At 47.3% G+C, this 72089-nt stretch overlaps 1 protein-coding gene across 1 annotated transcript; it reads right to left on the bottom strand.

Moving 5' to 3' along the window:
* Positions 1-16450: 16450 nt before the first annotated feature.
* On the bottom strand, positions 16451-66631 carry LOC140393971 (UPF0524 protein C3orf70 homolog A). The gene is made up of 2 exons (XM_072480679.1): positions 65367-66631; positions 16451-21939 (listed from the first exon to the last, which is right to left on the bottom strand). The coding sequence occupies exons 1-2, from the start codon at positions 65545-65547 to the stop codon at positions 21347-21349; spliced, it is 774 nt and encodes a 257-aa protein (XP_072336780.1). The 5' UTR covers positions 65548-66631; the 3' UTR covers positions 16451-21346.
* Positions 66632-72089: the final 5458 nt, after the last annotated feature.

The following is a 72089-nucleotide window of genomic DNA, read 5'->3' as shown; positions in this document are numbered from 1 at the left end:
GCCCTCCAAGCCCGTGCCGACCATGCTGCCCGACTAAACTACAATCTTCTACACTTCCTGGGTCCGTATCTTTCTATTCCCATCCTATTCATATATTTGTCAAGATGCCCCTTAAATGTCCCTATCCCTGCTTCCACTACCTCCTCCGGTAGCGAGTTCCAGGCACCCACTACCCTCTGCGTAAAAAACTTGCCTCGTACATCTACTCTAAACCTTGCCCCTCTCACCTTAAACCTATGCCCCCTAGTAATTGACCCCTCTACCCTGGGGAAAAGCCTCTGACTATCCACTCTGTCTATGCCCCTCATAATTTTGTAGACCTCTATCAGGTCTCCCCTCAACCTCCTTCGTTCCAGTGAGAACAAACCGAGTTGATTCAACCACTCCTCAGAGCGAATGCCCTCCAGACCAGGCAACATTCTGGTAAATCTCTTCTGCACCCTCTCTAAAGCCTCCACATCCTTCTGGTAGTGTGGCGACCAGAATTGAACACTATACTCCAAGTGTGGCCTAACTAAGGTTCTATACAGCTGCAACATGACTTGCCAATTCTTATACTCAATGCCCCGGCCAATGAAGGCAAGCATGCCGTATGCCTTCTTGACTACCTTCACCACCTGTGTTGCCCCTTTCAATGACCTGTGGACCTGTACTCCTAGATCTCTTTGACTTTCAATACTCTTGAGGGTTCTACCATTCACTGTATATTCCCTACCTGCATTAGACCTTCCAAAATGCATTACCTCACATTTGTCCGGATTAAACTCCATCTGCCATCTCTCCGCCCAAGTCTCCAGACAATCTAAATCCTGCTGTATCCTCCGACAGTCCTCATCGCTATCCGCAATTAGGGAATTCTAATGTTAGCCTTTTCCTTTGTAATACTGAAATAAACTTTTACTTTATACTTGTTACCAAGCATGATATTCAGTAGATCTCTTAACGTTAATTATTATATTGTGTTTGAAAACTTTCCTGAGTCTCACTGCATTTCAGAAATTTTGAAACATGGAAATGCAATCTGTTCCAGGAATGCTGTCCCTTTGTGATTGCCGTACCACCTTCTCACCTGCCATTCTTATTGTAAACTACCATTCCAGCCATTCTCCCCAATTTTTACCCGTAGTCTATCACCTCGGATGGACTCAATGGCAGGCGAGGGCGGCGGGCGAATTCAGGAGGAGTCCAAACATCGTTTTTACGTTCGTGTGAATTTTCTGCCGGGCCGCCCGTTGGGGCCTGTCATGGTGGAAGCAGAGGTGGACTTTCAAAGAAACACACAGCGCTGCAACGCAGGGCCCCAGAAATGGGGGGCCCCATGCGGGGAGGTGACTGTTGTGGTGGGAACACCAGTCAGAGCCTTCGTAGCTCTAAATTTGCTGATAAGCTCATTAACATTTCTTGATCTTCAGGCAGAACAACACTGAACTCAAGGGTTGAGACTCGAGGCCCGACCACCCGAGTGAGAGCCGAGAGGTGAACAGAACAGCAGTTGGGTGATGCGAAGAAGGCCAGGCAAGCGCCGGCATCATGTCTCGGGGAATCAGGGAGCAACGGCCAATGGGAGCAAGGTGACTCGATCAAATCCAGAGACCTGCTAGTCAGAGCTGAGAATGAGAGGGCTGGGCTCGATGTCATTGGGGTGGGGTTCAATGTCACTGAGGTAGGGAACGGGGCTCAACATGGGACCCCTGGAAAGAGGGAGAGAGCAGGGCCCCCAAAGTTTTAAGTCTGCCTCTGATTGGAAGTATCGGTATGCTGCTGGTATCATCAGAAAACTGTGGAGTCATCAGTTATGAAGTCACTGCCTCTATAGAGGAAATGGTTTGACAGCCTATCGCCATAAATAGAGGTAAGTAAGTTGAGTGAAAAAAGGGATGAATGAGTGATGGACTTTTTGAAAGTAAGGGAGAGAGAAAAATTGAAAGCAAAGCTGAAATGGTTTCCAGTTTGGAGCGAGAAAAGGAAATTATCCCTCCCCTTTCTTTGTCACTGGACTTGCTTCAAACCTGTCACATCTCAATCTTCTTGGAACGTTAACCTTGTTCCCCTCTCCACAAATTCCACCTGACCTGCTGAGTCTTTCCAACATTTCCTATCCGTGTTTCAGACTTCCAGCATCCCACACTATTTTACTTTTGAATAAATGTCATAATACCCACGACTGAAAATCCAGAAGTTAAATTTGCGTCTTCATTTTGGAACTTATGTTAAATATGATGAGAAAAAGGCTGCTCTGCAGGGGAGCTTGTGCAGAATGACAAGCTAAATAATGCATGCTGTTCTCCTTGCTACTTGAGAGAGAGGCGGAGAGCAAGGATCTGCCGCAGCCAGGCAACCATCCAAAAAGCAGCTGAATACTGAATAAATTGGCTTCCAGTAAAAAGTGAACAATCAAACTAGGAACCCACAGCACCAACCATCTGGCTCGGAGCAAATTTCTCTGCTCCCTGAATCCTGTTAGATTTTTGTGAGTAAAAAATATATTGATTTAAAATATTGATGGATTTTTTTTTTGCTAAGTGAATAATGTGCACTTAGGGGAATGAAAACTTTTCTGAATCTTATACCCAGAATAAGCATCAAACAAAAATGCTGAAAATTGTCAACAGATCTTGTTGCATCTGTGGAAAAAGCACTGACTTTTAACATTAGCGCTAGTCACAGCAGGGAGGCAGCAGGTTGGAAGACAAAAGATGTTGGAGCGTGCTTTGTCATGGCCTTTTAACTCCGCCACAACATTAGCATCCGCTTCAGAGTTTCCCAACCTATTGGAGCCAGTGGGCATGATGACAACACACAATTGGCTGTCGGGATTTCTATTTAAAGGGTCCTCACCAGGGGAATTCATCCATCTCCAGGTGTCAGGAACTTTTGTGCCAGCATGGGGAGGCCGCTACCCACCTGAGTCCTTGAATGTATTCCTGTTTATGTAGGAAGTCCTGCACCTGCAGATACCTGAATTTGTTTCCCGTCGCCAACCCATACTTCTCTTCCAGTGCCCTCATACTCTGAATGCTATCCTCTATAAACATGCCCATTCTGCTTTCTTAAGAACATAAAAGAACTAGGAACAGGAGTAGGCAATTCAGCTCCTTGAGTCCATTCCGCCATTCAATATGATCATGGCTGATCTCCTCTCAGCCACCACTCCACTTTCCTGCCTGTTTTCTTCAACCCAATACCAAGTAAAAATCTGTTCATCTCTTTGATGCACGATCAATTACACAAAGACGAGAGTTGAATGCAATCGAGGCTTTGTTACACCAAGATGTGTGGCCTCCTACAGCAGCTGGCGAAATGGCTGCTGTATGAGGAGCACACATATTTATACTCCGCCTACTGGGCGGAGCAGGCAGGCAGGGAACTACCCCCCGTACCTGTAGTACAAGGCCTTACCACAAAGCACCTAATATATACATCAGTGGTGACTACCACACTCTTCCACAAATTTACTCAATGGCTTGGCATCCACCGCATTCTTGAGATAAATCGACAGCAACCACTGACACTAACCTCCATCTCATTGATATCTCACAACTATCCCTCACAAATATTGTTCTCCATAACTCGCTCTGGTATCAGAAGGATATAATGCAGAGCACTAGAGAGGGTCAGAGAATTGGAGGACAGGGTGGTGTCCTTGATGCACGATCAATAACCCCAGAAACGAGATTGGAGACAATTGAAGGCTTTAATACGCTAGATGTTTCCCCCAGCAGCGCAGGTACAGAAGAAAGCTGCTGGGGCAGCACGGGCTCTTATATCCCACCTTGCAAAGGTGGCATCCCACGGAGCAAACATACAAGCTTAACCAATGGGAACAAGTACATTCTCCACCAATAGTATTCCGGCATTACCAGGTACCGTAATCCTCCTAACACAGACTACCACATTCACCCCCTGTTAAAAAAGTCTGGCGGGGGTGGTGGCTTCATATTACAACGTGGTAAAAGTGGTAGAAGTTACAGTTATGAAGGTACCATAATGTCTCCGTACAGCGTTTTGCCTCATTACATTTAAACTATTTACAACAGTAATGTACATTTCAAAATGAAGCAGTTAGTCGATCGGGGGCCCTGGTTATCCTCTGTGATCGTCGTAGCTTTGGTGGTGGTGCCGGTGGAGGTTCAGGCGTCTGTGACTCCGGGAGCGTGGTTTTGGCTTCTGTGGCAGCTTCATCACCCCTAGATGGGGCTGGTGGAAGTGCCGACTGACCTGTGAAGGGGGCGGCTGTGGGGTGCACCGGTGGGCAGGGCCTAGACGGGGCCGGTGGAAGAACCGATCCACCTGAGAAGGGGCGGCTGTGGGGTGCACCGGTGGGAGGGAGGGTGGGACTGGTGGCGGGGGTGTGTGTGGGGATCCAGTGGGCGCCAGATTCCGTAGGGAGACCGTATCCTGTCGGCCGTCGGGGTACGCCAGGCATACTGAGGGTTAGCATGGAGGAGATGGGCCCTCTCGATCAATGGGTCCGATTTGTGCGCCTGCACGTGTTTTCGGTGCAGGACGGGTCCGGGAGCTGCCAGCCAGGTTGGGAGCGAGGTCCCAGAGGAGGACTTCCTGGGGAAGACAAGGAGACATTCGTGAGGTGTTTGGTTGGTCGTGGTTCAGAGCAGTGACCGGATGGAGTGGAGGGCATTCGGGAGGACTTCTTGCCAGCGGGAGACTGGGAGGTTCCTGGACTGCAGAGCCAGTAGGACGGTCTTCCAGACCGTTCCGTTCTCCCTCTCTACCTGTCCGTTTCCCCGAGGGTTGTAACTGGTCGTCCTGCTCGAGGCAATGCCCTTGCTGAGCAGGAATTGTTGCAGTTCGTCGCTCATAAAGGAGGACCCCCTATCACTATGTATGTAGGTGGGGAAACCGAACAGCGTAAAGATACTATGGAGGGCTTTTATGACGGTGGTTGCGGTCAGGTTGGGGCAGGGGATGGCGAATGGGAACCAGGAGTACTCGTCAATCACGTTCAGGAAGTATGTGTTGCGGTCGGTGGAGGGGAGGGGGCCTTTGAAATCCATACTCAGGCGTTCAAAGGGACGGGAAGCCTTTATCAGGTGCGCTTTCTCTGGCCTGTAGAAGTGTGGCTTGCACTCCGCGCAGATTTGGCAGTCCCTGGTGGCTGTCCTGGCCTCCTCGATGGAGTAGGGCAGGTTGCGGGTCTTGATGAAGTGGAAAAATCTAGTCACCCCAGGGTGGCAGAGGTCCTCGTGGAGGGCCGGAGGCGGTCCACTTGTGCGTTGGCACATGTGCCGCGGGATAGAGCGTCAGGAGGCTCATTTAGCTTCCCGGGACGATACAAGATCTCATAGTTGTAAGTGGAGAGTTCGATCCTCCACCGCAAGATCTTGTCGTTTTTTATCTTGCCCCGCTGTGCATTATCGAACATGAAAGCAACCGACCATTGGTCAGTGAGGAGAGTGAATCTCCTGCCTCCAATGTCGCACAGCTTCTACTATGGCCTGGGCCTCCTTTTCGACTGAGGAATGGCGGATTCCGGAGGCGTGGAGGCTGCGTGAGAAGAAGGCCACGGATCTGCCCGCTTGGTTGAGGGTGGCCAGAGCTACATCGGACGCATCGCTCTCGACCTGGGAGGGGAGGGACTCGTCGATGGCGTGCATCATGACCTTTTCAATGTCTGCTTTGATGTGGCTGAAGGCCTGGTGGGCCTCTATCGACAGGGGAAAAACTGGATTGGATCAATGGATGGGCCTTGTCCGCATAGTTGGGGTCCCACTGGGCATAGTAGGAAAAAAAGCCTCGGCAGCGCTTCAGGGCCTTGGAGCAGTGCGGGAGGGGGAACTCCATAAGGGGGCGCATGCGTTCAGGGTTGGGGCCTATAACTCGATTACACACTATGTAGCCGAGGATGCCTGGGCGGTCGGTGCTGAACACCCATTTATCCTTGTTATACATGAGGTTAAGGATTTTTGCGGTCTGGAGGAATTTTCGGAGGTTGGTGTCGTCGTCCTGCTGGTCGGGCCGCAGATGGTGACATTATCGAGGTACGGGAATGTGGCCGGTAAACCGTACCGGTCAACCATTCGGTCCATCTCTCATTGGAAGACCGAGACCCCATTAGTGACACCGAAGGGAACCCTTAAGAAGTGATAGAGCCGCCCATCTGCTTCGAAGGCAGTGTATTTGCGATCACTAGTGCGGATAGGGAGCGGGTGGTAGGCGGACTTAAGATCCACCGTGGAAAAGACCTTGTATTGCGCGATCCTGTTGACCAGGTCGGATATGCGGGGGAAAGGGTACGCGTCAGGCTGCCTAAACCTGTTGATGGTCTGACTGTAGTCGATGACCATCCTATGCTTCACCCCGGTCTTTACAACCACTACTTGAGCTCTCCAGGGGCTGTTGCTAGCCTCAATGACACCTTCCCTCAGTAACCATTGGACCTCTGACCTAATAAAGATCCGGTCCTGGGCACTGTACCGTCTGCTCCTGGTGGTGACTGGTTTGCAATCCGGGGTGAGGTTCGCAAACAGGGAAGGCGGATCGACCTTGAGGGTCACGAGGCTGCAGACAGTGAGGGGGGGTATAGGGCCGCCGAATTTGAAAGTTAGACTTGGAGGTTGCACTGAAAATCCAATCCTAGGAGTGTCGCCGCGCAGAGGTGGGGAAGAACGTAGAGTCGGTAGTTTTTGAACTCCCTTCCCTGGACCGTGAGGTTAGCTACACAAAACCGCTTGATCTCTACTGACTTGAGATCCAGAGGCCAGGGAGATTTTTTGATTAACGGGGTGGACGGGGAGAGAACAGCGTCTTACCGTGTCAGGGTGTATGAAGCTCTCCGTGCTCCCAGAGTCGATTAGGCAGGACGTTTCATGCCCATTGATAAGCACCGTCGTTGTAGCAGTCGAGAGTGTTCTGGGCCGAGACTGGTCCAGGGTCACCGAGGCTACTCGTGGCAGCAGTTGAATGTTTTCTTCGGGCGGTGTGTGGTCAGCTGAACTGGGGTCCTGGGAGTTCATCCAAGATCGCGGCGCCCATTGGTCGCACATGGCTGGGGATGCACAAAATGGCGGCGCCCATCCATTGCACATGGCGCCCGTGGGACAAGATGGCGGCGCCCGGAGGCCGCACGTGGCCCTGGAGTAGGAAGATGGCGGCACCCGCTGGCCGCACGGAGACCGAGGAGAGGGTTGTGGTGGCAGTCCGTATTCACCTCCGGGGACCGCAGCGACCGCCCGGGCCTGGCATACCGCCACGAAGTGGCCCTTTTTACCACATCCCTTGCAGGTGGATGAACGGGCCCTACAGCACTGTCTGGGGTGCTTGGCTTTCCCGCAAAAATAGCAGCGGGGCCCTCCGGGGTTGCCAGGCCGTCTCGCAGCACAAGCTTGTGGTGGGATGGGAGATGCCTCGGGGTCGGCCGCGGGGGGGGGGTTCTTCTGTACCTGCGCTGCTGGGGGAAACATCTAGCGTATTAAATTGATGCACGATCAATAACCCCAGAAACGAGATTGGAGACAATTGATGGCTTTAATACGCTAGATGTTTCCCCTAGCAGCGCAGGTACAGAAGAAAGCTGCTCGGGCGGCACGGGCTCTTATACCCCGCCTTGCAGGGCGCAGCTAACATACAAGCTTAACCAATGGTAACAAGTACATTCTCCACCAATGGTATTCTGGCATTACCAGGTACCGTAATCCTCCTAACACAGACTACCACATTCCTTTCAAATCTATCCTGACCGCTGATGAGGAGACGCATTGGAAATCATCTGGTGGAGTGCCTGTCTAATGGAAATGGAAAGGTGAAGAGTCTGTTAGATACCTGGCGACAGATAGATACCACATTGCCACATGGAATATACCAACCTCTCATTGACATGCTGCTACCTGTAACTGAAATATAATCATCAATACAATGATGACTTTGAATTCTTTCACCCTGTCAGTTGTAATTCATGTCTTCCAACTCCCAGAGTTCCTTCCAGTGTGTCACAGGCACTGTTGTGGGGCAAGTTGAGGAGAACTGAGAGGAAGTTGTGCCCTCTGAGGAAGCACTGTCCCATGACTCGTGTAGCTCAAATACAACCCCCTCCCCCTTTTGGGGCTCTGAGGCAGGCCATTGTCAATTACTCATCATAAGTAAGCAGCAGTAAGACAGGGCCAACAATGGAGAGTCCATGTTAGAGAGTGCAGGATGCCCCAAACTCTGCTCAGCTAGGTAAAGGTAAAGTTGCTGTAGTCACAGATGACCATAGGCTGCTTTTCCCTTTGAGGGGCAGAGCTGACTGGTGGTGGTTTTACCAAAGGATCACCACATCTCAGGCAAGGGGCACACTGAGAAGGCCTTCATGAATAACCTCAGCTCAGCTAGATCCAGATCATCAATCGAAACAAAGACCCTGGACCTGTGGCAGAAAACATGCGAGATTCTGTCTGCATTTCCAAGGCACTGTACAACATTAGAGGGAGATTGGGGAAGTCCATCTCCACTGCAAGTACAATAATGTCTCTGGCTTTTGAACAATTCATCCTCATTGAGTCTCCGGGTGGGATTTAATGACCAAGCTGTGCCCAAAGGGCAGCTTGCCGCGGCGCAGTGTGGCCGAAAGAAGCCAGGAGGCCCTACTCCCGGGATTGACCCTACTCGCAACGCCTCGCGAGATCTAACCCGATCTTGCAAGACGTTGCGATGTGAATCCCGCTCATTGTGGGCAGGATTACTTTTTATCAAATCGATATTAGAGCGATAGTTAGTCTCACTACTATGTGCAGATTCCGAAGGTAACCGGCGTGAGATCAATCTCCCTCGAGTTGGAGACCTCGGGCGAGCGCCGTTCAATAATGGTCTCCAGAAATGGGGGCCAGGAGGAACGGCACGCGTGTGCATCTCCCAGGGGATTGGAGGACCTGAGGTGCATACCTTCTCAGCTTTGCCCCTTGCCTGAGGCGTGATGATCCTCAGGTTAAACCACCAAGTGGCACCGCTGATGCAACTGGGCACACTAGCAGTGCCAGCTTGGCACCCTGGCAGTGCCACCTGGATGCCAGCCTGGCACTGCCAAGGTGCCCAGGTGGCACTGCCAGCTGGCGTGGGCACTGCCAGATTGGCACTGCCCAGGTGCCAAGCTGGCATTTTGTGCACAGGTGCAATCGGGCTAGGGGTGCCCTGTGCAGGTGTTGGGGGAGTGCGCTGAGGTCTGGCAGCTAGGAAATGAAGTCAAAGTCAAAAAGCTCAAAGGTGGTAGAAATAATCTCAACTGCTGGCACCTCTAAAACTGTGGAAACACATTCCCAGAACTAGACCTGTGAGCAAAGACATTTTCCTTAGCATATGAAGGATCTGTCCTTCTCGGTCTGTCATTGCACCTCCTATCCCAGATATGCTGTTGTCTTATTGATGCGTTGCAGGCAGCCTGGAAAACCATTCATTGGAGGTTGAAGTTAATTACCATTTTACATCATCAAATTGCTGCCCAACTGTCCTGTGGGAGTTTCCCACATGCCTCCACAAGCCCAAAATGCCTCTACATGCCTCCAAAAGAATACTGGTTAAATGTAGAAATCAGCAAGTTCCTGTCATGGTCCCAGCATGCCTGCATATTACTGATTAAAATTCCCTCCAGTGTTTCAAATTAATTACTTTTTATTAGTACCAATGGCGGTTTGAAACAATATGAATGAAATGAAATTAAATGAAAATGAAAATCGCTTAGTGTCACAAGTAGGATTCAAATGAAGTTACTGTGAAAAGCCCCTAGTCGCCACATTCCGGCGCCTGTTCGGGGAACAGGCAGAACTTTAACTGCCAAGGGAAGAGTGGGTGTGGGTGGGAATGGCTGAAAAATACCAATGGAAGTCAGGATTGTACTTGTACATCTTATTTGGATTCTACTATGGTATTAGTTATGCAATCTGTTATTGTATATTAAACTCTTTGTGAATTTGTACTTACTTGGACTTTCTTTTTTTTCATGTGTTTTCTTTGTTCTCCCCTGGAACACTAGCCATTGAGCATTGAGAAAACAGTACCTGGTGTTATTTGAATCTCTCTTTGAAGCAATCTCTTTGTTACCAATCGTTCAAAATAATGACAACTTGACGTCAAGCTGCATCAAACTTTGAGTCACAATGTCTCAACAGTGAGAGGGAAAGAAAAGGAATCCAATCCTGCACTCTGGATTCCACTACCATGTGGGACGACCTGCCCCATGCGCCCAAAGATCTGCAGGTTGAGAATTGGCCTGTTCAGTTATATGAAGACCCATGGCAGATGCTCATGGCCCTGAGTAGACGTCATCGTCGAATCCAGGGTCAGTTCAAGTTTGCTAATTTTCTCGCTCTGTATCCAAACATTGGTCAATTGTATCTCTACAGTGTCTCAACATTGAAAGTGATAATTCTGCTGCTGCTCCCAGGCTTAACATCAAAGTTTCTAATTTTACTCGCTTCATTTTACTCTATATTTGGTATGCAATAGTTCAGCAAACTTTATGGATGCCTGGGTTCTCAACAAAGCCTCATTTTGTATGCTTTGCTGTGAGCCCAGTTGCCTATTAGAGTACCAGAGCCCCCTGTCCCCCAGAGGAAATATTATTTGATTGACAGCTCGGGCTCTCTGATCTTTACTGTCAATTTCATAATGTGTGTTTACACAAGTTGTGGTTTCAAGTGTTTGTGGTTTTGTTATTGATAGTTTTAGGACATGAATGATTGAACTTTTATTAGCATGTAGTGAAGACTTTTTCTTTCATAGGAGAAAGTTATGAATGAATTAACTTATTTCAAAGCTTTTTTTAAACGCATACAAATATACACTAAAGGGTTAATGATTATAGAAAATGTACAGTTGGCCATTGGGCATGGAAGTGCCATATCTTGGCTTAAGGGGTATGAGAAACCATGGGGTGGTGCAGGGGCAGAGTCTGATATGGGGGCATGAGGAGGATATTTTGAACTTATCTTTTGAAAAGTTCCTCATACAGGCTAGGGAGTCACGATCACTATGAAGGGCCTTGAATAAGACTCCTTAACAACCTGACGCAAATCAATGAAAATTGCGGAGGAGTAGGGCATACCTCTTTCCACAATGGAGCTTCAGGTTTGCGGATGGTGGGTGCTCAGCCAGGAGTGCACTGGAATAGTCAAGCCTCGAGGTAACAAAGGAATGAATGAGGGTTTCAGCAGCAGATGAACTGGGACAGGGGTGATGTTGGATAATGTTACAGAGGTGGATATAAGGGCCTTAATGATGGCATGAAGATGAGATTGGAAGATCATCTCAGTGTCAAATATGACCTCAAAATTTTGAACAGATTGGTTTAATCTGAAGACTGTTGCCAGGGCTACAGGGGGCAGCAGAGTAGCACAGTGGTTAGCACTGGTGCTTCACAGCTCTAAGGTCCCAGGTTCGATTCCCGGCTTGGGTGACTGTCTGTGCGGTGTCTGCACATCCTCCCCGTGTGTGCGTGGGTTCCCTCCGGGTGCTCCGGTTTCCTCCCACAAGTTCCGAAAGACGTGCTGCCAGGTGAATTAGATATTCTGAATTCTCCCTCTGCTGTGTACCTGAACATGCGCTGGAATGTAGCGACTAGGGGCTTTTCACAGTAACTTCATTGCAGTGTTAATGGAAGCCTTCTTGTGATAATAAAGATTATTAAACATTTTTTAAAAGGGAGAGGGATTGAGTCAGTAGCTGAGACGAGGGAAACAATGGCTTCAGCCTTCCCAATATTTAATTCACTCATCCAATACTTGATGTCAGATGAACAGTCTGATAATTTAGCAGTAGTGGAGGAGTAGTGTCTGGGGTGTGGAGGAACAGGAAGGGAAATCATTGCAAATGATTCACTGGCTACGATTAGATAAGAATGGGTGCAGATGGGATGAGTCCCAAACGACTGGACGACAGTGGCGAGGTGTGGGAGGTGGATGGTGTGATCAACATTGTAAAAGTCTGCAAATGAGTTAAGAAGGGCAAAGAGGGAATGTTTACCTTTGTCACAGTCACAGTGTCACGGCAATCTTCGGAGACCACATGACTTTCTTGCCTGAGGTTTTGGCAAACCTCGAAGGTCGCGTTTCTCTCCAACCAATGGAATTAGACTGCACAGCAATTTAGCTGGAGAGTGAGCTTTCAAAGCCTGCAGTCAAAGTCTAGACTCGAGGAGGGTAGGAGTTGTCATTTTGATCCACTGGTGCATCAGGTGTTTCTGTTGTTACGTTGGCGATGAGGAGAAAATAAATCGGCGCTCCAATTGCAAAAGAAGAGGTACTATAATGCCGTTTTTTGGTAAGTTTGAAGGTTTTGGTGCAAATTAAGAGGATTGGGTGCAATACGTAGAATGTATGCATTACTTTTTCAGAGCAAACAATATAGAGGGGGAAAGTGGGGGCTGCTGAGTGGGGGGGGGGGGGGGGGGCGAGGGAAGAGGCATCCAGGACCTCCATATCTGGGAAAATGAGACATGGGATTGGTGCTCGGCCTGCATTGTGAAAAAAAGTGCCAGAGGCATCATATTGGTCGAGGTCAAAGATTTTCTTTTTGTTTTAAAATAAATTTAGAGTTCCCAATTCATATTTTCCAATTAAGGGGCAATTTAGTGTGGCCAATCTACCTATCCTGCACATCTTTGGGTTGTGGGAGCGAAACTCACACAAATATGGGGAGAATGTGCAAACTCCACACGGACCGTGACCCAGAGCCGGGATCGAATCTGGGACCTCGGCACCGTGAGGCAGCAATGCCAACCACTGTGCCACCGTGCTGCCCGAGGTCAAAAGATTTTTAATGATTTATACATGTGTTCGCAACTGCCCCAATCCCCCGATCGTGCCACCCCACTCTCTACACCCCTCCCAGACCACCTGGCCCCACATCATCTGGCTCTGCCAGCCCTGGCGGCTCCCCAATGCCTGCAGTACAGTGTCAACTGCCTTGGCGATGCTCCTCAGAGACTAGCACATGCTCTAGAGCGACCTGGCAATGCCCACCTGAGACAGGGACATGTCTCCCAGTGACCAGGTCATGGTCTGGCGTGAGACTGGGACATGTCCCGCAGCGCCTTGGCTATGCTTACATGTAACTAGGAGACCTCCCCTGTGACCTAAACGTGCTCTGGAGGGCCTTGGCAATGCCCACTTAAGACTGAAACATGTCCCGCCTGGCACTGGGCCATGTCCCCAAGGGACCAAGGCTGTCACTGACTGAGCATGCCTTGGATACCTCCACTCATGCTGTCGTGCACCAGGCTCTCCAATGCGGTCGCCACCGTAGCTGTGTTGGGCTCGTTGCCATGTATTGCCGGCGCAATCTCCTGCGTCCATAGCCTCTGGAACTCCTCCTATTGGCTATGGACCTGCTGGAGGGTCGCTGACATCCCCCTCTGAATATCATGGCCACACCCTATAGACTGCATCAGCTCAGGGTAAACCTGGTCCAGAGGCTCAGCAGCTGACTGGGACCCAGCTGGGTCCTGGGATCCAGCAGACCTCCGACTGCTGTCTTGCTTGGGCGTTCCTGACTCCACCTGATATGCATCAGCAGCTGTGTGGTATTCACCAGATTGTGCCGCAGACGCCTGTCCAGTACCATTGCCCAGCGATGTGTGTGTCTCTGCGCTGGTGGAGGGTGGGTATGGCAGCTGTGACACATCGACAGAGGCATCCTCGGGGCTCTCTTCCAAAGTGTTCTCAAGGGAGGCAGGGTGGGCGGAGGGCACCCCGGATGGACCGGCGGAAGATCCTGTGGGGGAATGGACATGTGGTCAGTGGGAGGGATGGATCATTCTGTATGGCATTAATAACTGAAGGACAGTTCATCTCTGCACGGTGGCACAGTGGTTAGCACTGCCGCCTCACAGTTCCAGGGACCCGGGTTCAATTCCGGCCTCGGGTGACTTTGTGGAGTCTGCATGTTCTCCCCGTGTTTTCGTGGGTTTCCTCCAGGTGCTCCAGTTTCCTCCCACAGTCCAAAGAAGTGCAGGTTGGGTGGATTGGCCATGATAAATTGTCCCTTAATGTTCAAAACATTAGGTGGGGTTACTGGGATAGGGTAGATCCATGGGCTTAAGTAGGGTGCTCTTTTGTGGGGCCGGAGCAGACCTGATGAGCTGAATGGCCGCCTTCTGCACTGTAGGGATTCTATGATTCTCTCTGGGTGGGAGCCGGTGGACCTTCACCTCTGCACCATACACCACCCTCCACGTTGGTGACAGATCTGACCTCGGCCACCCTACAACTTCGAGAGCCTGTTCCTCGTAGGGGGTGAGGACTCTGATGTCTGGCACCCTGCTGCATGACTGGTCCCTCTCCCATCTGTTGTGGACCAACGTCTTCTGTGGGGATTCAGAGGAGGCATCGTTAGCTACCATAAGACCTAGGAGTGGAAGTAAGGCTATTCGGCCCATCGAGTCCACTCCACCATTCAATCATGGCTGATTTCAACTCCATTTATCCGCTCTCTCTCCATAGCCCTTAATTCCTCGAGAAATCAAGAATTTATCAACTTCTGTCTTAAAGACACTCAACGTCCCAGCCTCCACCGCCCTCTATGGCAATGAATTCCACAGACCCACCACTCTCTGGCTGAAGAAATTTCTCCTCATCTCTGTTCTAAAGTGACTCCCTTTTATTCTAAGGCTGTGCCCCCGGGTCCTAGTCTCCTCTGCTAATGGAAACAACTTCCCTACGTCCACCCTATCTAAGCCATTCATTATCTTGTAAGTTTCTATTAGATCTCCCCTCAACCTCCTAAACTCCAATGAATATAATCCCAGGATCCTCAGACGTTCATCGTATGTTAGGCCTACCATTCCTGGGATCATCCGTGTGAATCTCCGCTGGACCCGCTCCAGTGCCAGTATGTCCTTCCTGAGGTGTGGGGCCCAAAATTGCTCACAGTATTCTAAATGGGGCCTAACTAATGCTGTAGCTACATGCATGGTTCAGCTGGGGGGGTGGGGGGGGGGGGGGGGGGAGGGGGTTTGGGGCCGGGAGGGTTTCAGCGGGGGTAGGGAGGTGAGCCATATGGGGGAGGAGTAGGGTTGGGGGGTGATTGTGGGTATGTGGGAGGGGCGACGTGGGCGGTACTGCTGGACATGGGTGGGCCGAGGCACGGAACAGTGTTGGGCAGGGGCGGTGCCAGGCACATTTTCATGCAGTGCGGGGGTTGGGAGTCCAATGCGAACTCACCCATGCGGCCCGATGGAGATCGTTGATCTTCTTCCAGCACTGGGTGACGATCCTCCTGGTTGTGGTGATATGTCTGTAAACAATATTGTGGATAGTTGCTGGTGCGACCTCCAACCAGAAGATGGCGGTACAGATCCACCATGCAGCCTCGAGACAGTGGTCATGTGACAAGACACTCAGATATAAGTGAGGGCAGATCCGGTGATCCTCGGAAAGTTGTAAGACGTACATGAGGACAATCGTGCATTGGGGTAGTTCCGGGGAGAATAAGGAAACTCCTTGATAACTTGCTCTGTATCAGATTGTTACCATACCACATGTGCTTTAATAAAGATCCTGGGTTGGACAAGTGACAAGCGGTTCTGTGGGTTCCTTGCTGGACATTGAACACCAAACACAACATGGTACCAGAGTGCTGAAGATTTAAAGGTAACGACGGCAGTGACAATGTTAAAACAACACTGGTCATGCTCCCCACGCTGACTGCCACTTCCTCCCAGGTGGCACTGGATGCTCTTTGGCTGACACTCCCAGACTCTCGGGGGAACAGGGCATCCCGTCTAGCCTTGACCATGTCCAATAATCTGCCCAGGCCGGCAACCCCGAATCGAGGGGCTGGACTTCTTGGTGGCATGGGCTGGCTGTGCAGGAGCGATTTAAGTGATGCTTCCCTTGTTAGACGGGGACTGACAGCCGGTGAATCAGTCAGCAGGACATCATTTGCGGTGTGAAGCCTCGCGGCCCCAAACCATGCCTCCCGAGCTGAACCACACGTGTGGCTAAAGATGCCCCCTCTGTGTCCCCGCAGGAGAAGTTGGCCACCAACAGATGGGAGAGAGGCCAGTCATGCAGTGGGGCTTTGTTAACTGGACCAATTAACGTTTTATAGCGGCGACGGCCTTGCCGGACCGAGCGTCGGGAGGCTCGTGGCAGTTTCCGCTGGCTACCACATTTAGGAATTTCTCCATTGAATCGCACCCCTGGTTTCAGATAAAAAGTACAGTTTTTACCAGCGTGACAGCTACCAAGGTCAGAATCGTACCCAGGGTTCTTTTGCGAAAAATACCGTGAGGTTGGAGGTGGGGAGCGATTAATCTTGGTCTAAAACTTCACAGTCCCAATGCATGATTCACAGACTCAAATTACGGCTCCATTTTTCCAGGTGGGCCAAATGTGACCCATTTATTTGATAGAAAGTTTTCCAAACATTGGCTTTGCAATACATTAGTCAAACTTGTAACCAACATAATTGTCTTCATTCCTGGCATCGAAGACATTGATTGCAAGAAATCTTACACAAATGAAAGAGTTAAAAGAGTTTTTATTGGAAGCAAACAATGGACATAAATTAATAATGTAGACAGCAAACCACAGTCGATGAAAAACAATCTTCTAACAGCAGTGAAGATTGGATAGAGCTCTGAATACTGACAAACTATATCAAGCTGAAGGCCTATCCAATACATAATACACTCTTCACGAGTATTTCTGAGGTTCAGAAGATCATCTTAAATCAGCATTAAAATTTGTCCAGTCCTAGGGCTTATGCAATGCTGCAGTGCCTTAATGTTGTCATGTATCCATTCTGAAAATCATCCAGATGATTGTTGTGGAAATCAATTTCAATAGCTGAGTGTTTGCATTTTGGAATATCCAGAACTTGTGTGAAGTGAGCAGAAGGCAATCACACTTTGCTCAAATGTATTTGCACTGTGAAAGCTGGGATGGTAACAGATGGTGGCAAAGTGAATCTTTTTACAAATGGCTAGTTGGTTGGAGAACTCAGTATCCTAATAGATTAGAATGTAAATTCTCAGAAGTATCGTGAATGGGAAAGGCAGAGGATTTATTTCCGTGTTGGGTAGCTGTGTGTTTCTTCAGAGTAATGAGTAAGCGTAATATTACCTTAGAACACTGCAAGTAGCTCTTGGAAACCATTTTCAGACAGGGAGGCAAAGACCTTCCTGAAACTGGGAATTGGCCAGGGACCATCCCTCTTGACCAGAAAGCATTATGCAATTCAATATATCGGCCAAATGGGGAAAAGAAAGAGCAGCGAAGATTCCTGGGTCCTACTCTAAGTGAAAATTAAATTAATTTTGGGGAAATTGAATTTTTTGGAGTATTTTGATTAACCCATTGCTATTTGCTATCTGTGACAAATTTAACAAGGGGAATTAATCAATTTAGAGATAGATGAAAAATATTTTATTGTGATTTTTCAGGAATAAAGATTAACACAAGGCGACAGTAAAAACAGAAGACTAACATAAATAATTATAAATGACGACAAAATTACTTTCAGAATACCTTAAAATTTTATTTTCCTAACCAAAGTTGGATATTTTTGAAGGTTCGTCACTTTTGACAGTGCGTAAAGAGCTGATCTCTTTATCAATCTTTTCTGAGAAAATGCCATGTGCCCTTCTTTCTGAGAACTTAGTTCCTGATGTAATTATTTTAAAGTTCACAATGGAGAGCAGAGTCTCAAAAGAATTGCCCTCAGATTTGGAAAACTTGTTCAAGTCATAAACAGTTGGATAAGTGAAACTAATTGGGGATCTTTTGGCAGCTCTAATGCTTTCACTTGCCATACGGTGCCAGAATACCTTTTCCATACATGTGGCTAGAGAGGGCAATGAATAGAGTTCCATATATTTACACTTTCTTGCCTTTAAAAAGCACATTTAGACATGAACCTATTGAGACTGAGCATTTAACATACTACCGCAAGATCTTTTGTAAAAGAATATAAGCTCAGAATAACTATAGGAGATTTATAAGGTTAATAGAACTCATTACGCATCCTAATTTCCATTTGGCTGATGCAATGATAGCTCTATCCTTACATTGAACCCTATATCTAATACTGCATCTGTAATACCTTAAATATTGATTTTAATTACATTTCCATTATTTTTAAATAAATGAATTTGTCGCTTTCAGAATATTCTGAAAATCACGGCATTCATGTTAATTCAACAGTCTCCCATTTATAACTAAACACGACTGTTAATATTGCCAGAATTTGTACATCTATAACCAGACAGGCACGTGAAAGCTCAGTGAATCACAGAATGAGTCTTGTCCGCCCTGTCTGTGATGGTGAGAAAGTGGTGGCCAAAGTGTCAGTCATGAGAAAGTTAAGCTTGAAAACCAATATAAAAATCTTTACTGTGAAGATTAGTGAGCTTGGGTGTATAAATTGGCACTGCACACTCAAAATTAATTTCCAAAATTGAAATTGTACCAGATTTATAGAGTCAGTGTTTAATTTTAATGCTTCAAGACTGGGCTACTATAATTAAATTATTTTCCTTTGTTCCCCTTGTAGTGTCTTCTATCTATCCCCTGAAGACACAGATGTGCTGAGGTAACCCTCCTGGTATAATAACCATTCATGTTTAAACCAAGGTACTGAGCACTGATAGTCTGTTCAATTGCTAAAGTTATCAAACCAGATCTTATCCTCACATGACATTCACAGAACTGTAACTCCTGCAATTACCTATTTCATAGAATCATAGAATTTACAGTACAGAGGGAGGCCATTCGGCCCATCGAGTCTGCACCGGACCCTGGGAAGAGCACCCCACTTAAGCTCACACCTCCACTCTATCCCTGTAACCCCACCTAACCTTTTTTTGGACACTAAGGGCACTTTATCATGGCCAATCCACCTAACCGGCACATCTTTGGACTGTGGAAGGAAACCGGGGCACCCGGAGGAAACCCACGCAGCCACGGGGAGAACGTGCACACTCCGCACAGACAGTGACCCAAGCCGGGAATCGAACCTGGGACCCTGGAGCTGTGAAGCAACTGTGCTAACTGCTGTGCTACCGTGCTGCCCCCAGATCAATAGGGAAAATCCTAGTTAATTTCCATTTCCTTAATCCAGGGATTGACAAACTATCAAGTAATCCCTCATCACTGACTCCAGCTCAGAGGATTCTCTTTCTTCATTCACTTGATTAAAATTTTTCCTAATTTGAAAAACGTTCAATAAATCTTCCCAGCATTTCTACTCCAGTGTCACCCCGTGCTTCAAGTTTTCACTCATAATTAAAACGTTTCATCCCTGGCATCATCCTGACCTACAATTTACATTGTGCACTCTCCATCGCTTCAATGTAATTTCTGTAGTAGGACCCCCAAACTGCATGCAGTCCTCCAATAATTCTGACCTAGCCATTACCGTATGAAATTTATTGTCACCTTTTAACCACATTTATTAAGATGTGATTGTTCTTTGTATGATTTTATCTTCTTGTGCTGACATTACAATTCTAGGTTATGGGTAAATAAGTAGGACATTGAAGGTTCTTGTTTCATGCTATGTTGGGACCAAACTAAAGCAGGAATATCTCTGCTTCTGTCAGCAATAGATGAAACCAGACAGCCATATGCACAATGTATATATACACAATATGTACGTTGTCTGATATGGTAACATTTGATGTGTGCATTGAAACTGGAACTTACTTTCCTCACCTTGACAAAGTGGATATGACTGTAAGGTTAAACCATGCATAGCCGCATCTGTAATGTGTTGTGATTGCAGAATGTAATGGGAATCGGGAATTTGGTGGATGTAATCTGAAATTCTCTTTTTAACAACCTATTGCCATATCATGCACCTAAATATTAACAGGGCTCCACATGGTTAATGCAACTCATCAAGTGAATGAGCACAATTTTGTTTTCATTGGCACTCCATTTCAAATTTATTAAGGAGAGGGGTCTAAAGTACACCTTCTTGGCAATATTTCCATTCACTCATATTAGTTTCTCTTAAGACCCTAGTTGGCCTTTTACGCACAGTTATTCTTTAGCTGCATGGTGAATATTATATAAGTTATCAATCTGAGCCACATGCTTCTTTCAGAGGACAGTTCTGTCAGTCAGATGTACATGTTTTTCTTGTATTATTTGGCACTTTTATTGCCTGCATGGTTGGTGGCTTCAGTATAGATTTGGCCATTGATCTCAAGTGGACAGAGGACATGGAAAAAGCTAATGACCAGCCAGCCATTTTGAGGAGGTTTGAGAGAAACGTAGAAGCACAATCTATATTGAAATGTTCCAAGTACATTTAATTCTCCATAGAACCCATTCATCTATAAATGAACTTAAAATGCATACAGTTTAAAATGAAAGAACTAAGAAAACATTTTGTGGAGGTCAATGTTAATTTTACATTCCCCATAAAATCCTCCTTAAATCTAAACAATCCTCTGTCTGAAATCATAGGCTCATCCAAGTTAGGCTTCCTGTTGTAGGAGGACTTAATGTAACTCCTGGAAATCCTAATCCACTAATTTATTTTAGCAATGTTCTTCTAAGTAAATGTGAAGCCGCATGGAGCAAGTCAAATATGTAACATGAAAGTATCTATTCTAATAATGTGTAACCCTCAGTAAAGATAATTCTTTTAACAGTGATAATCGCAGTATATATTTCACATAGCAATTCAGAATTGAAAGCGCATTTCCATGCAGGGGATAATGTAACTCATGAGTTACATAATAGATTCAGCAATATATCCACAGATTTTTGAGGTGAAGCAGTCACCTGACATGATTGGCCCCAAGCCTCAAACCTTCTTCCCGGGTCTTTGAGTTAAGAAAAAAGTACCAAATTTAAATTCTTCTTTAATTTGTTTTGTTGTGTAATGCTTCTGGTGATTGGCAGTGATCCTGACGTGCTATACATTATCTACTGGTGCCTATTCTCTTACCCCACACGATACCACCCACCTCCTCCTCTACCACCCACTATTCCTGCTTCTGAAGAAAAATAATTAGCTTAGCCTCATGGAAGTGGTCCAGTGCAGTAACAAAGTACTTCCGTGTGATGGTTTCAAATGATGACTCGTTGCCAAAGCATTGAATAAAACGTTGTGAGTTTGGACATTGTGCTTGGGAACTTGAAAAGTTTGGTCCACATTGGGCTTTCACGCAATCTCTATTTGGGTAGACACAATAGTCACTGGTCTATTGTCTGCATGTGCTACTTTTGTAATTAACCATTTTATATCTGAGGAAGGCTTGTACAATTCCTGTGTTTTTGGTTATACTTCAACACAGTGATATAGTGACGATATCTTTAATTTATCTTGAAATTTGCAGGTTTTAGTTGAGTTTGTCTCATCAGCTGTTGATGAAGAGACGAGGGTGCCTTTCTCTCACTGCTTCAGCTCAGACAGTTGTTTCAATTTTTTCAATAATTTCCACAGTGGACTGGGAAGGCGAGAGTAACCCACAATCGTCCTGATCCCACTGGCTCTCCGGACTAGAGTCATCATCAGAACTCAATTCATCTTCATCCTCATCCTCCTCTGTGTCTTCATCGCATGATTCTGGGTAGTGCAACCCTAATGCATTTATCCCCGAATCCTCTGAGGCAGATGGTGAAGAGCAGTGGTTCATCTGTGGTGCTGCTACCTTGTCTGCCTGAGTTGGATTCTTTGGACTGACTGAGGTAGCCCGACTTAAATGATCACCAACCTTTGGGTTAGGCACAGTGGCTGCTGTCTGAGGCTGACACTGAACATAGCACATCTTACCATTGATCCTTTTGACCCGATAGCTGTCAACAAAGAGTTTGGAAATAGTGCAGTACCTTGGTGTATCTGCTGTGAATGGAGGCCTTAGGAAAGAAGCAGTCTTTAGGAAACGTCCCACCAGGGTGAACGACAACTGGACTGTGGCTGCATGGCTGCTTGTGCTGACTGGTATTGAAGTGCTTGGTAGATGTTCTACATGGGTCATAGGCTGGTAAATATATCGACCTGGAAATGGTCAAAACAAATAACAGTGGTAAGAATGCAACAAAGCAAAAGGCTGACATTTATTTTTGCTGATTAATACTAATTTGAGACTTTTTCTTTGGAACAAATCAATATACAACAAGACTGCTAGTTATGTCTATCATAAGTCTCCAGTTTCTCATATATAACCTATTTCTAAAACACAGTATATTTTGGGCACAATCTAACGGCCAAGCCATGCTCAATACGGGACGCATCACAGGCGGTAAATCGTGCAAGAGACCTCTCATGAGGTCGTCATGCCACGAGATCTAACAGGATCTCAAGAAACATCACAATTTGAAATTTTCGGGGGAGATTCCCGCCCAAGCAGTGCCAAGGTGCCAGGTCTCCTGTGCCAGGGGTCAACCTTGGGGATGCCTTGCCCTTAAATCGTTATCAACTCGCATACCATTCTGCATTTCAGGATCAAACATTAAAGCTGGAGAACAGGATAGGGTGTGTGGCCAAAATAAACATTCCTTATCCAACTGCACAAAGTATAAAAACAAAGTGAATACATCGCAGGTGCAAATTCAACTTGGAGAATATGACATGACAGCCTTTACTGAAACATGTAAAATTGTCAGAACTGGGAAAATGAGGAAAGCAATAGAGGGGAAGGAGGAGCCTTAATGTTTAAGGGTGAAATCACTTCAGTGATAAGAAAGGATATCACTAGATATAAACAGGCAGTGGCGACATGATGGGGAGCAGCATTAAGAAATAGAAAAGGATGATGCTGGAGTTATGTGTTGGCTTCTGGTAGTAGCCTTAATGTGGTAGTATTGTCTAAATGCTGAAATTATACAAGCATATAGCAATAGGTATACTGTGGGATTTTAACCCTCATATGGATTGGCTCATGTCAGAAAGGTATTGAAATTATTGAGAGCAAAAAAGGCCCGATTAGATTTACTAATGAGTGTTGAGCCAGATTTAGTTAAAAATCTAATGAAGTGTGAACATTTGCAATAAAGTTGGATTGGATTGGATTTGTTTATTATCACGTGTACCAAGGTACAGTGAAAAGTATTTTTCTGCGAGCAGCTCAACAGATCATTAAGTACATGGGAAGAAAAGAAAATACATAATAGGGCAACACAAGGTATACAACGTAACTACATAAGCACTGGCATCGGATGAAGCATACAGGGTGTAGTGTTAATGAGGTCAGTCCAAAAGAGGATCATTTAGGAGTCTGCTAACAGCGGGGAAGAAGCTGTTTTTGGGTCTGTTCGTGTGTGTTCTCAGACTTCTGTATCTCCTGCCCGATGGAAGAAGTGGATGAACTAATCACGCAAATAGACATGAATGAGTATGATATAGTTGGGATTACGGAGACATGGCTGCAGGGTGACCAGGGATGGGAACTGAATGTCCAGGGGTACTCAGTGTTTAGGAAAGACAGACGAAAAGGACAAGGCGGTGGGGTTGCATTGCTGGTCAAGGAACAAATTAACACAATAGTAAGGATATTAGCTCCACCAATACGGAATCTGTATGGGTAGGGCTGAGAAACACCAAGGGGCAAAAAACGATAGTGGGCGTCATATATAGACCCCCAAACTGCAGTGATATTGTTGGGAGTGACATTAAACCGGAATTTCGACGACATGTGATAAAGGATCAACTGTAATTATGGGTGATTTTAATGTGCATATAGATTGGGAAAATCAAATTAGTCATTAGAGGAGGAATTCCTGGAGCGTATGTGGGATGGTTTTCTGGATCAATGTGTTGAGGAGCCAGCTAGAGAACAGGTCATCCTAGACTGGGTACTGTGTAATGAGAACGCAATCATTGGCAATCTAGTTGTGCACGAGGCCTTGGGGATGATATGATAGAATTTTTCATCAAGATGGAGAATGAAGTAGTTGATTCTGAGACTAGGGTCCTGAATCTTAACAAAGGAATCTACGATGAAATGAGACGTGAGTTGACCATGATCGATTGGGGAATGTTACTTAAAGGGATGACAGTGGATAGATAATAGCAAACATTCAAGAGCGCATGGAGGAACTGCCACAGTTGTTTATTCCTGTCTGGCAAAGAAGTAAAATGGGAAAGGTGGCCAATCCATGGCTTACAAGAAATATTAGGGATAGTATTCGATCTAAGGAAGTAGCATACAAATTGGCCAAGAAAATAAACAGGACTGAGAATTGGGAGCTGTTTAGAATACAGCAAAGAAGGACCAAGGGATTGATTAAAAAGAGAAAAAATAGAGTACGAAAGTAAGCATAAGAACTGACTGTAAAAGTTTCTATAGGTGTGCAAAGAGAAAAAGATTGGTGAAGACAATTGTAGATCCCTTACAGTCAGAACCATGGGAATGTATAAAAGGGGCAAAGAAATGGCTGAGCATCTAAATACATACTTTGGTTCTGTCTTCACAAATGAGGACACAAATAAGGGGCGAAATTCTCCGGAAACGGCGCGATGTCCGCCGACTGGCGCCCAAAACGGCGCAAATCAGACGGGCATCGCGCCGCCCCAAAGGTGCGGAATGCTCCGCATCTTTGGGGGCCGATCCCCAACCTTGAGGGGCTAGGTCGGCGCCGGACGAATTTCCGCCCCGCCAGCTGGCGGAAAAGGCCTTTGGTGCCCCGCCAGCTGGCGCGGAAATGACATCTCCGGGCGGCGCATGCGCAGGAGCCTCAGTTGATAGCTTCCCACGCATGCGCAGTGGAGGGAGTCTCTTCTGCCCCCGCCATGGTGGAGACCGTGGCGGAGGCGGAAGGGAAAGAGTGCCCCCATGGCACAGGCCCGCCCGCGGATCGGTGGGCCCCGATCGCGGGCCAGGCCACTGTGGGGGCACCCCCCGGAGCCAGATCGCCCCCCCCTCTCCCCCCAGGACCCCGGAGCCCGACCGCGCCGCCTTGTCCCACCGGTAAGGTAGGTGGTTTAATTTACGCCGGCGGGATAGGCATTCTAGCGGCGGGATTTCGGCCCATCCGGGCCGGAGAATCGTGCGGGGGGGGGGGGGGGGGGGGCCGCCAACCGGCGCGGCGCGATTCCCGCCCCTGCCGAATATCTGGTGCCGGAGACTTCGGCAACCGGCGGGGACGGGATTCACGCCAGCCCCCGGCGGGGGGTCGGAGAATCTCGCCCCTGATACCAGAAATGTTGGGGAATGCAGGATTTAGTGAGAGGGAGGAACTGAAGGCGATAATTATCAGTAGAGAAATGGTGTTGGGGAAATTGATGGGATTGAAGCCCGATAAATTCCCACTATTCCATTATTTAAAAAGTGAGGTAGAGAGAAAGCAGAGAATTGTGGACCAGTAATCCTGATGTCAGTAGTGGGTAAAAGTCGAGAATTCATTATCAAAGATTTTATATCCGAGCACTTAGAACACAGTGGCAGGATTGGACAGAGTCAGCATGGATTCATGAAGGGGAAATCATGCTTAACAAATGTGCTGAAATTCTTCAAGGATGTAACTAGTAGAATTGATGAAGGGGAGCCAGTGGATGCGGAGTATTTGGACTTTCAGAAGACTTTTGACAAGGTCCCGCATAAAAGATTAGCGTATAAAATTAAAGCGCACGGGATTGGGGATAGTTATTGAGATGGATAGAAAACTGGTTGGCAGATGGGAAACAAAGAGTAGGAATAAGCAGGTCTTTTTCAAATTGGCAGGCAGTGACTAGTGGGGTACTGCAGGGATCAGTGCTAGGACCCCAGCTATTCACAATATATATTAATGATTTAGAGGAGGGAACAAAATGTCACATCTTCAAATTTGCAGATGACACCAAGTTAGGTGGGAGGGTGAGCTGTGAGGAGGATGCAGAGATCTTTCAGTGTGATTTGGACAGGTTGAGTGAGTGAGTAAATGAATGACAGATGCAGTATAATTTGGATAAATTTTGATTTTGATTTGATTTGATTTATTGTCATATGTACCGAAGTACAGTGAAAAGTATTTTTCGGCAGCCGAGGGAACGTACACAGTACGTACATAGTAGACAAAAAGAATAATCAACAGAGTACATTGACAAATGGTACATCGACAAACAGTGATTGGTTACAGTGCAGAACAAGGGGCCAAACAAAGCAAATACATGAGCAAGAGCAGCGTAGGGCGTCGTGTATAGTGTTCTTACAGGGAACAGATCAGTCTGAAGGGGAGTCGTTGAGGAGTCTTGTAGCTGAGGGGAAGAAGCTGGTCCTATATCTGGAATATGAGGTTATCCACTTTGGTGGCAAAAACAAGAAGGCAGACTATTATCTAAATGACCATAAATTAGGAGAGATGAATGTGCAAAGAGACAAAGCAGATGCAGCAGGTGGTAAAGAAGACAAATGGTATACTGGCCTTCAATGCAAGAGGAGCAGAGATATCTTGCAATTATACAGGGCCTTGTCACACCTGGAATATTGTGTGCAGTTTTGGTCTACTTGTCTGAGGAAGGATGTTCTAGCTATAGAGGGAGTGTAGCGAAGGTTTACCAGACTGATTTCTGGTATGGCGGAACTGACATACGAGGAGATGTTGAATTGGTATTCGCTGGGGTTCAGAAGAATGAGGGAGGATCTCATAGAAACTTATAAAATTCCAACAGGACTGGACAGGGTGGATGCAGGAAGGATGTTCCCGATGGTGGCTGTGCCCAGAACCAGGTGTCACAGTCTGAGGATACTGGGTAGACCATTTAGGACAGAGATGAGGAGAAATTTCTTCACCCAGAGAGTGGTGAGCCTGTGGAATCTGTTACCGCAGGAAGTAGGTGAGTCCAAGACATTGTATGGTTTCAAGAAGCAGTTAGATGTAACGCTTAAGGCAAAGGGGATCAAAGGATATGGGGAAAAGCGGGATTAGGTTATTGAGTTGGATGATCAGCCATGATTATAACGAATGGCAGAGCGGGCTTGAAGGGCCGAAAGGCATCCGCCTGCTCCTATCTTTTCCATGTTTCTATTTAATTAATAGTGATCATGATATCGTCAAGTTCAACGGGATAAACGTGAAATTGCTGCTGAGGGTCCACCCGCTCACGTTATGGCTGACTGTGCTGGAGGGAGGGTCCGGAGCCCCCAAAATAGGTTAGTTACATGGACTGTTTAGGCACTAAATGGTCCGATTAAAAGGTTTACTCATTTGAGGACGTTGAATGCAGCGGCTGTCTTCTTGCAGGAGACACATTTGCGGATTAGAGATTAGACACGACTGCGGAAAGGGTGGGTGGGGCAGGTGTTCCACTCAAACTTTGATTCAAGATCGAAGGAGTTGATCAACAGGGGAACAGATTTTACAGTGCTTTGACAGACCCTGGGGGACTGTATATTATGGTGAGTGTGGTGCTGGTAGTGCGCCAGTGGTATTCGCGAACATTTATGCACCAAATTGGATGATGCAGATTTTATCAAAACTGGACCAACACCAGTTGGTTATGCGAAGAGATTTCGATAGTGTATTAGACACAAGGATGGACAGGTCAGGTCTGAGGTCCCTTCTGGGATGGCCAGGGAGTTGGCTGTGTTCATGGAACAGATGTGGGGGGTGGATCCATGGAGTTTTAGTCACCCAGGGGAGGGGGAGTTTTCCTTCTTCTCTCACGTGCACCGGTCTACTCCAGAATAGATTTATTCATAGTGGGAAAGGCGTTACTCCCACTGTGGTGGGAGCTGGATACTCGGTGATAGCAATCTTGACCATGCTCCACACTATGTGGATATGCGATTGGTGGCAGGCCGAACCCAGCGCCCACCATGCAGGTTGGACACATCCCTCCTGGCAGATAAGGGGTTTTGTGAAAGGGTGGCTTCAGCCATGCGTAATTACGTGGATTCCAACCAGAATGGGGGAGGGGGGTTTGCCTTCCACAATCTGGAAAGCATGGAAGGCGGTGACCAGAGCAGAAATAATATTGTACGATGCCCACAAGGATGAAGTTGGCAGGGCTGAAAGAGAAATATTGGTTGACTTATTCTTGGAGGCGGATCAGCAGTACTCCAAGTCCCGAAGGCAGAGTTATTGGCCTCAATTTCTCTAATCCTGAAAAAGAACAAAGATTTCCTAGAGTGTGGATCTTATAGGCCTATTTTACTAAATACTGACGCAAAGTTACTAGTTAAGGTTCTGGTGAAACGCCAGGAGGGGTGTGTACGAGAAGTGATCCCTGAGGACCAGGGGCGAAATTCTACGGAAACGGCGCGATGTCCGCCGACTGGCGCCCAATACGGCGCAAATCAGACGGGCATCGCGCCGCCCCAAAGGTGCGGAATCCTCCGCATCTTTGGGGGCCGAGCCCCAACCTTGAGGGGCTAGGTCGGCGCCGGACGAATTTCCGCCCCGCCAGCTGGCGGAAAAGGCCTTTGGTGCCCCGCCAGCCGGCGCGGAAATGACATCTCCGGGCGGCGCATGCGTGGGAGCGTCAGCGGCCGCTGACGGCATTCCCGCACATGCGCAGTGGAGGGAGTCTCTTCCGCCTCCGCCATGGTGGAGACCGTGGCGAAGGCGGAAGGGAAAGAGTGCCCCCACAGCACAGTCCCGCCGGCGGATCGGTGGGCCTCGATCGCGGGCTAGGCCACCGTGGGGGCACCCCCCGGGGCCAGATCGCCCCGCGCCCCCCCTAGGACCCCGGAGCCCGCCCGCGCCGCCTTGTCCCGCCGGTAAGGTATTTGGTTTAATTTACGCCGGCGGGACAGGCATTTTAGCGGTGGGACTTGGGCCGAAGTCCCACCCGGGCCGGAGAATCGAGCGGGGGGGCCCGCCAACCGGCGCGCCGCGATTCCCGCCCCCGCCGAATATCCGGTGTCGGAGACTTCGGCAACCGGTGGGGGCGGGATTCACGCCAGCCCCCGGCGATTCTCCGACCCGGCGGGGGGTCGGAGAATCTCGCCCCAGATGTTGTTTGTCAGGGGCCGGCAGTTGTCGTTCACAATCAGGAGGCTTTTGAATGTAGTCATGTCGCCCACGGTGGCGAAGGCCTCTGTGGAGAAGGTCTTTGACCGTGTGGAGTGGGGCTACCTCTTCAAGATTTTAGGGCGATTTGGGTGAAGTCCAACATTTATTTCCTGGGTGAAACTGCTATATAATGCCCCACGGCTAGTGTCTGGACCAATGATGTGAGCTCAGGATATTTTCAAATACACAGGGGTACGAGACAGAGATGCCCACTGCCCCCACTATTGTTCGCATTAGCGATTGAACCGTTGGCCATTGCGCTTAGATCTTCAGGGGAAAGGAAAGGTAGAATAATAATAATCTTTATTAATGTCACAAGTAGACTTACATTAACACTGCAATGAAGTTACTGTGAAAATCCCTAGTCCCCACATTCCGGCGCCTGTTCTGTACACTGAGGGACAATTCAGAATGTCCAATTCACCGAACAAGCACATCTTTCGGGACTTGTGGAAAGAAACTGGAGCACGTGGAAGAAACCCAAGCAGGCACAGGGAGAACGTGCAGACTCCGCACCTAAGCCGGGAATCGAACCCGTGACCATGGCGCTATGAAGCAACAGTGCCAGCGACTATGCTATCGTTCCTGAGAGGGGGTTGAGAAACAGAAAGGTGTCTCTTTATGCAAACGGTTTGCTGTTATAAGTCTCTAATCCTCTCACAGGTATGGGAGAAATTATGGAACTGTTGAAAAATTCAGATCCTTCTCGGGGTACAGATTGAATATGAGCGAAATCTTCCCAGTGAATTGCCTGAGGAAGAGAACAGGTCTGGGGAGGCTGCCTTTTAAACTGACCAAGACAAAGTGTAGGTATTTAGAGATTCAGGTGGCACACAATTGAACACTGTTACATAAGCTAAACTTGGTCAGTCTGGTGGAGGAGTTCAAGGGGGACCCGAAGAGGTGGGAACCCCTCCCGCTATCCTTGGCGGGTTGAGTATACACGGTCTAAATGAACATTTTGCCGAGGTTTCTATTTGCGTTCCAGTACCTTCCGCTCTTCCTCCCTACATCTTTCTTTCGCTAGGGTTGAGAGATTAATCTCTGCCTTTGCCTGGTCGGAAAAGACTCCCAGGATTAGAAGAGCCTTCCAGCAGAGAGGTGACAATTAGGTGGGTTGGCGGGTGCTCTATGACTGGGCGATGAACATTAGGAAAGTGTGAAGATGGTTTGAGGAGCCAGGTGTGGGGTGGGGCCGGATGGAGGAGGCCTCTTGTGTCGAGTCGTGTCTAAGGGCATTGGTTGCGGCACCTCTTCCGTTCTCCCCGGCCTGACTCTCGACGAGACCGGTGGTAGTGGCACCTTTAAGAATTTGGAACCAATTTAGGCAACATATTGGATGATGGGACATGACATTACTGTCGCCAATTTGTGATAATCAGGGCTGGATGCAATAGACAGGACATGGAGAAGAACAAGGTTGAGAGATTCAGGGATTTGTTTGTGGAAGGTAAGTTTGCGGGTCCAGAGGAGGTGAAGGAGAAATTTCAACTTCCGAGGGCGAGTGCAATCAGGTATTTGCAGGTGAGGAACTTTCCCCAGTTGCAGAGACCCACACTGATAGATAGGATGCTATCACAGGATGAGATGAGGCAAGGGAAGATCTCTGATATATATGAGTGTTTGCTGGAGACGGGTAAACCATCACAAGAAGAGGTGAGGGGGAAGTGGGAAGAAGAGCTGGGCCAAGGGCTAGAGGGAGGGGTGTGGAGTGAGATCCTGCATAGGGTGAATTTTACCTCCTCCTGCGATAGGCTGAGCCTGATACAATTTAAAGTAGTACATAGAATGTACTTAACTAAGATGCGTATGAGTGGCTTCTTCCGCAGGGTAGAGGACAATGTGAGCGTTGTTCAGGAGGTCGCGACTCACTCACACATGTTCTGGTCCTGCCCCAAGGTGGGTTGGTTTCTGGGTCTCGTTTTTTGAGATCGTGTCGGAGATCGTTGGGGTCAAGCTCGAACCGTGTCTGCTGGTGGTGATCTTTGGGATGTCAAATTTTACAGAACTGGGTCCAGTTTTTGATCGGGGTGGCGGTAGAATGAGGCTCTTCACAGGGTCAACTCCACCTCCTCTTTGTGCTAGGCTCAGATTGATCCAGTTCAAGGTGGTTCACAGGGTGAATTTTACCAGGGCGCAGGTGAGTGGTTTCTTCGCGAGCTTGGAGGATAGGTGCACTCGTTGTCCTAGGGAACCAGCGAATCATATGCACATGTTTTGGTCTTGCCCTAAACTGGGAAGCTTCTGGGTCTCCTTTTCAGCACCATGTCGGGGATTCTGGTGCCCGTTGGTGGCTATTTTTCGTGTATCGGACTCGCCGGACTGCAGACGGGGTGACGGCCGCCGTCCTTGCCTTCGCCTCGTTAATAGCCCGGAGACAAGTTCTGTTTGGGTGGAGGTCTCTGACATAGCCCAGTGCCTCAGCCTGGCTGAGTGATCTGATGGAAGTTTTGTATCTTGAGAAGGACAAGTTCACCATGAGAAGGTCGGTGGACGGGCTTTATTTGAGGTAGCAGCCTTTCATCTCCTTTTGCAGGGAATTTATCACCATCAGTTGCTGGGGGGGGGGGGTTGGTTTTTGGCTAAGTCTTGTTTGTTTATGGACGGTTGGGTTGGGGGGGGGGGGTGGTTGTGGGTGGGTGTATTTTGCAAGGCTGTTTGTTATATATTATTGTTTTCTTTTACCTTGATATAATGAAAAACCTTTCTGAATAAAAATATATTTTTTTAAACGGACCCAAATCTGAGGCTGAGGTGCAGTTTGTAATGTTGTCAGCGTGTGACAGGCTACAAGTAGAAAGGGACACTCTTGCGCTCATGGTATCTTTCTTCACCTTACGGATGTAATGGGAGATTAACACCATGGAGACAGAGTGGACATGCCTGATGGAAGGGCAGGAAAAGTTTGCTCAAAGGAGAAGGCCGTTCAAGTGGCTAGAGTGTCCAGCTATAGGGAATAGCGAGGTGGGGACCCACTGCAGACAGAGTGAAGACAACTCAATCTCCAGGTTTTGGGAATGCAGGGTAATGTTGACCATACAACAAGCTGTCATCACAGAAGCTGTCATCTCAGGATATTAAATGAGTGGAAATATCTGTTAGGTGCACTAATCTCTCTTTACTATTGTCTCACATGTCTCGTGCAGATGTGCAAACAGCATGCTGACATGCAGATGGTGCATGGTACACTCCGCAGCATCAGCCAGTCAATGGTGTGAATGGTGCAGAGAGACAAAGTGGATGCCAGCTGGGTTCCAGCTCGTGGTTCCCTCCAGTAATTGAGAACACCAGGAAAGGGCTGAGATGGTGAGAAAAGGCTTTGAAGGGGTCACTTCTCAGCAAACCTATCTGAATGAAACCCTGAGCAAAACTACTTTGAATGAGAAGCGCAAAAAGGGGTATCCAGGAGTGCTATGGTAAGAGAAATTTGGAGGAAGGTCTGTTAACCAAAGACTGCCAAGCATCTCAGGTGCAGATCTGGAGAGTTACAACAGTGAGAAAAGCTTCAAATTATTTAACCCCTTTAATGTGGAGGAACGTTCTAGATAGCTGAGACATGAGAATTTGAGAATAGCCCAAGGAAGGAGAGATAAGAAAAGATAGCCTGATAAAGGGTCTGGCCTGCCCATTCTGGTTCAATATCTGATAGTCTTGACTATGTTGGACCTTGGCTTTCTGTTGTTATCTTGAACTGCACTGTGTCCTCTTTTTCCAACACTCTGCTACAGTTTGCTGCTGACTACTTTGCATAATTTCTGCTGTGGGTCTATAAGTTCCATCTCACAGTTTTCCACACTGGTGGCTACCGCCTACCTCTGTCCTGATGCAGATAAGCAGCCCCCTTGCTGAGACACTGCCTACTCCACCATGATGTGATTCTGAACGAACACTGATGCCAATCCCCAGGTCCATTAAGATAGCAGTCCGCCTAAGTGAGCTTTCAGCGAGCTTGCTGAGTGGCCAAGTGACAATGTTGGGGTGGGTTTGATCCCCTGCCGCCCTGATTGAAAATCTGAACATTGGGAAACTGGCGTGCTGACCCGGGAAGCGGGATTCAACTATCACCTGACCAAAAACATATTGGTCACCAGCGACTGAAAAACCAGGTAAACATTAAAGCAGGTGTGAAAACCAAACTCTTTCTAAAATGTTGAGCAGTATGGATAATGTAGATGAAAATATATTTATTTAATTTAGGCTGTGAGTTCAGAGCTACAAGATCTGCTTTTTGCATTAACAAGCTTCAAGCAAGCCAAGAGGGATTGCTTTACTCTTGCACCTTAACAGGAGGCTTCACACATACATGACGTCGGTGCCAGTAGCTATTTCAGGAAATGTGGGGAAGAAAATCAAAATGAATGATGGATTATTTTAAAGGAGACAATCAAATAAATTGTCAGGGAGGAACCATTTAAATTCTTACTTTAAACTAAATGAACAATCTACAAAAATATAATGGATTCTTTTCCCCTGCATCAATATTATTAAAGCTTACTAAAAATAACATATTTAATCACTGGATAACAGTCAGATCCTCTACGGCAGCTTTTTCTGACAACATGCATGATCAAAAAACGATATTTCAGGGCAGGATATTCTGTGGTCAGGCAATGTCTGATGAAACCTGGATTTGATGGCACCATAAGTAAAACCTGGCTTTTGCAAAAGCTGTAACAACTACCTGGTTATTTCGGCACTCACCGGGAACTGCTGTTGCTTTAAAGGCAGGAAATGTTGGATAAACTCAGGAGGTCTGGCAGAGACAGAAATTGAATTCACATTTCATGTCTGTGACGAAAGCATTAACTCTAGACTCTGCCAATTTTGTTGAGTGTTTCAGAAATTTTCTGTTGTTATTTCAAAGTTCCAGCATCTGTCATGTTTTGCTGGTGTGTGAAAGTTCTCCACTGTTTTGGGAAGCACTTCGGGAGGGCTGCTTTCCAAGTTTTTTTCATTCAATTCCACACGCAGTAGTGAAATAAAATAAGATTTGGATAAGAGAGGAGATAGCTTTCACACATTATTCAGTTTTTAGTACTGGAATATCTTCCAATGGTGTTTCTCACAGTGAGTCCAAGTTTGTATAAGAGCAGGAATATTATATCAAGGAGCATTACACTGACCTATCAGCATTAGGTTAGGGCTTGAATCTAGGACCACTGCAAAGGTAACTTAGGATCAGGCAGTCCTATGATGGTGGTTCAGGATCTAGCAGTAGCTAGATTTCAGTATGTAATTAAGACCTCCATGGAACAGGCAGCCCTACCCGCCTCCTGCTCACAGCTGACAAATCTTCCCAGTGATGGGACAGCAATGGAGAGCTGTCCCGATGTGGCTTTGCACTATTTGACCAGCCCCCTCACCTCCATTTCCGCCACATCAGGGCTGGTAAAATTCAGTCCACTCAGCACAGTTCTTCTCTCCATATTACCAAAAGGATATTGAAACAACTAGAAAAAACAAATTGCATTTCTATAGTGCTTTTCCCAACCACTGGAATTCAGGTAATGAACTACTTTTGAAATGTAGGAAATGCAACAGCCAATTTACACACAGCAAGATCCCACAAACAGCAATGTGAGCATGACTGTTTTTTGTGATATTGATTGAGGGTAAATATTAGTTATGACACCAGGGAGAACTTCTCTGCTCTGCCTCAAAATATTGCCATGGGATCTTTTACATCCAAGCAGACAGATATGGCCTCAGATTAACGTATTATCCAAAAGGTGGCACCTGTGCTAGTGCAGCACGCTCTCAGTATTTCACTGGGGGTAAGGGAGGGATACACCTCTCACAGGCAGGCTTGCCCAATACTTTGGAGTGGTTCATCCTGTGTTGGCCCTTTGCCCAACTTTCACCTGTGCCACCATGTAATTGTTATCATGTTCAGTTTCCACACACTGGCAAACCATTTTGATGGGTGGGCCCCAGGTGAGAGTAGACTTAAGGTCTCATGCCCTCTGCAACTTGGGAATTTGTCTATCTTGGTAAAAGATTCACCTGAGGAAGGAGCAGCGCTCCGAAAGCTAGTGACATCGAAACAAACCTGTTGGACTTTAACCTGGTGTTGTAAGACTTCGTACTTGGTAAAAGAAGGCTGATTCTGGTGAACTGCGCGAATGAGGCCCAGCTAAGGTCCAGCTGCCCTGAAAATGGTCAACATCGTGTCGTGGAATGTAATAAGCTCAACGACACACAGACGGTGTCCTGGTCACCAACTGCATCCAGATCTATCTCCAGCCACCTAGACCAATAGCCAACTATATCAAGACAGGGTCAGGATGAGAGAATGAGGCTGACGATGGGCAACTCTCCCACACAATAATCCAATTTTCAGGCAAGTCACGTTCATCATCCTTCTACCATCTGTCATCCATCATTTCTCTGTCATAATTTGTCTGGTGATGGGTAAATTATGTAGCAGCAGGTGTGGATTCAGTGGGAGCTGTCACTGTGAACTGTACACCAGCAGTGCAGACCAAAGGGTTGTCTATCACTGCAAGGAAGAAACAGAACGCAGCAACTCCTGAGTGGGTGAGCAACCTTTTTCAGGACCACACTTTTCACTTCCCGAGTATGAGGAAAGAATTAGAAAAGGTCCCAAACATCGTCTGCTTCACATCCCTGGCCAGCAGGGCCCAACCAGCAGAGATTCTATCAATGTATTCATAAGTCAACATCAACATAGTTGTAAGTCAATCCCAAAAAGTAACATAAAGATGACAATGGTCACCATTGGCACATAGAATATATGCACCGTCATGGGCAACATACAGCTAACAAACCTGAGAGAAGAATTGCTTTTGTCGACAGAGAGCTGGCGCAGTACAACATCCAGATCACTGCCCCCAGAGAGACTCATCTACTGGAGGAGGGTCAGCTCAAGGTGCAGATTACACATTCTATCTGTGGAAAAGAAGATCAGCCGAAGCTCGTGTAGGCTTTGCTGCCATGAACCATCACCTCAGTAAGTTGCCTTACCTTCCCAAGGGTGTTAATGATTGTCTTATGGTGCTTAAAACCCCCCTGCACAGCAACAGGCAAGCAACTCTCAGCAGCGTGTACACCCCTACCATGACCAACCCTGATGAAGTCATGGATGAATGGCACTTGGCTGAATCAGAAAGCAAATGGATCGATGGACAGATGGGCGGATGGATAGAGCAGATTTTTGGTCTCTCGGGAATTAAGGGGCATGGGGAGTGGTGACAATCAACAAGTCACCACAGGCTGCCACCAACTACTCTCATGATTACCCTCTCACACTGTTGGAAACCACAAGTGTAGTCAAACTCATATCTCGTGGTAAAGTTCCAGCTATCCCAGCTGAGATCTACCCGACTAGTGGTCAGTGCCTAGCCACAAAGTTCACTGAACTCCTTTAGTCTATGTGGGGGCAAGGGACCAGTCTGCAAGAATACAAAGATGCCTCCATTGCACAAGCGGAAAGGAACTTGCTAATCTTGGGACAATCATTGATAAATCCTATTGCTCTTCATTGTTGGCAAAACTTCTGCCAGAATCCATCTGAACTGCTTAATGCAACATCTTGATCAGAATATTCTGCCAGAGAGTCAGTGTGTTTTCAGAAAAGGTCAACAAACCATTGATGTGGTGTCAGCAGTTAGCCAGCTCCAGGAGAAATGCCAAGAACAGAACATAGACCTCCACAAAACATTTATTGATCTGACTAAGGCCTTTGACATAGTCAGCAGAGAGGCCTTTGAAAGATAATGGAGAAATTCAGCTATCCTGATAAATTAATCACAATGGTTTGACAGTGCCATGACAATGTGCTCACACATGTCCTGAGTGATGTTGTGTCTTCTGACCCATTCCCAGTCAAAAGAAAGTTAAACAGGACCGCATACAGATGCAAACCCTCTTCAGCATGTTTTTCTCTGCCATGTTGTCCAATGCCTTCCATGATGGTGATCCTGATACCAAAATTAGATACTGCATGGACAGGAAGCTGTTCAATTCAGGCAAAGACCCTTGGAGATGTCCTAGGACATACTTCATGATTTCCTGTTTGCCAATGACTGCACAGTAGCTGCCGGTTCAGAGCTGGACATACAATGTAACATGAACTTGTTTTCCAATGCCTGCAACAACTTTGGTCTTACAATCAACACAAAGAAAACTGAAATACCAGCATGTCTCAAGAAAGCCTTATCTCGTGCCCACAGTTTCAGTCCTGGAGCAGAACTTGTCAGCGGTGAATAATTCACTTATCTCGGCAGCACACTCTCTCACTGTCTGTGTTGACAGTGAGACACATGCAAGGATTGCCAAAGTAAGTAGCCTTCAGCAGACTTCGAACATAGCCTGGGAAGAAAAAGGAGTAAGTCTGCTAACCAAACTGAAAATCTACAGAACAATGATCTTGCCCACTCTGCTCTACACCATCTATGCCAAGCGGGTGAAACACTTTCACCTGAGCTGCCTTCAGAAGCTTCTGAATATCAGATGGTAGGACTAAATAGCAGACACTGAGGTGCTCACCTGAGCTGGCATGCCATCATACACAGAATATTGAGGCAGTCACAACTAGGTTAGACTGGTAATGTAGCCAGAATTCCTGATGTCAATTTGCAGAGTGACGATTCTGTGAAGAGCTTGAGTCTGAGGTGCTCTCTCCGGTGGTCAAAGGAAGTGCGACAAGGATACTCTGAAAGCTTCACTTAGAGGTTTTGGTTTCGACTTTGAGTCCTGGGAGAAGCTTGTCCAGGATTGCTACACCTGGCACCATCAAATAAAAAATGATGCAGCTTCAGCAAGTGCATATCATGGTAGAGAGAAAATGCAAAGAGAGGAAATCCTGAACCAACTCAACCAAAAATCACTGAGGTATTCTGTAAGACACAGATCACCTACGTACCAGCAGAACCAGACAAACAGTCCAGATGATGAACATGGGGCAAGATTCTCCGTTCTCCGTCGCCGATTTCGGAATTGGCGATCGGACGGAGAATCCCTTTTTATGGCGAAATCGGGGGGCGGCGCCTGTTTGATGCAGGTTTCGTATGCTCTGCCCTATGAAATGGCATTATCACGGTGCGGGACGCACACCGTTGGGACCTGAAGGCCCTCCCCCGATATTTCCGCCCCTGTTGGGCCAAGTTCAAGATGTCGTGGTTCACATCTGGTCCTAACCGTGCGAGAACATGGAGTGGCAGCTACGGACTGTGTCCAGCGCCGCCACAGTTGGGCGGAAGCTGTGCTGCTGGCCAGGCAGGCTTCGGCGAAGGCTGAAGGGACTGGTGGGGGGTATCCAGGGGGTGGTGAGGGGGACCCAGAGGGGCACTATCAGGCAGTTAGGGTCCGCGCACGGCCGGCACCATGTTTTACTGCACGACCGTTACAGGACCCGGCCATTCTCCGGCCGTTTATTTCATGGAGGCTGGGAGTTTTACGTGGCACGGCTGCTAGCCCCTCACTGGTCGCAGCATTGGTGAGGGGGCGGCGCTGATTATTTTCCACATAAAATGCCACGGATCCTCTGCACATAGCCTCAGAATTGGAGAATCTGGCCCATGGTCCATCTTTACCTCCCAAGAGTGAACAAGACTGGATTATCAGCCTTGATTTTTTGCATGCTGGAGTGGGACTTGAACCCAGAGCCTGAGAGAAGAGAGTACTGCTATTGGAACCAACACCAACAGCTCGGAGAAAGTACAGAAACACTTTCAAGGGGTTTTACCAGAAATAAGTGGATGCGTCTATTGGGGAAGACTGATCTGGGTGTCATTGTTCATTAGTCAAAATGTACGTCTGAAACAAATAAGATCCTGAGTGGTCTTGGGTCGATCAATCTAGAACTAGGGCCATTGTTTAAAAATAAGGGAGTCATCCATATGAGTCGGAGATATGGAGAACTGTTTCCTCTCAGTGGGTTGGGGGTCTCTGGAACTCTCGTCCTCAAAAGGCAGTGGAGGCAGGGTTTGAGTACAAGAATAAGGAAGTATTACTGCAGTTGTATACAGCGTTGGTGAGACCACACCTGGGATATTGTGTGCAGTTTTGATCTCCTTACAGAGAAGGGCCAGCTGTTGCAAGACATGTTGCTAGGTTTGCTGATGTGTGCAGAGACAATGCAGACTAAATTTGATAGCTGCTGAAAACTGGTGATTGCAATGCACATTTAACTAGCAGCTGTTGATTGTCATACAAGCCATAAACCAACTTTCTGCTTTTGCTTTGAAATGTTTTCAGTGTCAGTGTTTTTCTCAGTATTATACTTCATATCTAATCCCGCTTCTCAAATCCCATCTCCTCCTCACCCCACACTCTCTCCTGATTTATAAGCTGCAGGTGGTCTAACTTGGCCTCCATTCCCACTTCAGAATCTTACCCCTATCCTTTCTCTTTTCAGATACCCAAGAAGTGCATTTTGGCCAGGCGTTGGAGGTATGGCAATTCAGTGTTGACGAAGAAACGGCAACGCTCAATTTCACAATCACAGCCACATGCTCAGGTATAGATATTGTATATATGATAGAAGAAAGCAGAAAGGTGGGATCTGCACATGGCGAGATATTGGAGTCCAAAGACTGGGCAGGTAGGGCAGGGGGCAAGGACAGGACAGCTGGTCGGAGTCGAGGTCACATGCACTTCTGTTGCAGAGGGCTCCGATGAGGATTTTAAATAAAGGAAAGCAATGGATACACAATGACAGTGCATTGCAAAGCCCGTGGTCATTGTCAAGGAGCAGGGAGGAGTCCAGCACCAATTTGGCACAGGGTCTTGTGCAGAGCTTGGAGCTCCACAAAGGATGTAAAGGCCAACTCCATGAGAATACAGATGAACCTAACCATGATGCAAGTTCGATGGCAGATAACTCAGCTTCTTTTGCACTATTAAAGCCATCTAATGTCGAACATGAAAGCTTCGACTGTTGTCGTAGAAGTCCAGGCTTCTAGCATCATGGCTGTGGTCTATGGTGTGAAAATGGGCTTGCATTTTCACAGAAGTCCAGCAATCTACTCTTTAACAGATGATCACTAAAACTACAGAGGTGCCACTCTGGGGAAGTGACAATGGCTTCATGAAGTTTGCACATGCCGCACTCTCACAGGGTGACAGCACCCTTGCTGTTGTCTGTCAGCCAGCCAGCCCAGACTGCTGCAGCTCACATCAAGATCATGCAATCCACGGAGCAGCCTCTAGCCCGAAGCCCCAAAGCCATCTGCAGTGTCCCCTTAAAATGTCAGCAGTTTTCCGCTCACCATGATGCAGCCACTGGTGATGGTTCAAGGGCCCGAGTGACCTACATCTCCCAATTTTTGGGTCGGACAGACACTAAGAAAATACACAAGGATGATTATCGTTGGTTTTTGCGTACAATATGGCATAATTTAATTTATACATTTTGTTTGGAATCTTTTATGTTGTGGTGGATTTTATATTTTCATTGCGGCCAAGGCACTCTGATGGTCAGCCACAGTGGGGAGTTAAGGTGTGGTTCTGCTGTTGGATGGGATTTACAGTTGCTGTATTGGGACTGTATCACATTCAGATGAGTTCTTCATAGACACTGAGCCAGAGAGGGGCTGTCCACTTGCTTCCACCCCTTCCTTTCTTTTCCCTGCTGTGGGCTTTTTGCATAATGTCATGAGAATGTCGCTTTAAGAAATGTTTGTCTGCTTATGTTACTGCAGCGATGTCAGAGTGTGGGTGGAGCTGACCTCTGGCTCTGCTTTTTAGTTTCACTTTGAGAAAAACTTGGGTGTGTCTGTGTTTTTTTGGTTTTGTTTCAGTTTTGGAGCTGAAGCCAGACAAAGCAGTTCTCTCTGCAAAGAAAAGATTATCGCTTGATCATTTGGTACATTCAGAATTATAAATGTTCTCAGTAGTGAATTTAAACCTGATGTGCTTCTGTTAAAAGGTGTTTCTTTTGTCTTCTGGATGTTGTTTGGGAATTTATTAAGGATTACTTAATGTTGTATTCTTTGGGGGTTGTATTTTAATTAATGGTTGCTAAGATGTTCACTGTGGGCGGGATTCTCCGGGAATCAGCGGGGCGGGCAGAAACGGCGCAGTGGAGTGGCGGGAACCACTCCTGCGTCGGGCCGCCCCAAAGGCGCGGAATCCTCCGCACCTTCAGGGGCTAGGCCGGCGCCGGAGCGGTTTGCGCCCCACTGGCCAGCGTGGAAGGCCTTTGGCGCCGGGGCCGAAGGTACACCGCCGGCCGGCGCGGGTCCGCGCATGCGCGGGAGCGTCAGCGTCTGCTGACGTCATCTCTGCGCATGCGCACATGGAGTCACTTCCGCACCAGGAATGGCGGATGACCACGGCCTCCGGTGCGGAAGGAATAGAGTGCCCCCACAGCACAGGCCCGCCCGCGGATCGGTGGGCCCCTACCGCGGGCCAGGCCACCTTGGGGGCACATTCCGGGGCCAGATCCCCCTGTGACTCTCCAATAACCCCGGAGGCCGCCCGCGCCGCCAGGTCCCGCCGGTAAGGGACCAACTCCAATTTACGCTGGCGGGACCGGCTACAGGCGGGCGGGACTTCGGCCCATTGCGGGCCGGACAATTCGGGTGGCCCCGGGGCCCATTGAGTCGCACCGGACCCCGCCATTCTCTAAGGTGGGTGGCGCGACTCACGCCACGCCGGTTTTTGGAGGGTGGGAGAATTCGGAGGCCGGTGGGGTCGGGATTCATGCCGACTCCCGGCGATTCTCCGACCTGGCGGGGGATCGGAGTATTCCGCCCTGTATGTTTTAAAAAGGTTAACTTGAGTTCAAAGAATAAACATTATTTTGTTTTAAAAAATACTTTCCCATTTCTGCTGTACCACACCTGTAGAGTGGGCCGTGTGCTCCCCATACCACAATCTATTAAAAGTTGTGGGTCAGGTGAACTCCATGATACACTTTGGGGTTCTCTAAACCCTGACCCATAACAATAACAAATCTTTCGCTATGATGCCCTAACTTTGTACCTCAACCTAAATCTTAGAAAATCAATACTTGAATTATTACTCTTTTTACCCAATGATCCTTCACACAGGGGGCGGAATCTTTCCATATAGTTTCAAAGCGTAGGTTTTAGCAAGAAAACGTGGGCTCAAAATTCCGGCTGGCTCTCAACCGGAAAAGGAGTCTTTGATCCATTGATCCATTAGATTTAAAAATGTATTTCTTGGATGTGAACACACTGACAAAGCCAGCTTTTATTGTCCATCCTTCTACAACTTAGTCGCTCACGAGGCGATTTCAGACAGCAGTTAAGAACCAACCACATTGTTGCGGATCTGTAGATCAGACCTGGTCATGACAGCAGATTTCCTTCCTGAAAGAACATTAGTGAACTAGATTCTATTTTAATGACAATCCTGTAATTTGTTTAACTAATTACATTTAAATTTCCGAGTTGCCATGGCGTGATTTGAACTCACATCATCAGATCTGAGTTACTAGTTCTGAAACATAAACAAAGTGCTATTATCCACATTTGGATTGCTTTTGGGCCTAAATTCTAGAATGAAAAGTCCATGTGCTACCCGGCACTACATTCCTCATCATTACTCAGATTATTATAACTGACTTCTAATTAGAATCATTATAAAGGCATTCCTTTTTCACATTTACTTTAGAACAATCACTTGGCAGTACAGAATGTGAATATTGCTGGAAAGAGAGACATGTTTATGAAGTTGTTTGTCTTGCCCCATGAGGACAAACACAAAAATGCCATATTTAAACAATCATAACAATTATGCTACAGGGGAAAAGGTTGCTAATTTGTTAGCTAGTTAACTCTGATTAGCTGAGCCATTGCTATGAAGAATGCAACGGGGAACTACAGGCTCCCAAGCACCTGGGTAATTCAAAAAAGGTGCAAGGTTGAACATATTCCTTTTGTTTGCAGCGTACGGGTTACTGCATGTGAATATGTGTCATTTATAGCGAACATAAATGAGCCACGTTACAAACTCTACTGATTATCTTCAACTGGTTGTTGGTGTAGCTATTAGCACAAGTGCTGCCTAATCATGATATCATATGCAACAGTAGACATTTCTTTTGGGTTTAGCAAGCATGAACTGGTTGAGTATGGTCTGTACTCTGCTTATTACAAACAACCGGAGGAGCATCTTGTTTGATTTGAATAGCCAAATGCTGGGTTGTACGGCCTACATATTCATTTTTATTAATTGCTATTTGGATGTTGCTATCACTGGATCAAGGTGAGGAACATAAACAGAACCGTTATCAGCAGGTGAGTACATTTTTGAAGGACGAGTGGCTACATCAATGCTCCTCTTGGCTCCACAAAAATCAGTGGTACCCAATTTTTGCCTCTTTATAAAAGCAAAATACTGCAGGTGGTGGAAATCTGAAATAAAATCAGAAAATACTGGAAAGACTCAGCAGATCTGGCAGCATCTGTGGAGGGAGAACACAGTTAACATTTCGAGAATGTATGACTTCTTCAGAGCTGAATAGAGGGAGAAATATGGTGGATTTTATACTGTTTGTGAGTGGGTGGAGAAGGTGGAGTAAAATAGGTCAGGGGTAGGCGGGAGCAAGTCATGATTTGACAAATACATCATGAACACAAGACAAAGAGAGTGTTAATGGGTGTCTAAAGACTAAAGAAGGTAAGGTATCAGAATATGTTAATAGCAGAGCAAAGGTAGATGCTCTGTGAAAACAAAGCTTAAGAACAAATGGAAGATGGCCCTGGTGGGAGGGGGGTGGATGCTGGAAGGCACTGGGGAAAAAATTGGATTTAAAAAGGGGATGAAGATAGAGAGAATTCACAGTCTGAAGTTGTTGAACTCAATGTTAAATATGAACGGCTGTAACATGCCCAATTGGAAGATGAGGTGCTGTTCCTCCAGCTTGTGCCGGGCTTCATCGGAGCATTGCAGCAGGCCAAGGATGGACTCGGCATGGTAGCACAGCAGTTAGCACTGTTGCTTCACAGCACCAGGGTCCCAGGTTCGATTCCCGGCTTGTGCCACTTGCTGCGCGGAGTCTGCACGTTCTCCCCGTGTCTGCGTGGGTTTCCTCCGGGTGCTCCGGTTTCCTCCCACAAGGCCCGAAAGACATGCTTGTTAGGTGAATTGGACATTCTGATTTCTCCCTCTCTGTACCCGAACAGACGCTGGAGTGTGGCGACTAGGGGCCTTTCACAGTAACTTCATTGCAGTGTTAATATAAGCCTACTTGTGACAATAATAAAGATTATTATTATGTGGACATGATGGCAAGATGCTGAGTTGAAATGGCAAGCGATAGGAAGGTCGGTCGGGGTCATACATGCAGACTGATTGATTGTGTTCTGTAAAGCAGTCACCCTGTCTTGCGTTCCTTAAGAGTTTTATGAAAAAAAATGTCATTATTCTCAAAACATTGACAGAATGTCAGTTATTCGAGGGTTAAACATATCCCATTACCTATTGTTTGGATTTTGACAGCTGCATTATTGTGTAGTATGTACTGCCAGCAAGGTCAGATTGTGCACAGATTAAGGCAAATTGCATTCTTTGCTTTTTCAGTCAGTGATTCTACCTCCATACGAGGATGTAATTAGCTCTAAAATAGAAGTCCATTTCAACCACCTATCATGTAAACCCATTATAAATTTCAACAGATACAAAACTCAAATAATATGTCACCAGGTCTAAAAATGACTACATACACTCCCTCTTCTCTATGTCAAACTCTGCAGATACAAAAGGTGGAATTTCACTGGACTCAGTGGTGGCGGGTACAAAGATGAGTGTTTTTGGTATGGGCTGGCAAAATGGCAAAGGAGGCCCTGATCACCTTACATAGCCAGGCACATTTCCTGTAGGTTGGTATTCAGTAGCATGGCTATGAACAGACAATTGAGACTGTTATGTCGCCAATTGACTGCATTTTAAATTTTCCCTGGGGTGCAGAGGAGCATCAGCCGTCAGGAAAAATAGTGATTCCATGAAAATATCAGGGAAATCCAATAAATTGAAATGGTTTCTGCTGGTCATATATTTTTTAAAACTATTAGAAAATGGAAGCTGCTTAAAGTCAGCGGCAGTTTTTAGGCTAATGGAACTAGAGCTTTTGAAATGTTGATGAGCCTGGCAACACTGCAAACAGATGTTTACCGAATGCAAGCTGGTAATAATGGGGAACAGAGCATAGAGTGTTTTGATTAAGGTGTTAAGAGGTTCAAATGAAGAGACAACGTGTGAACTTTGCATCTACACTCTAAAAGCTAGACTCAAGAAATTAAGGTAATTAAGTTTGACTTCTGAAGAGGTTAACACAGATAAGGGAAGATAAAAAGGGGAAACTGTATATCAGGAGGTGATTAACCTGTGTAGGTAGCTGTCTCAGACTTGACGCACAGCAGGAAAAACTGTTTTAACTCCCAGTAACTCATGCCTGTAAAGAAAGTCTGTCTTGAAATTTCAGCTGTTTGTTTTACCTCAGAAGGAAACACAAAAGAGATATAACTTCCTAGTGTGGTAACTGTTAATGGATTTTAATATGGATAAAATGTTGTAGAACATTTGGGGAGAAATATCCCTGAAGGTAGTGAAATAAAGGTTGCGCGGAACTGGGTAAAGTTAGTGATACTCTTATATCGCTATTGTCTTCGTTAAGGGTACATCTAGTTTATTTTATTGTTCGTTATTTTATTTCTTAATGAACATTTATTTTATTAAAAATCATCACAAAACATCTGGGACATCATTCTCTGAATTTCAAATCTTTCCTCGCATTACATCAAATTGCAAAATACAGCTGAGGGCAGTTGTTTCAAGTTTCCCTTCTGGGATTTGGAATAACCTGGTGTTTACCATCAGCTGTATTCTTAACACAGCAGATTTCCTGCTAAAAGGTGAGAGATCAGTGGAATTTGAATGATTGCTGGGGGTAAGCTGGAATTCATTCAAACGAGGAAGTGAAGAGTTAGAGGGATTGCATACTGGGAGACATATTACTGAGAATCTCTAGCAAGTTCACTTCATCTAGTGCGGTAGCACTAGGAGTTGGAGAGGCTTCGAGGTTGGTGATTTACAATTCTCAATGACTGGCATGCATGCAGAGTTTGACTTGTCTAGTGAGGACAAGAGTGGGAGTTTGTGTTTGCGATAAATTCAACCACATGGAGTGGGGGGGGGGGGGGCTACAACAGCCAGGGAGGCAGCATCTTCATGAGGGCATGAGAAGTTGTAGATGAAGAATATGGGCATGAATCTCTGGCCGCATTAGGCTCTCACTTAAACGTAACGCAGCCGGAGAATGCCGGGAGAGGCTTGCAGCAAGCCTCCTGATGGGCTCCGTGTCTCCCAGGATTCTCCGAAGTCCACGAGACGTTGGAGGCGGAATCCTGCCCCAAACGGACATGACCGAATGATGCTCGCAGATGTAGGTCATAAATCTACTTATGACCTATCTGTGCGGGATCCACCGGCCTGTCACGATTCTTCCGGATGCCGATCAGTGCTGGTCCACATAAAGGTGGTCCAGGTGGAACGGCACCCGGAGGGCCTCCTGAGCCATCGGAGACCCCTGGATGGTGAGGGTAAGTGCAGGGTGGCTCCCTAGCCCTCCATGGAACGTGGGCACCTTGGTACTGCCCAGCTGGCACTGCTAAGGTGCCCAAATAGCACTGCCAAACCAGCAGAGCACTGCCTGGGTGCCAGTGCGACGGTGCAAGGGTGCCCGAGTGCCAGGGTGGCACTGCTAAAGGGCAGGGGGCAAGGGGGCCATGCCCTTAAAATGAGGGTAGTGGGGGTTTGAAGGGTGGGCAGTGCAGGCAAGTAAGTAGGGCCCCCTGGAATGTTGGGTGGATGATGGGTGTGGGTCCTAGAAGGAAGTGGGTGTGGTAAGGGGTTTTGGGGAGCCTGAAGAGGGGACACCCCCAGGGGCCCCACTGCGGGGTATCCTCACTTGGGAAGCGTGCGGTAGTGTTAATGTGTGTGGGGGGTTGACATTGCCCATTGGTGGGGGGATCCACAAGCTCACTTAGAGTTCGGGGCACCGTTTCAAAGTGGCGGCCCAATCTCTGGGTTCAGCTCCCCAGTGCTAAAACAAGTGTTGGCTAAACTGGTGAGAAACTTCCCAGAGCCAAAAAAAGTGACTAAGTGTCATTGAATAGCGGTGGGGAACTCGCCAGCAGAGCCAACGGGAAACTCCTTGAAAAACCCGTCACAAGTTAACTTCGAGGCAGCACGGTGGCGCAGTGGGTTAGCACTGTTGCCTCATGGCGCTGAGGTCCCAGGTTCAATCCTGGCTCTGGGTCACTGTCCGTGGAGTTTGCACATTCTCCCCGTGTTTGCGTGAGTTTCGCCCCCCCAACCCAAAGGATGTGCAGGCTAGGTGGATTGGCCACGCTAAATTGCCCCTTAATTGGAAAAAATTAATTGGGTACTCTAAATTTATTTTCAAAAACACAAATTAACTTCGGAATTTTGGGGGAGAATCGCACCCCATGTTCACAGGAAGCACTACTCAGTTGAAAGGGCCGATAGGAAGAGGTGCTGTTTCATTTAGATGATGAATGACCCGCATCTCCACAGATTGTATCTGTGCAGGCAGGTGATAGCAGACCATTTTGGAATACTGGAGATGGAGTTGAGGCCAGTGAGATGTGGTCGTCATCTGTTGCCTGTGACAATGAAGATCACAGGGGTGTTCATGGTTTACATCTCTGGATCATTCCAGGCATCATCTGGAGACATCTGTGGGATATTCCAGTCAGCAGGTCAAATGATGCATCAAGTGGGTGTTGAGACTAAGAACAATGGAATCTGATTAAATGCGTATGGGAAGCCATGTCGACGAGCATTGATGTGTCTCATTAATTCACACTTCTCCAGAGATACCATTAAATGCCCCTGGAAACAATTTGCTCTTCTCCCTAATGTAGCCTTGGAGGCCTTTCAAAAAAATGGCGCTACCATTTCACTGGCTCCGCCATTACAATGGTCCAGGTGGATCCATTCATGCTGCTTTCACCCCCTCTATCTCAAGTGCTCACAGTCTGTGATATGGAGATGACTAGACAAATCATTATGCAATGCCTTACAGTACCTTTAAAGTGACCCATACATTCTTTCAGCATAAAAACTATCACCCGGTAAGACCCCCAAGTGCAATCCAAGTAGAATTACACAAATGTTTCAGGGTGCTCCTGCGTTGTGCTCTCCAGTGCCTGTAGTTGCCCATCTTTCTCTGGTACATAAGATGGCCACATGGGATGGCCTCTGGGTGCTGTTTTTGTTGTTGAATCATGAGATGTGGGTGTCGCTGGGCCAGCATTTATTGCCCATCCCTAATTGCCCTTCAATTGAGTGACTTGCTAGGTTACTTCAGAGGGCATTTTAATAATCAACCACATTGCTGTGGATCTCGAGTCACATGTAGGCCAACCATTTAGGAAGGCAGATTTCCTTCCCTGAAATACATTAGTGAACCAGAAGGGTTTTAATGACAATCATCAATGGTGTCCCAGAATACCCCAGAATACTGAAGGAGGCGAGAGAGGAAATTGCTGAGGCCTTGACAGAAATCTTTGGATCCTCACTGTCTTCAGGTGATGTCCCGGAGGACTGGAGAATAGCCAATGTTGTTCCTCTGTTTAAGAAGGGTAGCAAGGATAATCCAGGGAACTACAGGCCGGTGAGCCTTACGTCAGTGGTAGGGAAATTACTGGAGAGAATTCTTCGAGACAGGATCTACTCCCATTTGGAAGCAAATGGATTTATTAGCGAGAGGCAGCATGGTTTTGTGAAGGGGAGGCCGTGTCTCACTAACTTGATAAGAGTTTTTCGAAGAGGACACAAAGATGATTGATTCAGGTAGGGCAGTGGATGTTGTCTATATGGACTTCAGTAAGGCCTTTGACAAGGTCCCTCATGGCAGACTGGTACAAAAGGTGAAGTCACATGGGATCAGGGCAAGATGGATACAGAACTGGCTAGGTCATAGAAGGCAGAGAGTAGCAATGGAAGGGTGCTTTTCTGATTGGAGGGCTGTGACTGGTGGTGTTCCGCAGGAATCAGTGCTGGGACCGTTGCTGTTCGTAGTATATATAAATGATTTGGGGGAAAATGTAACTGGTCTGATTAGTAAGTTTGCAGACGACACAAAGGTTGGTGGAATTGCGGATAGTGATGAGGACTGTCAAACTATCACCCGGTAAGACCCCCAAGTGCAATCCAAGTAGAATTACACAAATGTTTCAGGGTGCTCCTGCTCCAGACTGTCAGGACAGCAGGATTTAGATCATTTGGAGACTTTTGAGAGATGGCAGATGGAGTTTAATCTGGACAAATGTAAGGTAATGCATTTTGGAAAGTCTCATGCAGGTCGGGAATATACAGTGAATGGTAGAACCCTCAAGAGTATTGACAGTCAGAGAGATCTAGGTGTACAGGTCAACAGGTCACTGAAAGGGGCAACACAGGTGGAGAAGGTAGTCAAGAAGGTATATGGCATGCTTGCCTTCATTGGCCAGGGCATTAAGTATAAGAATTGGCAAGTCATGTTGTAGCTGTATCGAACATTAGTTAGGCCACACTTGGAGTATAGTGTTCAATTCTGGTCGCCACACTACCAGAAGGATGTGGAGGCTTTAGAGAGGGTGCAGAAGAGATTTACCAGGATGTTGCCTGGTATGGAGGGCATTAGTTATGAGGAGTGGTTGAATAAACTCGGTTTGTTCTCACTGGAACGCAGGAGGTTGAGGGGCTACCTGATAGAGGTCTACAAAATTATGAGGGGCATAGACAGAGTGGATAGTCAGAGGCTTTTTCCCAGGGTAGAGAGGTCAATTACTAGGGGGCATAGGTTTAAGGTGTGAGGGGCAAGGTTTAGAGGAAATGTACAAGGCAGGTTTTTTTACACAGAGGGTAGTGGGTGCCTGGAACACGCTGCCGGAGGAGGTGGTGGAAGCATGGACGATAGTGACATTTAAGGGGCATCTTGACAAATACATGAATAGGATGGGAATAGAGGGATACGGACCCAGGAAGTGTAGAGGATTTTAGATTAGACGGGCAGCATGGTCGGCACAGGCTTGGAGGGCCGAAGGGCCTGTTCCTGTGCTGTACTTTCCTTTGTTCTTTGTTTCATGGTCATCATTAGAGTTTTAATTCCAGAATTTTATTGAATTCAAATTTCACCATCTGCCATGTTAGTCTTCCCTGCAGATTAGGATTGGACCTGGACTCAACTGGCCCCTATCTCCAAACTCAGTACAAGATGTTCCACAATTCCAATGTACTTAAATAATAATAATAATCTTTATTACTGTCACAAGTAGGCTTACATTCACACTGCAATTAAGTTACTGTGAAAAGGCCCTCGTCGCCACATTCCGGTGCCTGTTCGGGTACACAGAGGGAGAATTCAGAATGTCCAATTCACATAACAAGCATGTGTTTCGGGGACTTATGAGAGGAAACCGGAGCACCCGGAGGAAACCCATGCAGACACAAGGAGGACTTGCAGACTCCGCACAGAGAGAGACTCAAGCCGGAATCAAACCCGAGTCCCTGTAGCTATGAAGCAACAATACCAACCACTGTGCCACCGTGCTGAGGGAGCCTGTGTCTGTTTCATTCTGAAATTCAGATTTAATTAATTTCCATTTCTTTCTTCCATAAGACCATTCGGCCTATGGAGTATGCTCCACCATTCAATGAGATCATGACTGATCTGATGATAATCCTCAACTCCACTTTCTCACCTTCTCCCTATAGCCTTTGGTTCCCTTGCTGATTAAACATCTGTCTGTCTCAGCTTTGAACATACTTAACGACCCTCTACAACTCTCTGCATTAAAGAATTCCACAGATTCACTACCCTCTGAGATAAGGGTTTCTCCGTCCAGCCGCACCAGATTTCTGGTTCAGCGCGCTGTCGGGATGCTCCGTTACGCCGGCTGGTCAATGGGGTTTCCCATTGTGGGGCAGCCCTACGCCGTTGGGAAACCCCCGGGCTGCCGGAAAAACAGAGCATCCCGCCGGCGGAGAATCCAGCCCAAGAAATTCTTCCTCATCTCGGTCTTAAATAGGCGACCCCCTTACTCTGAAATTGTGCCCTCTGGTCCTGGACTCTTCCATAAGAGGAAACAACCTCTCAGCTTCTACCTTTTCAAGTCCCCTGAGAATCCTATATGTCTCAATAAGATCACTTCTCAATCTTCCAAACTCCAATGAGTACAGGCCCAATCTATTCAACCGCTCCTCATAAGAATCCCGACATACTTGGGATCAATCTAGTGAACCTTCCCTGCACTGCCTTTAATGCCATTATGTGTGGGATTCTCTGCCCTTTCACAGCAGCGAATTCTCCTTTCCCACTGCGTTGAATGGGAGATTTGGCTGAACGCCAAATTCTCCATCCTTGTTAGCAGTGGTAGGGGGGTAGACTGGCAATGGAGACTCTCGGCCTATGGGCTGGATTCTCCGTTCCCCGACACCGAAATCGCTTTTGGCGAGGGGGCAGAGAATCCCCGATGACCCCAAAATCGGGGGCAGCGTCGCTTTTGCGATGCTCTACCCCCTGAAAAGCGGCATACTCTAGAAGAACGCCGCACGCTGTATGCACGGCCTCAGGCCATTGCCTGAGGCCCGCCCCGCGATGCTCCATCCCCGACCGGCCGACTTCCCGATGGAGTGGGACACGTGTGTTGGTACTGCCAAGCTGGCAGCACTGCCTAGGTGCCAGGGTAGCAGTGCAAGGGTGCCTGAGTGGCAGGTTGGCACTGACAAGGGCCAGGGGCTGAGAGGGGCCATGGTCATGAAATGAGGTTGGGGGGGTTGGGGGTTTGAAGAGTGGGGGACTACAGGGCAGGTACGTAGGGGTCTCCGGGAGGTTGGATGGGTGATGGTGGGTGTCCTAGAAGGAAGGGGGTGCTGTCAAAGCCTTGGAAGGGCAAGAAGAGGGGGGCTCCCAGAGACCCCACAGCAGGGTGTCCTTACTTGGGTGGAGTGGGGTAGTGCCCATGTGTGTGGGGGGTGACATTGCCGATGGGTGGGGATCCCACAAACTCACTTCGAGATCGGGGCACCCTTTCAACATGGCAGCGCGATCTTTGCGTTCAGCTCCTCAGTGCTAAAAAGTGTGGGCTAAACCGGTCAGAAATTTGTCATGGCCCAAAAATGTAACAATGATAGCAGTGGGGAACTCCCTGAAAAACCCACCACAAATTAACTTAAATATTTGGGGGAGAATTGTGCCCTGAATATCTGTGTTGTACTGTTACCCCTTTATTGAGTTTGAATCCAGAGTGGCTTTATGAAATATTGCTGCTGAGCTGAGTTTTGCAACAAGTGCCCTGTAATAATATGGAGCCTGCTTGGCTTTGCGCCATCTCATGGTTCAAGTTGGCCTGCAGGCTGGTTAGGATTGGTGAATCAGAGTACAGATAACTGGCTTAGACTAACATTCATGGTTCAAAGTTCTCACCTGTGCACAGAATTGCTAACAGGAGTCCAGGAGGTGGCACGGTAGCATAGTGGTTAGCACAATTGCTTCACAGCTCCAAGGTCCCAGGTCCGATCCCCGGCTTGGGTCACTGTCTGTGCGGAGTCTGCATGTTCTCCCCGTATCTGCCTGTGTTTCCTCCGGGTACTCCGGTTCCCTCCCACAGTCCAAAGATGTGCAGGTTAGGTGGATTGGCTATGATAAATTGCCCTTCGTGTCCAAAAAGGGTAGATAGAGTTACTGGGTTATGAGGATAGGGTGGAGGAGTGGGCTTAGGTAGGGTGCCCTTTCCAAGGGCCGGTGCAGACTCGACAGCCTCCTTCTGCACTGTAAATTCTATGATTCTATGTATGTTGGGGCATTAACACAACAACAATTTCACAGGATGAGATATGACATGATCAAACCTCCAACCTGAATTGTCATCTCCTCCTGGGCCTTGTTGACATGAGACCTGTAAACCTCCTGCCTCAACCTGTCAACCTGCCTGGAAGTGCTAGCTGGCCATAGAGTGACAGTGAGATTCCAAAACAGGAGAATTAAAAGCAGTGGTTTCCAGGAGTGAGGTGGGTGGTTCAGTGGAGGACCTGGAGGGTGTTGCACTGGGTAAAAATAGGCCCATGTAAACCACAGACCCAGTGAATAACTCCTGTTCCTCTTCACCCAAAGGAAATAAAAGGTCAATTAACTGACCTCACTTTTCATTCCTTCTCCTGTCAGCTTGTCCATATAGTAGGCACCATCTCATTATAGGCCTTAGATTTAAAATGCAGTTGGGAGTCAATGATATCATCAGAACTCAATCTATTTGTTTAAAAAAGGACATGACTAAGTTCTGGATCATGTCCTTTTCACTTGCTCAAATGAGGTTAAAATTGCAAACCACATGAAAGCAACGGCATCAGGGTGGAAAGGTCATGGTGGTCATTGTAACTGCCCACCCACACCTAGAAGGCAGGGTTAAAATGGGCCTCATGTTCACTCCATTATCTCCTCTGTCTCATAATGTGTTAATTGTTTTTAATACTGTTTCTTTTATCTTTGATATTCCTGTCTATCTTCAATAATCTTTGCATCAATCTCAATCCTAGTATTTAATTAAATTACATGATTTGTTAAACAGTCAAAACTTCCTTCAGTATTTCTTACTGTAGACTAAGTCTGACTTCAATCTTTACACCATGACCTTGGAGTATACTTCCTTTCAAGCTATAGTGAAAAAGGCAGTGTGAGCAAAATGTTAAATACGGACAAATTATTTAATGAATTCAAGAATGAGCTTGTAGAGGGTATAACAATCGTCTCATTTAAAAAACAGCATGCAATATTTGTTTTTGTCAAATCAGGAGTTGCGGGATATCGTTGGATGCAGTCAGCTAGACAATGGGCTGTTGAATTACTCTGGTTCTCATGCTGTGCACAGGGCAAGATGCACAACAATTCCATGTGTTTTAGAATTCTGTAAGCAAAACAGAGATCCATGACTTCCATAGTATTCAGAGAGTGAACTTGGGTGGAACAAATGACTGCTTTTCTTTTTTTAAAATTCTGTTCTAAAGACAGACAAATCTAGCAGCACAAATTTCATTTTATCTTTTGTATGTTTTCACAAACTAGGTGAAACTTTAAACCCACGTCAGCCGTCAGTATAAACAGTGACGCGGGTCCATAGTCTCACGAGAATCGGGGAACAAGATTCTTGCTGGCGAGATCTTGTTTTCCGATTTTCCACGCCCCTCACCCGTGACATATGGAGGTTCAAACCCAAGAAGGTCAGGAACCTTATTTTAATAGTGTAAAATATAATTAGTGAGTCGTCCCACCATCACCTCCCCCCTCTTTGAATATTCAAACACAGGTACGTTTACAACAGTTCTATAAAAACGTGAACCTGGTGACCTCACATCTGAAGGGGATATCGGAGGTGAGCGCTCAGATCGCCATTACCCACCAGGAAGTCTAATGGGGGGGGAAGGGTACCATATAGCATGTGGGGGAACCAGATATGTCATTCTCTGGGTAAGAAGGGGTGCGGTGGGGAGGGTTTGCTGCTTGTAGGCCGTTGCGGGCCTTCATTCCCATTGTGCTATGGGTCTCCAAGGGATCTTCCACTTATTGTGTGGACTGGATGAGTGATGAAATCCGCAGGGTCAGCACAGGGAGCAACTGTGGGTTCCCACGGTGGGGTCCACTGAAACGCCACATTGGATGGCAAATGTGGGAGATTCCGACATGGAGTGTTGATAATCTCCATGAGGGCAAGAACAGTATTGCACAGAGGGGATGAAGAGGCCAGTCACATTTATCCCCTCACCCTCAGGCTGCAAGGAACAGCGGTAGGGCATGAACAGTTGGAAGGCCAATGCCAATGATCCTGGAGTCCAGATTCTCAGAGATGTTATCATAGATGACTGACTGTTCAAGATGGAAGGCTTGAATATTCCGCCAACCATGATATCTGGAAAATGAAGGTTAAAGTTAAGGATCAAGCTGAGTGGAAATTGGAGTCATGAGATTAACCAGGTGAGCCATGCCTGCCACAGGACAAAATCGCTTCCTTAATAACATCCCTGACCCTTCCACGATGAGTAAATTATGCCCATTGAGTCAGTTTTGCAATGCATGATTTTACCACTGATTGATACCCATTAGTTAACCATGAACTCAATGGCTTGCACTCACCTCTCGATAAAAGAGCGGTGGCACAGTTTTATCCCCCAATACAAGGGGCAAAGGTTACAGATCTCAACAGGCAGCCCTGAAACAAGAAGTGTTGTGGTAATATTTCAGCCCCCCGGGAAGTCAGCATGCAGGTTAAGTCATTGGTCACAAGTGCCCTCAGTTCTCACCCTGTGGGCCACGAAGGTTCTCCAAGGTAAATGTCCATATTGGAAGAAGTCTTACAACACCAGGTTAAACTCCAACAGGTTTCTTTTGAATCACTAGCTGTCGGAGCACAACTCCTTCACTCACTGATGAAGGAGCTGAGGTTTCAATGGGGCCGAAGTGGAGATGGTTAGCAGTTTCAAATTCCGAGGGGTACACATCTCCAAAAATCTGTCCTGGTCCACCCACGTCCACGCTACCACCAAGAAAGCACAATAGCGCCTATACTTCCTCAGGAAACTAAGGAAATTCGGCACGTCCACATTAACTCTTACCAACTTTTACAGATGCACCATAGAAAGCATCCTATCGGGCTGCATCAACTGCACGGCCCAAGACCACAAGGAACTTCAGAGAGTCGTGAACACCGCCCAGTCCATCACACGAACCTGCCTCCCATCCATTGACTCCATCTACACCTCCCGCTACCTGGGGAAAGCGGGCAGCATAATCAAAGACCCCTGACAATAAACAAATCCAAGTCCAAAAACAGGAGGGGTGGCAGGACCCGTTGAGTTACCAGGGGTAAAGACACACATTGAGGTGGCTTGGAGGAGACACTACCGGGCACAGTTTTAGCGGAGGAGAATGACATACTCCAGATGTCAGAAAACAAGTGCCGGCGCCAACTGCGCCAGTCCCAAGGGACGGTGGACCACCTGTGCCAGGTTATCAGGAGTTGCCGCCAAACGGACTGCCACACCTGTGCGGAGGCTGCAAAATCCTGCTGAGACCCAATACAGTGAGACTTAAGCTTCAACACTGCGCTGGTGGAATAGACAATGGGTCTGCTGAAGATGTGGTTCCGATGTCCGGGCAGGTCGGGGAAGGACCTCCAGTATAGCCCCAGAGGGTTTCATGCATCATCATTGTGTGCTGCGCACTCCATTAACTGGCACTACAACAGGGTGAGAAGCTGGATGAGGAGATGAAGGATCACCTCATCTCCTTAGATGAGGAGGAAGTCGAGGAGGGTGACAAGATGTAATCCTCGGAAGAGGCAGAGGCAGGACCTTGGGCAACGGGCAAGGCCCAAATGGGGCACAGAGCTTGGGACACCCTGATTGCCTCGCACTTTAGCGAGGACCAGAACTAGTGTGTGCAAAAATGCCCCATCCATGGGGTCTGAGACCTTTTTATCTGTGTACTGCCAGCATGATGACTAGGCGATGCAGGAGAATGATGATGGCCTGCAGTGAGGACAGAGAAATATTTCTCATCTCCTGTGAATGTCTGACTCCTGCCTGACAGAAACTCAGTGCGACCTGCCACTGAACAGGGTGATTTGTGGGTGATGAGACGCTGATGAGATATCTCTGCTGAAAATACCTTGTCTGAGGTTAGGGGTACCAGTGGGGTCTGCACTCATTGTGCAGGTGGACAGACTCTCACAAGCTGAAAGAATGCTGCAATAGATGAGACGCCTGTCCGTTCAGCTGGGTTGCCGGTGGTGCGGGGAAGGGGGCAATGGGGGGGAGGGGCGATTATGGTTACATCAGTGGGAGGATAAGTGCCATCTATCACAATCCCATACCAGACCACAACAGTGGCTAGGATACTGGACAGAAACTCCAAAATTTTATTTTAATTTTGTAAGACTGTGAGGAAAGGATACCTCACTCCATGAATGATTTCACGCAAAATTGGGTTATGGTATATTAAAAACAAATTTCATTACTCTCACAGTATTAAAATAACTTTTTTTTTTCTTTTTATAAATTTAGAGTACCCAATTACTTTAATTTTTTTTTACAATTAAGGGGCAATTTAGCGTGGCCAATTCACCCGACCTGCACATCTTTCGGTTGTGGGGGTGAAACCCACGCAGACACGGGGAGTATGTGCAAACTCCACACGGACAGTGACCCAGGGCCGGGATTCAAACCTGGGTCCTCAGCGCTGCAGTCCCAGTGCTAACCACTGCGCCATGAGCTTCCCCGTATTAAAATATCTTTATCACACTAAAAAACACTAAAAATAGCTAACAGTTACCACTTAAACAATGCTAATCAATACAGTGACACTAACCCTTAAAAAGCTATCTTTACTTCCACTCAAACAACAAAACCATCACAGATCCCAATCCACTTTTAAATACTGTTAGCACTCAGGAATACTTGCTGTATAGAAATGTCTTGAATAGTCCATTTTGAGGAAAAGAGTTTTTAAGACAGCTAAAAGATAGAGACCTGACACCCTGTTAGAATAATGCAGAATCTATGGCTGTATTTCTTCAGAGATTAGTAGAATCAATCCTGAGAAATAGGATTAACTGTCACAAAGGAGGGCTTTGACGGGTCAGGGATAGTCAGCATGGATTTGTCAAAGGAAGGTCTTGCCTCACAAATTTGATTGAATTATTTGAGGAAGTGACAAGAAGGGTTGATGAAGGTAATAATAATAACCTTTTATTGTCACAAGTATGAAGTTACTGTGAAAAGCCCCATGTCACCACATTCCGGCGCTTGTTCAGGTAAGCTGGTACGGGAATTAAACCCGCGCTGCTGGCCTTGTTCTGCATCACAAACCAACTGTCTAGTCCACTGAGCTAAACCAGCCCTAGTGCAGTGGATGTGGTGTACCTGGATTTAAGCAGGGCATTTGACAAGGTTCCACATGGTAGATTGGTCAAAAGAGTAAAAGACTATGGGATACAGGACAATGTGGCAACAGGATAAAAAATTGTCTTAGTGACAGGAAACAAAGGGAAATGGTTGATGGCTGCCCTCGCAAATGGTAAGTTGTTTCCAATGGTGTTCCACAGGGCTCAGTGTTGGAACCTTTAATGTTTGTGTTATATATTAACGATTTGAACGTAAATGTGGGAGGCACAATTGGGAAATCTGCAGACAACACAAAGATTGGTCGAGTGGTGGACAGTGTGGAGGATAGCTATAAACCAAAATGATGTAGTTGGGTTGGTGGAGTCGGCGATAAACTGGCAGATGGGATTTAACACCGAGATGTGTGAGGTCAAACACTTATCGGGAGTACATAATAGATGATAACATACTGAGAGGGGAGATGAAGTGAGAGATCATGGCGTACAGCTACACAGGTCCCTAAAGGCAGCATTTCAAGTGGTCAAGGTTGTAAAGAAAGCACATGGAATGTTCTCCTTCATTGTCAGTGTTACAGAATATAAAAGTAAGAATATAATTTTTATTTTTTATTTTAGAGCACCCAATTATTTTTTTCCAATTAAGGGGCAATTTAGCTTGGCCAATCCACCTAACCAGCACATCTTTGGGTTGTGGGGGTGAAACCCACTCAGCCATGGTGAGAATGTGCAAACTCCACACGGAAAGTGATCCAGGGCCGGGATTCGAACCCGGGTCCTCAGTGCCGCTGTCCCAGTGCTAACCACTGCGTCGCATGCCGCCTCAAAGTAAGGATATAATGTTGGAATTGTACAGAACACTGGTGAGGCCATAACTGGAGTATTGTGTGCAGTTCTGGTCACCACATTACAGGAAGGACGGAATTTCTCTGGAGAGAGTGCCGAGGAGGTTTACAAGAATGTTGCCAGGGCTAGGAAAGTGCAACTACAAGGAGAGATTGGATAGGTTGCAGTTATTTTTCTTGGAACAAATAAGGCTGAGGGGGGACTTAATTGAGATGTACACAATTATGAGGGGAAGACATAGGGTGGACAGAATAAAATTGTTTCCCTGGGTGGAGAATTCTAGAACCAGGGGCCATAGATTCAGGATAAGTGGCAGAAGGTGTAGAGGGGAGATGAGGAAGAACATGTTTATGTAGAGGGCAGTGGGTGTCTGGAATTTGCTGGCCGAGTTGGTGGTAGCGGTAGAGACCCTAAACGTTTTTAATAAGTCCCAGAACCTGCTTCTTAAGTGCTGTAAGCGACAGGGCTGTGGGCCGGGTGCACGAAGGTGGGATTAGAAAGGGCACCTGAGTGACCTCAGGCTGGCATAGACAAGGTGGCCAAACGGCCTCCTTCTGTGCTGTAACTTTTCTATGGTTCTAGGGGGTGCACCCCAAGCTCCACTGTATGGCCTCACGTGTGCTCTGTTGAGCGATGGGTGAGTGAGATAGCCCCAAGATACATAGATCCCTTCAACTACTCTAGACAAGCAGGGAAGGGGAGATGGGCCTTAAAAAGATGGACGTGCAGCTGCCAGTAACATAATGGACCTCTTTTCAAGACATTGCTTGCGTTGACTGTGGCTCATGGGCCCTTTTGGCTGTGACACAAAAGCTTCATGATTACAGAGGAGGCCACTGCATAGATACAGGTGGTTCTGTATGTGTCAGGCCCCTCTTGGGTTTAGGGGAGACAATCGTACTGTCACTAGAATGGTAATCCAGAGAGCCTAGATAATTCCCTGGGAATCCAGGTTCAAAACGCACCACATGGGACCAAATGGGATTTGGAACCCTCTGTCCATGACATCTTTGTCAATCTCTACCTATTGCTGGCCATCTATCCAGACCCACTACTCCAGGCCCTCCCCCGCAATCTGATCCTATTTCCAGTTCTCTACAGCTTTGACAAAGAATCATCCAGACTCAAAATGTTTGCTCCCTTCTCTCTTCACAGACGCTGTCAGACCTGCTGGGATTGTCCAGTATTTTCTGTTGTGTTTCAGATTCCAGCGTCCGCGGTAATTTGCTTTTGACTTTCTGCTGGGGCTCTTCCACATTGTAAGTCATAAGTCACAAACACTCAGAGGACAAGATTCCCACCGGTGTACTGATGGGAATCAATCAGAAACTTGAAATATGATATAGTAAGAGTGAGGAGAATCTAAAACATCTAATTATTTTAAATCACAAGACTTTAATTGCTTTGCAGAACATTTAAGGCTTGTTTTCTGCCTCAGTGATTTGAACTTCCTCCGCACATTGTGTTCAACCTGCGTCCTTTGGAGCCTATGATTTGACACAGAATGAAAGTGAAATGGTTGTCAGTGCTGTCCTTTTAGCAGATTGCATTTGACCTTTTACTCACTCCTCTGTCATTTTACAGGCTCTGGTGGCCAGGATACTGAACATACACAAACCTCTCTCACAGAACGTTTCTACTTGCAGCAGCATCTGAGAGTACACATTCCAGGAGATTTCCAAGCAAGGCAGGAACATTGGGAACCCTGCCTGGGAGTTAGAATCTCCCTGACTCACTTTGTGGAGCACTGGAAGGTTTGTTTTGCCTGCACAACTCCCACTGGAGTTATAGAATCATTGAATTTACAGTGCAGGAGGAGGCAATTCGGCCCATTAAGCCTGCAACTGCCCTTGGAAAGAGCACCCGAGCACCCTATTTAAGCCCACACCTCCCCCCTATCCTCGTAACCCAGTAATCCCTCCTAACCTTTTTGGACACTAAGAGGCAATTTATCATGGCCAATCCGCCTAACCTGCACATCTTTGGACTGTGGGAGGAAACCGGAGCAACAGTGCTAACCACTAGGCTACCATGCCGTCCAGTTAAAATAGACACTTATGTTTTGAACACCAAAGGGTTGGAAACTGCTCTCACAAAAGCCTTTAAGATGCCTGTACCAAATTTCTCTCTGCGCCATTTTAAGACAGACGTTTAAATTAAACTGGGCATTTCCTATGTTAAAACAGTGCAGGAAGGAATCGGGTGTAGTTGTACTAAATGATCGTCCAAGAAGAATTGATGGTTATTTCTACATCCTCTTCCAAACTTCCTTTTTTTCCAATGGTATTCTTATTGTTATATTCTTTCTTATTTAGTTTTTCTGCCCTCCGGCACATGTCAGGAGCTGGGATATTAGGCAGGACTGGGAGCGATTGTACAGGTGTTGATTTCAATGTACCACTGATTATTTGCACAAATGTATTGAGGCCAATGCCAATGCATTTTGTGTGGCTGCTCTCTGCTCACACAGAGGTTTAGTATTTGACTGAGGAGTAGACAAGTTCAAAGCCAGCAGGATGAAGAGTGCATGCACTGGATCCCCAGCTGGTGCCTGCTGGTATAATGGACAATGTTAATGCAGAATGCTTGAAATGAACAACTACGTGAATAACACAGGTGAATAACTAGGTGACTCACAAAGGGTTTAAGGAGGGTTCTAAAAGGGAGGCAGGTGAAAAGGATTAGGGAGGGAATTGTAGATTTAGGGCTTCAACCATTGAATGCATGATCACCAACTGAGGGGTAAAGTGAAGGATGGAGTAATGCAGAGTTCTCCCAGGTTTGCAGAGATAGAGGTACAAGATCTCAAAGACTTTTAAACGTAAGGCATTGGGCCTGCAGCTGATTTATGTCAGCAAGCACAGAATAATGGGTGAACAGAGCTTGGGGCAGCTTGGAATATGGCCAGCAGAATTTTGGATAAACTTAATATTATGGGGGCTTGGAGAACCGTCAGAAGTGCATCGGAATAGCTGAGTTTGGAAATGACAAGTGAATGGATAAGGCTGAACAGGAGGCTGAGATGGGGGCTACAGCGTGAAATTAGATAGTCTTCATGATGGAGAGGGTATGGGATCATTCATACTTCTACTGTGTCAGCATCTATAAAGAGAAACTCTAACCCTAAGACTTCTGGATAGTTCCTGTTGAAGACCTACACGTGTCCTCTTGTTTTCAGATACTCTCCATTTGCTGCTGTTTTTATTTTAATTTTAGATGATCAGCATTTGTAGTTTTTCAGTTTTAACCTACAGTATTTTAATTTATTTTAATCTTGAGTGCTTTACCAATGGACTGGCTTTACTCTTGCTGTGGGCAGGCTCCTGATTGATGTAATACTAACCTTAATAAAGAATGCTCTTGCAAGCACTGGAAGAGCATTTGTTTATGACCAAGGCACTGAATACTATAACAAAGAACAGTACAGCACAGGAACAGGCCCTTCGGCCCTCCAAGCCTGCGCCGACCATGCTGCCCGTTTAAACTAAAATCACCAAATTCCATTTGTCACTTGGTACATTTGTTCATTTGATAAGCAACGTTTAACATTTATAATACAACCCCCTCCCCCATGGCACAATCAGTAAACATATCAGAGGGGGGGGGGTACTTTGACGTCGTTTTGGGGGGCACAAAATCCAGCGAGAACTGGAAAATGACTTCCAACAGTGCAGAGGAAGCCATTTGGCCCGTCGAGTCTGCACCGACCCTCCGAAGGAGCACCCTACATACGCCAATGCTCCCGCCCTATACCCATATCCCCACCTAATCTTTTGGACACTAAGAGGCAACTTATCATGGCCAATCTACTTAACCTGCACATCTTTGGGCTGTGGGAGGAAACTGGAGCACCCGGAGGAAACCCACACAGACACAGGGAGAATGGACAAACTCCTCACAAACATTCACCCAAGGCTGGAATCGAACCCGGGTCCCGGGTCTCATGGTGAGGATGTAAAAACAAATGAACTGCGCATGTGTAGCCTTTTTCTAGCCAGCGCATGTCCAGAAGGCCTGAGGCCTCCTGCAGCTTTAATTCCAAAACGGTGACTACCGATTTAGGTAAGTGTGTTAAGTTTTGTAACAATACAAAATTTGGTAGTATTGTGAACTGTGAGGAGGATATTATGGAACTTCAAAAGGACATAAGAGTGGTGGTTGGTGGAGCGGGAAGGCAAGTGGCAGATTAAATGCAATGCAGAAAATGTGAGGTGATGCATTTTAGTAAGAAGAGCATTAAGAAACAATATAAAATTAAAGGACACAATTCTTAATGGGGTACAGGAGCAGAGCGACATGGGTGTATATGTCAATGAAGGTGGCAGAACAGGTGGAGAGAGCAATTAATAAAGTGTATAGTATTCTTGGCTTTATTAAAAGGGCACAGTAAGAAGTCTTACAACACCAGGTTAAAGTCCAACAGATTTGTTTGCCATCACTAGCCTTCGGAGCATAGCTCCTTCTTCAGGGTCACCTGAGGAAGGAGCTACGTTCCGAAAGCTAGTGATTCCAAACAAACCTGTTGAACTTCAACCAGGTGTTGTAAGATGTCTTACTGTGCCCACCTCAGTCCAACGCTGACATCTCCACATCATTTTTATTAAAAGAGGCATAGAGTACAAGAGTAACGAGGCTATGATAAACTTGCATCAATCACTCATTCAATCTCAACCAGAGTGTTGAATCTAGTTCTGTGTGCCACACATGGGAAAAGATGTGAAGGCATTAGAGAAAGTGCAGAAAAGATTCACGAGAAAGTTTCTAGAGTTGAGGAACTTCAGTTAATAGATAGATTGGATAAGTTAGAGCTGCTTTTCGTGAAGACAAAAGGTTGAGAGTTAATTTGATTAATGGATTCAAAATCACGAAAGGTCTGGACAGAGTTGATAGGGAGAGACTGTTCCATTGGTGGAAGGTTCAAGGACCAGAGGGCACAGATATAAAGTAATTGGCAAAAGAATAAATGGCGGCATGAGGAAAATCTCTTTCACTCAGCGAGTGGTTAGGATCTTGAATGTACTGTGAGAGTGTGGTAGAGACAGATTCACACAGCGAGTGGTTAGGATCTGGAATTTACTGTCTGAGAGTGTGGTAGAGACAGATTCACACAGCGAGCGGTTAGGATCTGGAATGTACTGTCTGAGAGTGTGGTAGAGACAGATTCAATTGGAACACGGAGGAGAGAATTGGACCATTCTCTGAAAAGGAATGTTATGCAGGAGAATGGCACTGGGTAAATTGCTCCTTCAGAGGACCAGCTTCTTCTGTTCTGTAACCATTCTGTGAATTGTTGTGGTCTAGGGATTTCACAGTAACAATGGCTGGCAGGTGCTGCAGCCAAATTTCCCAGATCAAGATTTGCAGGATGCAAGTGGTCACGTGATTCAATTATGAGAGTGTGGTAAATTCAGTTCAATTTAAAACACTTCCCCTTCCTTTTCCTCCTTATCCAGTCTAAATTAGGTCCCCAGTGTTGTCACCGCTGATTACAGTCTGGCTCCCTCCTGTCTTACCTTTCCATCTTTACAATATATGTTTCCTGAGGTGGCGTATGAACCCACACTAGCTTAATGCTGCTCAGGGAACCCGCAGTTAATTCACAGTCAGTTTAAAATCAAATGGAATGCAAGGAGATAAATACAGAAACCACAAGCCATGAAATTCTGAGATACAAAACAAAAATACTGGAAATGTACAGCAGCTCCATCATGAGGAAAGGTGCCCTTTTCACACAATAACCTACCTGTTATCTTTCAGATGCTGACAGACTTTGTCTTCATTTTCAGAATTATCAATTTTAAGTAAAGTGCAGGAGTTGGCATTGAATAACTGTCATATCATTGTCACACTTCTGAAGTTCCAAGGAACTTTGGAAGTAAAATTTAAATTTCAGTTTCTCTTTGTGGAGCTTAGGTTGTTGCCTCTTCCAGTTTGTCCTTCTGGTCTTAAACACAGTCCTCTGAAGTCATGAATTCACTGATTTATGGACAGTAGTACTCTGATGGATTACTACAACAGTCTTTCTCATGCATCAACCTTGGGGAAGGAGGGGGGGGGGGGGAGAGAGAGAGAGAGTGGTCAGCACTGCTACCTCACAGCGCCAGGACTCCCCGGTTCGATTCCAGCCTTGGATGACTGCCTGTGTGGAGTTTACACATTCTCCTTGTGTCTGTGTGGGTTTCCTCCGGGTGCTCCGGTTTCCTCCCACAGTCCAAAGATGTGCAGGTTAGGTGGATTGGCCATGCAAAATTGCCCCTCAGTGTCCAAAGATGTGCAGGTTAGGTGGAGTTGTGGGGTTATGGGGATAGGGCAGGGGAGTGGGCCTAGGTAAGGTGCTCTTTGCTGCTTTGAAAATTTGCTCAGTTCGTAATTGTTTAAAAAAAAACACACAGCAAATGTTGCTCATTGAAATAAAGCACTCAGCGCCTGTGAGACTGCTACGGGAGACCATGAGCAAGTGTGATCCTCAGGAAGGTGGTGTGGGGTATGAAGGAATCTGCTTTCCTAACTTCGAAATCGGATGGCGGCCAGGCATAAAATCTGATTCATAAATGAGCTCCGGCAAACTCCAGTCATCCTGCTTTCACCAACAACAGATAATTAAGTGATGAGAATTCAAGATTCTCAGCAAATATTCCGAGGAATATACCCTGAATTAGCCAATCACTGCATCGATACGGACCTGAACCGAATTGTAACTGACATTTTGCACTAGCTAAATGCACACAAACAAGGAGCATTAATGCATATTACTTACAGTGACACCATCCTAAATGACAGCACCAATGCCGCTTGAAGCATTTGCCATGACTGTGAGTGGCACAGATGGAGAGGCCATCACAAGGCTGAAAGTCTGGTTTGCCAGCGCAGCTCCTCGCCAGAGCCTGAGCTTCATCCACCTTCTCACTTTTCAAAACCTTCTTCACACCAGAGGCCATTGTCCAGTCTGAGGGGGGAGGGCGGGAATCCCAGCAGGAAAATCCACAGCGAGCAAACAGGAACTAACTCCAATAATCACCAAGTTGGATATTCCAAACGCAGTTTGGAGAGTTTAATGAATTGGTGTGGGGTTTTCGGTCGATCAAATCTTCAAGGTTGCGGCTGGGGAAGGCGTCAAGCAAATGCGGATTGATGGATATTCAGGAAGAGCTGACGGATTCGCCGCGGGCGGCTGCGATCTGGCCACGGGGCGACTGGAAGGGGGGCAATCCCGCAGAATGAATCATTCGCCCCCAGGAAAAGTAGCCACGGCGGAGAGACCCCATCAGGCGCCCAGGCTGCAGAGAGGAAGGATTTCCAGATGTGGAGAAGGAGCAAATATCTCAACAGCGGGGTTGGGGGGGACAACTATCGCAGGCGGAGGGAGGGATCCAGACAAAATGCCACGTCAGTTGCAGAGTTGAGAAGTCAGGAATATGTCCGCTCAGCACAATCCTTTGCCCAGAGGATGGCGGTGGAATCAGCTGAACCCCCTCCCCCCACCTCCCCCAAAAGCCCCGAGGCTGAAGGATCAGAAGGGCGACCCGGCTCCCAGGACTGAGGAAGCAGCATGGAAGCTGGGAAGTCAGGGCATCTGCACTGTGCCCTGCTGCAAAAAAAGTCAGGGCATCTGCACCAAAAAACAGCCCCTTCTGGCAGCTCAGCACCAAATCCGCTCAAACTCAAACTGGAGCTGCCTTTCAGGAACAAGGCGATGAGCTTCCTGCAGTGGCGGCTGCTGTTACACTTCCCATACTGGGTTGGATTTACACTCGGTTTTCAGATACTGGAGTCGAAGTGCAATCCTCCCCAGCTCCTCTCCCCAGCTCTCTGCTGCAGCTGATAGATTTCTAAAGTCACTTGTTCAATGTTCTCCTCGGCTTCACTATGATGTAAGTGACACGAAGCAGCAGCCTATTGAAATGCAGTCAGAAAGTGGAAACAGGGGAGGGAGAAGGAACTCTTTTGCATTAAAAAAATCACAGTAAAATATTCTGCCATCTGGGCCACGTCCGCATCACTCCTGGGGCATTGTGCTGCCAACGCCCCGACCCGTCCCAGCCCTGTACAACTTAAGGGCAGCACGGTTGCACAAGTGCCTAGCACTGCGGCTTCACAGCTCCAGGGTCCCAGGTTCGATTCCCGGCTGGGTCACTGTCTGTGCGGAGTCTGCACGTTCTCCCCGTGTCTGCGTGGGTTTCCTCCGGGTGCTCCGCTTTCCTCCCACAGTCCAAAGATATGCAGGTTAGGTGGATTGGCCGTGATAAATTGCCCTTAGTGTCCAAAGGGGTTATTGGGTTACGGGGATGGGGTGGAAGTGAAGGCTCAAGTAGGTCAGTGCAGACTCGATGGGACGAATGGCCTCCTTCTGCACTGTATGTTCTGTGAAAGCAGAACAAACTTCCCTGATAAGATGTTGCCCTGGATGGAGCTGGTCAGCGCTGACATCTCTTGAACTGTAATGGAAGGGATTCTGACAGGGCTACTCTGCCTTAAAAATAATTGATTTCCAGTTGTGAGAAGGGAGGATGTACGAAACGGGTCAACAGATAAGGCTTTATGGATTGAACTTAGAAATAAAAAAGGGACAGTCACACTACTTGGAGAGTATACAATAACCCCTAAATAGTGAAAGGGAGATACAAGAGCAAATATTTAGGCAAATCTCTGCCTGCAAGAACATGAGGGCAAAAGTAGTAGGAGACTCTAACTATCCCAATATCATCTGGGATTCAAACAATATAAGGGGAACTGAGGGAGAAACATTCATGCAGTGTGTCCAGGAAATCTTTTTCAAACAATTAGTGACAAACCCAACGAGAGGAGATGCAATTCCAGACCTAGTCTTGGAGAACGAAGAAAAGCAAATGGGTGAAGTGACAGCTGGTGACCACATTGGGGATAAGGATGACAATCCAGTTGGATTCAGTATTTCCATGGAAAGGGACAGAGACACAGCAGGAGTAAAAATTTTGCAGAAATGCGAAAGGGCTCGGCTGAGGTGGACTGGCCAGCACTGCTAGAGGATAAATCAGTGGAAAACCTTTGTGGAGAACGAAAAGGAGATCCTAAATGTGCAAAGTAGACATGAGCCCTCCAAAAATAACAGTGGCATTTCCAAATCCAGACTCCCCTGGTTCTCCAGAGGAATATAGGGGAATATCAAACAGAAGACAAAAGCATATGATAGGCAGAAAGAACTAAGCACTGCAGATAGCCGAGATAAGTATAGAAATGCAGGGACAAAGTCAAAAAGGCAATAAGAAAATAAAAGAGAAGACAGAAAAAAAGATTTGTAAGTAAAGATAAAGAAAATCCAAAAATGTTTTCCCAATATATTAATGGTCAAAGGGTAGTTAAAGGAAAAAGTGGGACCTGTCAGGGATTGTCCCTTCAGTTTGAGATTGCGTCCTCTGGTTCTAGATTCTCCTGCAAGTGGTAACATCCTCTCCACATTCACTCTATCCAGGCCTCACAGTATCCTGTAAGTTTCAAAAGATCCCCCCTCATCCTTCTAAACTCCAATGAGTACAGATCCAGAGTCCTCAACCGTTCCTCATACGACAAGCTCTTAATTCCAGAGATCATTCTTGTGAACCTCCTCTTGACCCTTTCCAAGGCCCGCACACCCTTCCTTAGATATGGAGGCCAAAACTGCTCACAATACTCCAAATGGGGTCTGACCACAGCTTAAGGCAGCCTCAGAAGTACATCCCTGGTCTTGTATTATACCCCTCTCGACATGAATGCTAACATTGCATTTGCCTTCCAAACTACCAACTGAACCTGCACGTTAACCTTAAGAGAATCTTGAACAAGGACTCCCAAGTCCCTTTGTGCTTCTGATTTCCTGAGCAATTCCCCATTTAGAAAATAGTCTATGCCTCCAGTCCTCCTTCCAAAGTGCATAATCCCACACTTTACGCATTGAATTCCATCTGCCACTTCTTTGCCAACTCTCCGAGCCTGTCCAAGTCCTTCTGCACACCCTACTTCCTCAATACTACCTGTCCCTCTATATATCTTTGTATCATCTGCAAACGTAGCAACAGCGCCTTCAGATCCTTCTTCCAGATCGTTAACATATATTGTGAAAAGTTATGGTCCCAGCACCAACCCCTGAGGCACACCACTAGTCACTGGCTGCCAGCCTGAAAAAGACCCTTTTATCCCCACTCTCTGCCTTCTGCCAGTCAGCCAATTCTCTATGCATGTCAGGATCTTACCCTTAACACCATGAGCTCTTAAACTTATTTAACAGTGGACTTCCGGTTGCGGCGATGACCAGCTGAGTCGCACGTTTCGGCACCTCCCGTTTTAACGGACTTTTGGGCTCTTATCGGGAGCCCCAACGGAAATTTTTCACCGCCAAACTCAGTGTGAGGCGATAAAGGAAGGAGTCCCCCCGGGTGTGGATGGAAAGGAGCGACAGCAGTGTCCAGATTGCGGAGGATCCTCTGGAGCAGCGGCAGAGAAGAGAAGGGAGTAGCAAGATGGCGGCTGAGGGAGCCCAGATGGTATGGGGCCTGGAGCAGCAGTTCCTCCTCCTGTGGAGGAGCTCAAGAAGGAGGTGCTGGCGCCGATGTTGCTGGCGATTGAGGGATTGAAGGAGACGCAAAAGACCCAGGAGATGGAGCTCCGTGGAGTGAAGGCAAAGGCAGCCGAGAATGAAGACGAGATACAAGGCTTGGTGATGAAGACGGAGACGCACGAGGCACTACATAAGAGGTGTATAGAAAGGCTGGAAGCCCTGGAAAATAGCTCGAGGAGGAAGCATTTAAGGATTTTGGGTCTTCCCGAAGGGTCAGAGGGAGCGGATGTTGGGGCGTATGTGAGTACGATGCTCCATACTTTAATGGGAGCTGAGGCCCCGACGGGCCCCCTGGAAGTGGAGGGAGCATACCGGGTCCTCGTGAGAAGACCGAAGGCAGGGGAAATACCGCGAACAATAGTGGTGAGGTTCCACCGCTTCAAAGACAGAGAGATGGTCCTGAGATGGGCTAAGAAGACACGGAGTAGCAGGTGGGAGAACGCGGTGATCCGCGTGTATCAAGATTGGAGTGCGGAGGTGGCGAGAAGGAGGGCGAGTTTCAATCGGGCCAAGGCGGTGCTCCACAGGAAAAAAGTGAAATTTGGAATGTTGCAGCCGGCAAGACTGTGGGTTACACACCAGGGCAAACACCACTACTTCGAGACGGCGGAGGAGGCGTGGGCATTTATTCAAGAAGAGAAGTTGGACTAGATTTGTGGAAAGGATGTTTGGAAAGAAGTAGCGAGGTGGTGGCAAGGAATTGTAAAGGGGGGAGAGGGGGAGGGCTTATCTGTAAAAATGTTGGACGGGAGAATTTTTTCTCCCCCACCCCCAGAGGGGGGGACACACACGAAGAAAGGTGGGCGCCGGTGGGGAAGGGGACAGGGAAGGGGAGAGGGAACTGTGCCATTAGGGGCGGGGCCGAGAGGGAAGCGCGGGCTTTTCTCCCGCGCTATGGAAATTGTGGCGGGAAAAGTGGGCGCAGGAAGGAAGGGGGCCCCACACGCAGGGAGGCCAAGGGTAAACGGGGGAAGCCGAGGTCAGCCAGAGTTTGCTGACTCCCGGAAGCAATATGGGGGGAGCAATCAAGCTAGAAGGGAATCTAGCGGGGGGGGGGGAGATTAACTGGGTTGCTGCTGCTAAGGGTAAGGGGGAGCCGATATGGGATGGGATGGTCGGGACGGGAGGGCGCCGTATGGGGGACAAACGGATGCGTGGGTCCCGGGTGAGGAGCTGGTTTAAAAAAGGGGATGGCTAGTCGACGATGGGGGGGGGGGGGGGTAAAGGGCCCCCAACCCGGTTGATCACGTGGAACGTGAGAGGGTTGAACGGGCCGATTAAGAGGGCAAGGGTATTTGCGCACCTAAAGAGGCTGAAGGCGGATGTGGTTATGCTTCAAGAGACGCACCTGAAAGTGGCGGATCAGGTCAGATTAAGGAAAGGATGGGTGGGAAAGGTTTTCCACTCAGGATTAGATGCGAAAAATAGAGGGGTGGCTATACTGGTGGGGAAACGGGTACTGTTTGAGGCTAAGACCATAGTGGCGGACAGTGGGGGCAGGTACGTGATGGTGAGTGGCAGATTGCAAGGTGAGGCGGTGGTGCTGGTGAACGTATATGCCCCGAACTGGGATGACGCGGGTTTTATGAAGCGTATGTTGGGGCGCATCCCGGACCTAGAGATGGGAAATTTGGTATTGGGGGGGACTTCAACACGGTGCTGGACCCAGGGCTGGACCGGTCCAGATCTAGGACCGGGAGGAGGCCGGCAGCGGCCAAGGTGCTTAAGGGGTTTATGGAGCAGATGGGAGGAGTAGATCCCTGGAGATTTGCTAGACCGAGGAGTAAGGAGTTTTTCGTCTTCTCCCACGTCCATAAATTATACTCCCGGATAGACTTTTTTGCCCTGGGAAGGGCGCTGATCCCGAAAGTGGCAGGAACGGAATATTCGGCTATAGCCGTTTCAGATCACGCCCCACACTGGGTGGATCTGGATCTAGGAGAGGAGAAGGAGCAGCGCCCACTTTGGAGATTAGACATGGGACTGTTGGCAGATGAGGGGGTATGTGGAAGGGTGAGGGGATGTATTGAGAGGTACCTAGAGGTCAACGATGATGGAGAGGTCCAGGTGGGAGTAGTATGGGAGGCGCTGAAAGCGGTGGTTAGGGGGGAGCTGATTTCCATAAGAGCCCACAAGGGGAAAGAAGAGGGTAAAGAAAGGGAGAGACTGATCGGGGAGATTCTGAGGGTGGATAGGCAATATGCGGAGGCCCCGGATGAAGGGTTATACAGGGAAAGACGGGGACTACAGACGGAGTTTGACCTGCTGACCACGGGTAAGGCGGAGACGCAGTGGAGGAAGGCACAGGGAATACAATACGAGTATGGGGAAAAGGCGAGCCGACTGCTGGCCCAACAACCTAGGAAGAGGGGGGCGGCGAGAGAGATCGGAGGAATTAGGGACGGGGAGGGAAGGATGGAACAGAGGGCGGAGAGGGTGAACGGGGTGTTTAAGTCATTCTATGAGAGGATGTATAAGTCCCAACCCACAGAGGGGAAAGAGGGAATGATGCACTTCTTGGACCAGTTGGAGTTCCCGAGGGTTGAGGAGCAGGAGGTGACAGGTCTGGGAGCGCAGATTGAGGTGGAGGAGGTGGTAAAAGGAATCGTGAACATGCAGGCAGGAAAGGCCCCGGGACCAGATGGGTTCTCGGTGGAATTTTACAGGAAATATGTGGACCTACTGGCCCCACTCCTGGCGAGAATCTTCAATGAGGCTAAGGAAAGGGGGACACTACCCCCGACGATGTCGGAGGCGACGATATCGTTGATCCTGAAACGAGACAAAGACCCGCTGCAGTGCGGGTCATACAGGCCCATCTCCCTCCTAAATGTAGACGCCAAGTTACTGGCCAAGGTGATGGCTACTAGGATAGAGGACTGTGTCCCAGGGGTGGTACATGACGACCAG

Source organism: Scyliorhinus torazame, chromosome 2 (assembly GCF_047496885.1).
Source record: "Scyliorhinus torazame isolate Kashiwa2021f chromosome 2, sScyTor2.1, whole genome shotgun sequence".
Classification (NCBI taxonomy): Eukaryota; Metazoa; Chordata; class Chondrichthyes; order Carcharhiniformes; family Scyliorhinidae; genus Scyliorhinus; species Scyliorhinus torazame.
The sequence above is the reverse complement of the archived record's forward strand: the minus strand, read 5'-3'. Positions and strand labels throughout refer to the sequence as shown.

Coding starts and splice junctions, on each gene's coding strand:
- LOC140393971 (XM_072480679.1), bottom strand. CDS start 65,547: ATGGCCTCTGGTGTGAAGAAGGTTTTGAAAAGTGAGAAGGTGGATGAA. Junction 21,940..65,366: donor TCATTTAGGATGGTGTCACT/GTAAGTAATATG, acceptor GACCATTTCCAG/GTCGATATATTTACCAGCCT.